The sequence below is a fragment of the Haemaphysalis longicornis genome, unplaced genomic scaffold, assembly GCF_048455015.1.
Source record: "Haemaphysalis longicornis isolate Haplotype H1 unplaced genomic scaffold, Haemaphysalis longicornis Haplotype H1 scaffold_12, whole genome shotgun sequence".
Lineage (NCBI taxonomy): Eukaryota > Metazoa > Arthropoda > Arachnida > Ixodida > Ixodidae > Haemaphysalis > Haemaphysalis longicornis.
The window spans coordinates 19,276,439-19,347,979 of NW_027526225.1; the positions used below are offsets into that span (position 1 = coordinate 19,276,439).

General features: G+C 47.7%; 2 protein-coding genes and 1 long non-coding RNA gene across 3 annotated transcripts; 1 reads left to right on the forward strand and 2 right to left on the reverse strand.

Annotated features, from left to right (window-relative positions):
• Window positions 1-640: 640 nt before the first annotated feature.
• Window positions 641-9,824, reverse strand: LOC144162439 (uncharacterized). Its single transcript, XM_077692966.1, has 4 exons — window positions 9,686-9,824; window positions 4,119-4,291; window positions 2,489-2,625; window positions 641-1,078 (listed from the first exon to the last, which is right to left on the reverse strand). The coding sequence occupies exons 2-4, from the start codon at window positions 4,249-4,251 to the stop codon at window positions 788-790; spliced, it is 561 nt and encodes a 186-aa protein (XP_077549092.1). The 5' UTR covers window positions 4,252-4,291; window positions 9,686-9,824; the 3' UTR covers window positions 641-787.
• Window positions 9,825-27,881: 18,057 nt separating this feature from the next.
• Window positions 27,882-37,020, reverse strand: LOC144162440 (uncharacterized). Its single transcript, XM_077692967.1, has 4 exons — window positions 36,883-37,020; window positions 30,893-31,200; window positions 29,807-29,955; window positions 27,882-28,094 (listed from the first exon to the last, which is right to left on the reverse strand). Exons 2-4 carry the CDS (start codon window positions 31,128-31,130, stop codon window positions 28,023-28,025), a joined length of 459 nt encoding a protein of 152 aa, XP_077549093.1. The 5' UTR covers window positions 31,131-31,200; window positions 36,883-37,020; the 3' UTR covers window positions 27,882-28,022.
• Window positions 37,021-60,224: 23,204 nt separating this feature from the next.
• Window positions 60,225-69,185, forward strand: LOC144161883 (uncharacterized). The gene is made up of 3 exons (XR_013320515.1): window positions 60,225-60,318; window positions 63,819-63,921; window positions 69,095-69,185. It is a non-coding gene; the product is annotated as an uncharacterized LOC144161883 (long non-coding RNA).
• Window positions 69,186-71,541: the final 2,356 nt, after the last annotated feature.

Consider the following 71,541-nt stretch of genomic DNA (forward strand, 5'->3'; position numbering starts at 1 on the left):
GGTCTTCGGGGAAGTTCTGTATAAGATTATAGATGGTGTCTTGTGCGAAACACGCGTAAATTGAAACTATAGAGATGGAAAACGCACGGTGGAAGACGCAATTCAATGCTAACCCATCATATCTCAATTTATTACTTGTATCTACAAATGGAGCACTCGGCGTTCACTGCCGTTTCTTTTCAAGAGGGTTATCACAGTGCAACTCCGTGGGCGTGTCGAGCTTCCCTATTGTCCTCCATCGCACGTGGTCCGGTGATTCCAGCCAGGGCGAGTTGTGCGACGGAAATCCACACACTCAAACGGAATGAAGGGCGGCACCAGCCAGGGTAAAAATCTTCCATGTCCCGGACATGCAAGAGTAACTAACTGAACACGCACACACACACACGACACTCGTTGAACCGCAGGATCAGACTTGGAGGCTGTTGTTTTTTTCTTCATTTCGTACAACAGTTCCAACAACCTTCTACGCATCAAGCAAAGAGTCCTGCGCACAATACCGTGGCCTCCGTAGGAGTTGACGCATGCTAACTGCGGTCAATTGTCATCTTCTGTTCTCGTGTCTTGTTTGTGCAACCTTGCATCACGGCTTCAACAGCAGCTGTAGAGACAACAGGTCTTCTCCAGGTAACTTGGCGGGCTCGCTGCATTTCACAACCCTGTGCAGGTGGTGCATAACCAACTACCATCGTGGTGGTCAGCATATAAGGTCTTCAGACGTGGCGCTGTAATTGTCACCTGCCTCGGCATTCTCTGCCGGGCGTCGTTGGTGGCTTCTTCGGTGGCTTCACTGTTTGTGGACTGGGTCGTAAGTGTAAGGTGGCGGCGCATCCAGTGGTGGTGCCATTGGCAATGGTGCGAACGGAGGCTGTGAAGAGTCACCGTTGTGGGCGGCGTACAGCGGTACCTGTGTGTAGGGCATGGACTGCGGCGGGTAGCCGCGTTGTTGTGGAGGGTACGGCGCCACAGGAGACGTCACTGCACCCGAGACAAAGGGCTGCTGGTTTTGGTAGCAGTACGTCTGTGCCCCGGACGTCGCTGGGGCCAAGGGTGGCGGCACAACCGTCTGCTGCGCCAGCTGCCGAAGCAAAGAACGGTAGAATAAATGACGAATGCCAGTTACCGTTGCACTCTCGATACTGGTGAATTAGTGAATGAATTAATAACTACAAATATTTGTTATCTAATTCAATATAACTATAAATAAGTAGACCCATTTGTTGGTAATTATAATTATTAATAGTTAGAATTGATTGTGTCATTTAAATAAGCGAACTAAAACGCGCGCCAAAATCAGCTCGTACTGAAGTTCATGTATTCCGTTTTTCTCTTCCCCATGATGGTGATTACGCATCATGCGTTGATACAAGCATCATAAAACACACGAGAAATAGAGATGATGCATTCGGTAACCCTTTGCTTTAGCACGTTAGGTGTTGCTATAAAGGCCACTGATAAGGACACGCACGATCTCGACACAGTCACTCGAACGACATTTTACTTTCTCAGCAGCATATAAAAGGATCCCAGAAGAGGCAAACGCGAGCATACGTGGCAGATCACTGAAGCTGACGATAGTTCTCACAGCTCGACGTTTCATAACATCTATAGGTTTGCGTTCTTATCAAACACTTATTGTGGCGAGTAAGCTCCACGTTATCTCTCGTTGTTTATTAACGGTTAGTCTTTGCAGTGTGTTTACAGCCTGGTCGAAAACATTAAACCTGCACCAAAAACACCCAAACGTTCCATATGCACGCAGGTTTGCATTAATTCCTTCTAGCGCTTCTTCATTGCCTCGACACATCATAAACATTACTCTTACCTATAGTACAACTTGCTAAGCTATGGCCAAAGCGACGGTTGAGATTTTTCTCGCGAGTTAAGCCATGTTTCTAAGTGGATGACGTACGTGTTACCGACAACGCACCTTTCTTACATCTTAAACGTCGAGTTCATAGAGGCAAAAAGCAGAGAACACTCGTAATAACTTTTATCACGCTACCGAAAGAACTATACCCTCCTGTCACCGATTAGGCCGCGAATCGACAGGAAGTCATCCTGGGAGAACTGCAGACGAACACACACCCACACCCAAAACGACTACACGTCATCCAACCTACTCTGATCCCCTCTGTATCCCCTGCCGGACTCCAGCTACACTTTGCCACAGTGTCTGGGAATGCCAACGAAACCCGCATCTTCCCCCTATCCCCAACCCCTTACTCGATTAGTGGGAAAGTACACTGGCCAGCTCTTGCCCCGACGCGCAGCTACTGCTAAATCAGAAAGAGCGAAGATGGCCGGCCGCACCAACGCAGTCTTCACTGATGACCCCGACCACGATATGCTCACTTAAAATATTGTTAAAGATTATTTCGATTGATTGATTGATTGATTGATTGATTGATTGATTGATTGATTGATTGATTGATTGATTGATTGATTGATTGATTGATTGATTGATTGATTGAAGTTGTTTTCTCACCGTTCTTTCCAGCATGCGTCGCCTCTTCAAGTGGCACAAGATGAAGGCAATCACCGTGACTACAAAGAAGACCACACTGCAGACGACGGCCGCTATGAACCACCGTGGCGTCGGGGGAGGCCAGGGCTTGGGCTTCCCTGCACAGCGCATGCGCAACCTAAGTGTTAGTATTGTTTCTCATAGCGCCGCAAAGCATCTCCTACTATTGCACTCGTTTAGTTTAGCGTGTAACCGAAATGCGCGCCAGGGGAGTGGAGCGGAAGAGCTACACCGCGCATGCGCACAAATCCCCCTAAGCACCCCTTGCGCGAGCGCGTAACTGCATTTCTGCTGCCTTCCAGCCGCACGCGGGACGCAAAGCGGTATTCAGATTGAAGCATTTCGCGTCCGAACAGAAAACACGGAGATAATGGCAATGCAATCGTATATAGAACGGTTTCATATCTCCAGTAGGGCCTGAAAAACGGACCTACACGCAGTTTATAATGGTTTGCAATTGAGTATGCAGAAAAAGCAGCTTGGGAGTCCCCCGTGCCTCACTGAGGTAAGTATCTGCAGAGAGGCGCGACAAAGGCCAGTACTGGTGTGTGCGTCACGCCAGCACTTGTGTCAGTAAACCAACGTTATACGGAAATCGCTTATTTCTCAATGTTTGATGATCCATATTGCAGTGTATCGATAGCCCATCACATTCACTCTTAGCAAAGTGTCCTCTATAACAAAGCCGGTTTCTCGTTCCCAGGAGTTAGTTATAACGAGGATTTACTGTGCACGTGCATCAAGGCATTCCTGTCCTTGTTCAAGCTGCGCTGGTACCACGCTGGATCCCCACTCGAGCTGGATCCCCACTCGAGCGTATACAGACAGCAAAGCATACTTGCTTTTAACAAAGAGTCGTCTATAACAAAGCCGGTTTCGTGTTCCGAGAATACCATTATAGGGAGGGTTGTGTGTGAAGGTGCATCACGGCAATGCGGTCCTTGTTCAAGCTGCGCTGCTTTTATGTTAGTTACAACCTCAGTCTGAATACGAAGAAGAATGTTATGAAGTGTATGAGGGATACACACAGTACACGTACAAGTTATTAAACGTGGTCATGCACACATCATGCAAGTTCGGTTCATTACAACGACCACTTGGCTCCTATAACAGGGATAGCAATTTTGTCGCCGTCTTCAGAGAAATTTAATCGATGCTAAAGGAAACATGTAAAGCTGTGGCGACTTCCCCAGCCACTTCCCGGAGGTTTCTCTATGACGTCACGGAATCTTTTCTGTCCGATTGGCGGCCACCCAGCGAAGCTACCAGACATTACTGGGAGATTGCAGTGGTGCCTCTGGTTCTGTTTGATCAGGTCGATTGAATGCGAACTGGTAGTTAGCACACCGATAACTATGCTTTACTTCTGCCCTGTGCCACGTCACTCCTGCCAATGCTAAGTCGATGAAGCGCGAAATTTGACTGCTTTTACTTATTTGGTTACTTTTTTGTTCAAAACGTCTGTCATTGCTCTACTTGACCTGTGTGAGTTACCAAAGGCTGGTCTTTTTTTCAAACTAAACATGGTTATATTGTGTATTCATGGCCGATGTAGTGCCGCAACCCGCAAATGATCGACAAAGGAGCTTACACTCATTCCCTGTTACAAAGTGGTGAGGGAACTTGAAGGTGCGCTCCCAGTCGTCGTCTCCAGCGCGTGCCACGCTCCGTGCGGCGACTGCCAGCACTAGTGCCTGGAACTCCATGCGGGTCCAGGGTTCCATGGCTGCGGGAACAGGTGGACGGGCTGTTTGGGTTGTACACCTGAAAAGCACAGGCGTATAGATGGTATTCGTTGAAAAGTTTAGCGCTCATTTTCTTCGCTTGGCAACACTGGAAACGGCCACAGACATGGCTGATGTGCCACGGACATGGACAAGTACCGCCATCCCGCGGAGCCCGGCGTAACCAGTGACGGCGCACTCACACGGTTGCATGGAGGAGACGAGGGGTGCCTGATCTGGGGGCGTGCGCACAACGTCGCCTAGCAACAGGCGCTTGGCCACAGATATGGCGGCGCACTCGCATGGTTGCCTGCATGCATTCCACGCCATTTAATACCGGCCATAGGACGTGAATGGTGCACGCTACGTCTAGCAATTTTTATCCTTACCCGCTGCGGAAGCTCAGCGGCTAAGGCGTTGTGCTGATGAGTTCAAGGACGCGGGTTCAATCCCCACCGCGACGGCTGCTTTTCTGATTGAGGCAGAAAGCAAAAACGCCCGTGTGCCGACATTTTGGCGCACTTTAACGATCCCTGCAGGCGGTCACAATTAGTCTGGAGCTCTCCACTACGCATCGCCTCATAGTGCGAGTGTGGCTTCGGCGCGTTGAACCCGCAAAATCTGAATTTTTTTATCCCACCTTTAAAGACAGCGTGCAACCCTTGCGGATTTTCCGTATTTCCTTCGTACCTGAACGCACTGCGAAAACTGTAGTTATCGCCAGCACAGAGCGGCAGTGGGTGATTTTCTGGTCGAGAAAATGTGCCTTCAAGTTTCTGCTGTGCTTTTGTTGTGCTGTTCTTTCAAGTGGCTACCGAATGTGTTTACAGCCGCAACTGAAACGAATGCGGCCAATGGCCGCGATCCAGCCGTAGTGACGTTCCTCAAGAGGGCGAAGTATGCCCATACGAGGAGTACGATGAGCAACAAACTTTATTGAAAATTGAAAAAAAAAAAATCTTTTGGGCATGTTCGTACGTTATCTGGTGGGCTGAGGGCAGTCATTTTTGTCTAGATAAACGTTCTTTGGGACCCCCCCCCCCCCCCCTGTTCTAAGCACGGAATGTGCTGGTTGACTACTTTCTGAAAGCATTCCGGATTTAGAAAAAAAAAAATAGTCGATAAGCGTGTTGCAGGGTCCCATTAAACGTTACAGCAGAGGTGGGGGTTACTCCCTGACAACATGATAATAAGGTGGACTGTATCAAAACCCTGCGTTCTCAACAGCGTCACAGCGCGCGGTACATATATATTAGTAAAACCCTTATGAAAGCTGCCGCTTGCGCCAAATATACTATCCTCGCATTGATTGATTGATTGATTGATTGATTGATTGATTGATTGATTGATTGATTGATTGATTGATTGATTGATTGATTGATTGATTGATTTGAAAATATGTCATTACTCTTAACAATTGAGCTGGAAAGCGTACATAGCTCCGAATCAGTTCATGGGTAATTGCGCGGATGGCAATAGGAACAGTCGCTAGACTGACTTCTGACCCAGTTCCGTCATAACTGAAGCCCGTCCGGAGTGCTGGGAGAAGGAAATGCATTCATTCGGAAGCTACCATGAATTTTTATGTGCATAACAAACATCCGAGATTTTTCAGTGCAACGAGGAGTAAATGTCGCTGTGGAACATCGCCAAGAAGGATGTTCCTGCTTTCATTAAGCTCAAAGGGACAGGCAACTGATTTTCGTCGAGTATATTTTTTCTTTCCCAAATTAAAGGGCATCACTTTAAACGCCTCAACCCGAACCGGTTTTGCTGATAGCGCCCTGGAACTTTTGAAATCGGAATTGTTAGATCTACCACGAATTCGTGTTCTGCCAAAAGAATGCTGGCAACAATGCCTGTGAGCCGTGCGACAACATAGTTTGAACTGCACGTGAGATTGAAAGAGGTATTCAAAAACTTGTCCTCGGATAAAACAACAATAGTGTGCGACCTTCCCCATTCCTGTGTGCAGTTTTTGAATCGCTCGTTGAAACCGACGGAGTTGTTTGGGCCCGTCTACGTGGCGCCCCCTTTCGGACTTCAGAAACTTTAGTGCGAAATTAAATATATTTCCGGCGATTGTGATTGCCAAAAATGTATGGCGCTTGTTGGGTGTATTCGCTCTTTCTTTGTCAGTATTTTTGTTGGTTGTTTTCTCTCTCTTTATTGTTCCTGCTAAGGCAAAGCATATGTATTCGCCGTTACGTGAATAAACAATCAGTTGGAAGTTGATCACTATGAATTACCGAGTAGCCCAGTCTACAGCATTACTTCGACTACCAATTGCACAAGAACTATTCCGAGTTCTGCAGTGTTTTTTAGAAGGTTCACGTCAACATCGACGCCTTTCTCTGCGGATATCTGCAGTGGTTTTCCTAAGTTCCTGATCAGTCGGAATTTTGGGTAAGAAAACTAGGGCACAATTCCGTAATATACACGAAATTACGAAATGGTCAGCTCCCCGTACGGCGACGATTTCAAACTTCGCGGGTGTTCCCCACCTGGTGGGACAAATGAGAAGCTTTATTCGATTCCCCGCAGCGGGCTTTTACGGAACTTTCTTCGCGCCGCCTGCCACGCCCCCTCCGGCCGTTACGCTCTTTGCCGGGCGATTGCTAAGGGCCGCGCAAGGGCGACCAACCCACCGGAGGCCCTCGGCGGAGGAGGACGCCACAGTGGAAGGGAGCTACACCGGGAAAAACCCTCGTTTGTTTTTGTCCAGGTGCGTCCCGCCACGTCAAGGCCGCATGCCGTCGGTGAGAACGTCGCACCAAACGATGTACCGGATTTGTCGCCGCTTTGCCCGCATTCTCACGTCGGCCTCTCTTGGTGCAGTTGCTATATTCGTGCGAGGGTCGTGTATAGCTCCTCAGAAAATATGTTTCCTTTTCTTTTCAAAGGTCGAAATGTTACCTCTTATGAGTTGGGACTTCGCCTATATGTGCGACACTTCCAAACGTACGCCGTTCCATTATGCAAGCTTTATTTTTTCTAGTTCAAGTTAAGCAACAACTGGCGACTTTTTTTTTTGGCGGAAAGAGTCTCTATGTCATTAAAACTTCGTTTCAGAGCGCAATAAGCAGTCCGTGCTGGATACTAACTTTTCTTTGCATTTGTAAGCGGATAACTTGGTCTCGCCGCCAACAAACGGCTATTCCAGTTGCGCGCACCTTTACAAAATAAAAAAAAATACAGTTCTCGTAATAACGAAATGGCTCTATTCATAATCCTGCTTTATTCAAAGTGTTCCTGGTTCCAAATGCAAGGCAGTAAGAGCGTACCAACTTCACCTTTAATGAAGTATCGCTTGTAACAAACCCACTTCCATGTTCCAAAGACTTCGTTACAATTACTGCACATCGTTCGCGTTTATGGGCGAGCTTATGTCGCCTGTCAACAAAAACATGGCAGGGACACGACCCTTCTTAAGCTAACAGCCCTTTCTCACGCTTATTCGTTGCTAACCCGCTTACCGCACCTTTCCGACCTGATCTGTCATCCTTGCTTCCCCAGATTGACGTCAGCACTGTGCGCCAAGAGTTGGCACCTTTTTTGTTCGTTTTTTTTTTTTTTTACGGAACCAACTTTCACGCCTAAGATATCAGATCAGGCACTCAATTATTTCACCACAAATTTTACGAGCATAATGAAGATACCGTATTTACTCGCGTAATGATCGTACTTTTTTTTTTTTCGAAACATTTCATGTAAATTTAGGGGTGCGTTCATTACGCGTTGTAAAGTTTTTGCAAAGCATTTATGAGCCCAGAAAACGCAAGCAAGTTTTGGGTAAATTTTTTTTTTACGGTAGTTCTCATGAACATAATACGAATAATAAACAGAAACATAATAAAAACTCCGCCCACCGTCACCAGCGGCTTTGCAAAGTGACGCAAAATACCGTGTTTTCATGAATTACCGTACGCGCCGGTACGATTTTGCTGCGAAGTGACAACAGTTTTAGCAATAAGTGGCTGCCACTGTTACAGTGCGGGTCATCAGAACAGACATAGCGGCCGACTCAGTAACCTGCGGGCGTTTTTTCTTTGGCTTGTGGGTATATTTAGTGTGAGTATTTAGTGAGAGTTTATTCCTCATCAATATGGAACGCATGCTCGCCGATATTGCTAATATCGGAAAGACTGCCGCAATAACGTATCCATGTCCTCTTCGCATGGGAAGGCAACAGAGGTACGCTAGACATCGCACACATACGCTAGTTCAGGGTGTGTTCATTGCGCAGGAAACAAAAAGAAATCGAACTTGGACGACATATTTAAGGGGTGCGATAATTACGCGAATAAATACGGTAATAGTTTGCATCATGCAGGCCAGGACCGGTGAGTAGCTTCCGAGGCGTGAAAACAACTTGGCCGTAATGCATCGCACACTCTTCGTGCGCCTGCGCTGCGACGCTCACGCAGGTCTCTCTACAAGCGGTACGCGGCGTGTTTTTAAATAAATTAAAAGTATACAAATAGAAAACATGCAAACGTTTCCTCGGAAGGCATAAAGCGCAATTCTACAGGAGCCCCCAGTAAGTCGTTTTATCCGAATTACGTTTTGAACCGCTTGAACGTATCCTGCGGGTGTTAGGTATACCCCCTCTTTTACTAGGGAGTTTAAGCTTACCGCGTGTTCCGTGCGTACCGTGTGTACCGGGACCCCATTGGACATGCGCACATTCGTTCAGTAGGGTGGCTTAGTTCCGCAGACCAACGGCCGGCCCTTGCCGTACCCGCGCGTGCATGCGCAGTCTGGCCCCGGTACATGGGGTACACAGGGTACACACGAAACATACGGCACACACGATTAGCTAAAAGTCTCTATCTACATTCGTAAATAGTAGCTCTGAAGTTCAGGCAGGCCCAGTGCCAGGCAGTGTTCGTTGGGACTTCAAGTGGAGCGCTAACTGCGTCGAAACTTCGATAGTGGTTAATTAAACTAGCGCCGGTGACGTCAGCTCAATTAGGAGATTGATAAACAGGTCACGACGGCAATAACGGGCTAATGAGGGAAACATGCGTGGACGTTAAATGATTGGCGTAATAATGAAAATATACCCGTTGTTCAGGCAACTAAGAAAGTCGCTGTGTAGACAGCAGACCACAGCGAATTTCAATAGAAATTTGTCATTTTGCCGAGCGTTTATCTCGTGTATCGCGATAGGGAGCCCAGAAAGGAGTATCTATAAATGAACCACCACAACAAAAGGACACCTCGAGGTAACCAGATTCCGCTGCGCGAGCCTAAGTGTGCTACAGCTTTTCCCACTGCAAGGCGCAAGGCACGGCATGTAGCAGTAATATGACGCACTGACAACAGGAAATCAGACATACCTGTGGTAAAGCCCACAGGGAGAGCTGGGAATGGACAATAACAAATCCAGTACATGCACAACTCCACGTAATAAAGCCTGTACAGTACGTACCAGTTCCGATCTGCAATCCAGGTGATCTCAACAACGCCAACGGCACACGCGGTCAAACGAAGCTCGCGTTATCCAGAGGCTGTCTTGAGCAAACTACGAGTTCCTTTTCATCACACGCGCGCGCGCCGACTGCGACGCCACGCCGAGAGATGACGTCATCTGTGAGCGACGTCAGGCGACGCGCCGTGAGAGGAAGGACGCGCCTCTTGCCGGCGGCGTTGCAAGGTCCGTTCTTGTTTTTTCTCCATGTTGTTTCTTTTTGCTGGGCGGGAAAAAGTGACACAGAGGCGGACTGGGGACGCGCGCGAACATGGAAATCGAGTGAAGGGTGGTTTGGCATCGATTGCCTTCTGGAACACCAACATCGGCTCTTACTAGGGTACAACTTAACAGCCATTATGTACAGTGGTGCGCAAAAAAAAAAAAAAAGACAGGGACCAGAAAGACACAACACAAGAACGTTGTGTTTTTCCTAGCCCCTGTCTATTTTTTTGCGCTGAACTGTATGTAATGGAATACCAGCTAGGCAAGTAAATCACATATTAAAAGCGAGAATGGGAGTTTCCCCTGCGCGCCGGCTGTTCCTGCGGGAGGCACAAAGCGTGTGCTAGTACGAGTATTTTGAACGTGACGCAAGCCATTTCCGTGTCTTTAATGGCTTAATCTGCTTATAAATTACAGAAGCTATGACAAACAAACTGGGTGGGGAAAAAGCAAGCGATGACCCGCATTAAGCGCAATCTCCTTTCAAAACCCGCGCGCGTTGACGTCAAGAGTTTCTCCTTCGACGGAGTGATACACCGCATGAGCTATTGCCACTCTTAATCTGTACCAAGTACACCGCAAATGTTTAAACTAATACCTAGAAAGAAACCTAGCTTCGGTGCAAACGCGAGCTCCGATGCGACTTGCTAGGCGGACAACAGAAGCGTGGTTGCAGTCTCCGAGCAATTTAATGGCATGAACGACGGCGAAGAAATGGCCATTGCATTAGCCTTCACCCAATCCTCCCGCAAAGTCCTACAAAATCACAGCAGCCGGCCGAAGTTTCCTGTCGGGGAGGGTGGCTCCCACAACACTCCGGGTTCTTCAACGCTGCCGTCCTATTCACCGAGTTGTCATCGTGTGGACACCGGCACATTCCTGCGTAACGGGCAACGACTTCGCTCTTCAACAGGCTTGCGAACTGACCCACCGGAGAGTCACCGCAGCCTCCGCACCCCTTCTCACCTATCAAGACATTACCCAATTTTACCGGGCCACCAGACAAAAATTCCCTCGCCCTCACCCCACTCTCAGTAAAAATTAGGAGATCCTACACTCCGACAACTGCAAACAGGAATATTCGTGCACCCAGAACGAATGCATTCATTTTTTCCCCACACAGTACACTTATGTACGCAAATTTTGTCCACCGAAAGGTATACGCTGCAACGTATAATTATGGAATTGGCTCACAACCCAGTTCTATCACCCCTCTCCACACATTCCTTACCTGAGCTGTGGGAGGCACTGTTGACCAGCAGTCGAGTGGAGGAGCAGACCCTTCTGGTGACCCGGGCGAAGACGGCTAGGGCAACAACCATAGATTCCCGGACTAAGGTTCCACTCTCACTATTGTGCTCATTAAATATTCTTTCTGTCTCTCTCCCCGTGCGGCGCTTAGGCTTTGATGGCCAACATGGGCCAGTGGGGGTGAATTCTGAAAGCTTCGACTCAAAACGCTGCAATGGCAGCAAAAATATCGCTTTTTCGGAAGCAAAACACTTATTGAAGGATTCGCTGCCGAAACTTAGAACTTTACTTTTTTTTATATTGTTTAAAAAACATGTCAAAGCAACATCTTATGTCTGAAAATTGCATGATTTTTGTTTTTCGTTTTTAGCCTTTTTGTTGCTGCAATTGCCAGTACCAACTTGTTATAAAAGTGTAGTATTATTTGGTTGGGACCGTTTGACAACATTGTTCGGTCCCTGTGCACATTGTATGTGTATCTGTTTTGGTTCAAATAAATAACTCTCAAACTTCAAAGTACACTAAGTACAAGCAAGTCAAAATAAACGGGTGTTGCGTGTAATCAAACAGCGCGCTTAGATAAAAAAATCATGCACCCCTCCGTCTAGCGACTACTAGGTTGAACTCGAAGCTTTCTCGTAAGGGGCTCCGTGGTTGTCGTCTGAGTTTGGACTTCGACTCGCGGACTTTGACTGGTTGAGTTTGGACTTTGACTCGCACGCAGTTTGGACTTTTGATCCCAGCGGTTTTGACTTTGACCCTTCGCCATTTCATTTCGCATTACAAAAGCTTCGCGTACAACCATTGTCGTCGTGGGTGCGTTATTTTTCTGTCTAATTTTGCAGGCCCATGCGCCCCTCTCCAAATCCAAGTAGCTTCGACCATGTCTGCTCTTTCTGCGATATACGAGCGATCCCTTTTTGCGGACAGTTTGCCAAGTGCGGCTGTCTCATGCGTTGCAGGAATTAGTTGTATCAAGTGTGCAAATGCAGGGGCGGATTCTGGGTTATTTTAAACAGGTTGTACTGACGTTAAGGTTTCTATCAACTCGTTTCTTTGTGCAGTACTTGAGTACAGTGTCGCGGAAAAAATTGTACAAGGATGTGTGTGATAGTCTGTTCCCTGTTCCGCGCTACAGAGCGCTGTACAGTGGAGGGCCAGGGCAGGACGTACTCAAGAGAGTGAAAAAGATGCCTGTGCCATCGGGGGTGAAGTCCTTTTTCTTCAAACTTCATTCAGGGACACTAACAGTGAAAACATGGTTAACAGAAAAGGGACTGGAGACACCATGGGGTACAGACTGCACAATTTGCAAACAATCAGAGAACATAGAAAACGTTTTCATATACTGTTGGATGGCGGTACACTTTTGGGATATGATGCAAACAACTCTACACAAAGACTTTCCACTTAATTCACACGGTATCCGGTATCTATGTACAGACAATGAAGAAGGGGTCCCCCAAGACTTAGTAATGCTTTTGGGCCTCCGTAGCATCTGGCGTGAGCGCATGGCCTGGCTCCATGGCGACGCGGAAGCTCGCCTGGCGGGGCAGTTTCTGCGGGAAAGCGTTACACAATTTGTTGAGGTGCAAAGAACGCTACCGCCAGTTCCTGAGTGGTTGGATTTTGTTGAAACACTGGCTGCTATTAAGTAATGAACCCATGACAAACCGAAGTCAGAGTCACGACTGGCTGCTTTTTGTGTGTGCCTGTTGTATGTGGTGTGTTGAATGACTTGCTTTATGTTCAAGACCGGCAATAAAGAAAGAAAAAGAAATGGAGCAATCGGGTAGACGCCGGCTTCATAATGGGAAGGACCCTGGTTCGATTTCGACCACGGGAAGCGTTTTCTATTTCTTTCACTTCACCCACGATCATTCATCATCATCATCGTCAGAGAAAGTCGGCTTTCCTGCAAGGCATTGTCGACGCGGTATGCGCCATAAAAAGCGTCGCACTAAAAGAGACGTGAAGAGTACGTCTGCCATCTGCTGCCAAAAACAGCGTCACGGGGCACTTCGAAAGATATCGGTTAAAACTTTGATAGCGCTGATATTTTTATGATTACGAAAGACGAATGAAAGTATGAACTATCGGTGGCCTAAAATGTGTCCACGTCGTGTTTCTGGGGTCGTTTACGAATACACGACTACTATCGTCTGCCCCAAATATATATATATATCATCTACCAGATACTGTGCCGTCCTTCGCCCGGTTTTTCTGTCCCATTTTTTTTTTCTTTTCGTTCTCGTTCTGTTGGCAATTGATAAGAACTCATCCGACTCGAATGTCTACCGAACAGTTCCGCTCTCCACAACAACGTCAGCATGCGCGTGACATTGCGTCAGAAGGTTAAAAACGCATTGCAGAACGCATTGTCCCAGCTCGTCGCCTGACCTGCATTCAAAAGGCGCCCAAGCAAGGCCACAACGAAAACAAAGCTGATAGTGCGATGCATTGCATTGTAGTTGTTTGAGTAAAGCTCCAAGCGTCAATCTCAACCCACCACCACTTATTCCGCCCATCGCAGCGTGCGATTTTAGTGTCATTATTGTACGAAACTCTATGACTACTATTCGGGGGGCGGGACTGCGTTACCTCGTAGAGAAGCTGGAGGCATACAAAAAAATTAAAGCAGTTCCACTCAACGTGAAGGCTATCGCAGTGTGGAGCAGTGATTCGATGATGATGATGATGATGATTAAAGGCCTCCCCTTTGAATCGGGGTGACGGCGTGCGCCATCTAGCCTATCTTAGTAGTTTGAATTTAAATTTAGTCCCTCAACTCGGATTTCTTTTTAATTCTGCCCTGCTGCTACCCCTGGCTGGGATGTTATTTTATCGACTTCCCTGCTTTTTTTCCACCAATACTCTAGCCGCTGCTTAGTAATACCTACTGCTGACAAGTTAATGCTTCCATCAATTGCGAAGCCCAGTGCCTCAGGAAGTAGGACTTTCCCCCCAATTCTATCCGGCTGAATCTTTTCGCATCCTATTACTATGTGGTCGATTGTTTCTTTATCCCTGCCACATACAACACATGTCTCATCCTGGGACGAATATTTGCTCATGTAGGTTCGAGTTCTCAAGCAGCCAGCCCGCGCCTCAAACAGCAGCGCACTACCTTTATTGTTGTCATAAACGTTATCTTTCCGGATCTCTTTTTTGCTTGCTTTGTAGATTCCCAGCGATCCCTTCTTTTCCATCCTCTCTTTCCACATGAGCGTCTCTGTTTCCTTCACTTGCTTTTTAACTGCCCCCCCTTGTTTATTTGCCGCGGTCAAGGTATATTTAGTCGCCAGCTTTCGCGTCCTCTTTCGCCATTGGGTGTCCACACTTTTAAGGTACATGTACCTGTGCACTCTGGCTGCCCAGTTCTTCTCATCTAAATGTTTAAGCCGCTCCTCAAAACGTATCTTACTTTGCGCTTCCCTCGCCTCAAATGAAGCCCAACCCATATCGCCTTGTACCGCCTCATTGGTAGTCTTACTGTGAGCTCCCAGTGCTAATCTGCCGACTGCCTTTTGGTTAACCTCCAGTCCCGACAGGATATCGGACTTTAGGCATAATACGGCATTAGAGAACGTGAGCGCCGGCACCATTACCCCTTTCCAGATGCCCCGCACTACCTCGTACTTATTGTATCCCCAAAGTGCTCTATGTTTCATTACTGCTGCATTTCGTCTCCCACAGGGGCTGAGGCGCCATCTATTGACTAGTTTCAGTATCAGCCTGGCGTTGATACAAAAAGTAGTCAATAGAGGGTGCCGCAGCCCCCGAAAGTAGGGAAGAGAGTGGGACGTAGGATGAGTAATATACCGAAATAGAATCAGGAGGGAGGAGGTAAACAGGGGTTCAAGGGAAAGAGGGGGGCGATGGAAGTTTAAAACCGGGGGGGGGGGGGGGGGATAACCCATTAGGTTAGTGAAGGGTAGAGCAAACAAGTAGAATAAGACAAGCAAGTCGGTTGGTGACAACCGACGTCCCGATACAAGGGGAGGGCCTCTAATAAGCATCATCACCATCTGGCTAATAACGAGACACCAGATTCAGTTTTGATTAATTTGGGGTAATTAACATGTTAATTCCCGATTTTTTTCTTATGTTATATTGTTGTGTACTTATTTGCGGCCTAGATGCGGCAACCTCCGTGGCGGCGATGCAGCGCCAAGATCACCCCCTACACTTAGCCTATGAGAATGTGTGATTCTGGGACGCAATGGGATTGACATCGGCTTTGTAACTCTAGGGACCCAGGTTCGATGCTGACCAGTGGAACCAGTGATCTTTTCTAGGCCTCTGTTTGGATGTGTGACGCCGTGACTACGGTGGCTAGATACTGTCACCCCGGGCGAGCTACGACGACGAGCCGCTACGTCGTAGGAAATCCGTTAAATGTGTTGGCGGGAGATTCAAGTGAAGGATGAATGCTTGTTGCTTTGTCGCTCCTTCCGTATTTCGAGAACTTGCCTATCACGCCGATATACAGTTAAATTACGTAAAAGGACATATCCGACGTAGCCTAACGGCCATTTCTGTCTTGCTAAGCTTAATGGATTTTTGTATGCTTACGGAATATTTCTGGCTGCAAACCAAGGTTTAGGGTACCCGCACTCGAAGGAGAGGGACAACTCTACTCGGCAACCGATCTTACACCCTCCAAACATTCTAATTGCTGCACACCTAGCAAAAAAAAAGTATGGCTAGAAAGGAGTCCTCGAAATGTCCTGACGTCGTACAGTAGTCGTGTGAGAGAGAGAGAAAGGAAGGACAGGAAGGCCGGGAGGTTAACCAGGTGTAGAGCCCGGTTTGCTACCCTGCACTGGGGGAACGGGGTTCAGGGGACAAAAGAGAGGGGAGGGAGAAGAGGAAGAGATAGGAGTGGCAAGACGCGCACTCAAGTCCCGTTTTGGGCACTACAGTCTTTCCTGCCAATTCGTTTCGCTCAGAAAACGTAGAAGGGGTTTCGCCGCCTTCTGTGAACTCGATGGTGGCGACCGATGACCTCGGATAGCCTCTACTGTAAGTGGTCGATCGTCCAATCTTCTGAGCGCGGTGGAAAGCACGCTCCTCTCCGAAGAGTATTCGGGGCAGCGACATAGCACATGCTCTATAGTCTCGTCCACCACACAGGCGTCACATTGGGCGCTGGTGGCCATCCCGAAGAGGAAGGAGTAGGATTTCGTGCCACTCCCAACCACAGTCTACAAAGTAATGTCGACTGGGGTCGAGACAACCCATACGGAAGACGGCGCTGAAGAAGGGGGTCTTGAGCATAGAGACGGTCATTCGAAAAGTCCGGTATGTTTCATTGCTTCATGGTGATTCTGCGAGCAAAGGAGCGAAGCGACCTGGCGGCGTCGGTCCTTGAAAGCGGAAGCAGGATGGTGCTCGGCTGTGGTGGCGTGCACGAGCAGCTTCATCCGCCAAGACGTTGCCGATGATTCCGCAGTGACCTGGAAGCCACTGGAATATTATGTCATGGCCGTTTGGGATGGCTTGATGGTATTTTTCTCTAATCTCTGTCACCAATTGGTGGAGGGGGGCGGAGCGCAGAGCTGCGCGTAAGCTTTGTAAAGCAGTCTTAGAGCCCGAGGAAATACCCCATTTTTGAGGAGTAGCTCTGATTACGTGATGAAGAGCCTCACGAATGGCTGTGTGTTCTGTGGCTGTCGAGATCGTAATATGGGCCACACGGAATCGAGTTGCGGTAAAGTCTGCTGGAACAACCACCGCACCTGCCGAACTGGATGACGTTACGGAACCATCCGTGTATACATGTTTCCGGTCGTTGTACCGTTCATGCAGTAACAGCATTGTAAGCTGTTGAAGGGCCAAGGATGCCAAGGCGGCCTTTTTGCCGATTCCCGGAACACTGAGACGGACCTCAGGCTGTGCCAGGAACCACAACGGGAAGGCCGATGTAACCGCAGGAACGTACCTCGGCGGGATTTCAGCCCTGTGCATTGTGACAATGGCTGAAAACGTAGATCGTGGTCAGTTATAAGGGAGCTGCGCCAGATGGTGAGATGGCAGCCTCGTGAGAAGCCTGATGTACAGGCGCGCGTCTCGGCAGCCACATACGTTGCTATTGGGTATTCCTGAGCGATGCAAATGGTGCCCACTGTTGATGAAGAACGTGGCAAACCAAGACACGTACGCAGAGCCTGTGCTTGGATGCTCTGTATTACCCGAAAGTTTGTGGAGCATTCTAAAAAAAGTGCGGAGTACAGCTGCATCATTCCCCTTACCGATGTTGCCCAAGTCTTTCCAGCATGAAATCTGGATATGTGGGCAATGGCGGTGAGTTTCTTGTTAAGGGCAGTCACATTTCCGCTCTATAAAAAGTCTCTGTCGATGATAATGCCGAGGAATTCATGATGCCTGGAGTAGGGGAACCAACCTCGCATTGATCTTGATGCAATATCGGGACATGGGCTTGCGGGTAAATGCGACAAGCGCGCACTTGTCACCCGAGATGCACAGACCTTACCTTTGTAGGTAAGACCCCTTGACATTGGCCGCCTTTTGAAGTCGTGCTCGTAGCTGTGGTCGGTTGACACCCGAAGCCCACAGGCAGATGTCATCAGCATAAATGGAGACACATACATTTTGGGGGAGAGCGGGCACAAGTCCGACGATCGCTAGATTGAAAAGCGTTGGGCTTAGCACTCCACCTTGAGGAACACCCCGTTGAATAAGGTGCTGTGATGTTGGGCCATCCTCTGTCATAACATAAAAAGATCTTTCGGACAAGAAGCTTTCTACCCATCGGTAAATTCGCCCACATAGTCTGAAATACTCCAGGGCATCTAGAATAGCCTCATGAACGACTTTGTCGTAGGCGTCCTTAACGTCAAGTAAGGCGGCTGCGGACAGGCATTTGTGACTTTTTTTTCATGCTGTGCAAACGTTACCACGCAGTCTATGGAGGAACGCCCACGTCGGAAACCGGCCATAACTTCAGGGTATATGTTCTTGTATTCAAGGTACCACCGGTACCACTGCAGCCGCGTGAGTATCATTCTTTCCATGACCTTGCGAAAGCTTGCCAAAACAATTGGACGGTATGATGGAAGGTCAAGCGGAGATTTTCCAGGCTTTAGTAAAGGGACCAAACGAGTAGTCCTGTGAATGTTCTGTAATCATCCTTGGCTTCCTTTTGAGGATGTTCTGAGGATGTCCCGAGGCCGGACAATAGGACCTTTTTAGTATTGAGTATAAAAAAAACGTACTGAGGACATCATAATGTCGTTCAATAGAACTTCCTCAGGATGTGCTCAGGATGAGTTTGGGTTGTCTGGGAAGACCTGGTATTATTTCACCGCAGCTCTTTCCCGGTCACTACTTTTCTCCGCGATCGTACCGAAAAGTAGGCTGCTTTATGCGTGTTACTTTCCGTGCTTGGTTTTCGCGCGTTTTTCCCAAAATGTATCACCAACTCGCCCAACCTTCAATCGTGTTAGGTCTAAAGATTGCTCTTCTGCTAGAAACACGCTTGAAAGAAAGCGTGTGATCGTCAGACAGGAATAAATGCTTGGTGTAGTGGGATGTGTTGTCTGTTGAGCTTGGTGAAGTGTTATGTCGTGCTGTGTCGATTGCTTAGCAATGAAATAGTGCGTGTACTACGCATAGGCCCTCTCCACAACTTCTACACAGTGGTCTTGGAGATGCCGTGAGCAGGTGGGAGTGTGCTACATGGATGCGGCCTATGCGTAACCTAGCCAAGGCAACTTCTGTGTGTGTGGTTTCATTACGTGTGGTTGTCTGTTGGTTCATTGTAGTGTGATTGACATTTCTTGCAAAGGTGTCGTCTGATGTGCGACTTAAGGTCAGTGTAAGGTACTGTTGTTATGTTTACTGTATTTATAAGTGTAGCAACAACGGCCATTTGATCCGCTGTCTCGTTCCCGGTGTTCTGAGAGTGGCCTGGCACCCAGTACACGGTCACTTCAAGATTCAACGCATATGCTGACATAATGGTTTGATAAACTAAATGGGTAACATGATTTTTACAACACTGTTTGGATGCTAATACACGTAAATCACTCAAATTTGTGAAGATGATGGACTTGGGGATTCCATGTTGGACCATATGACTTAATACTAGAAAACGCTATAGGCTTGCACCGAGTTGATTCCAGGTAAAGAGGTGATCGGTACAAATGAATCGTGAAACACATTAATTGTATGACAAGATTGAACGCCTACTTTTAATCGGTGGTAAAGGGGCGCAGACATGTATGATGGATTTGTTCGTAGACTACCCTTAACAATAGAATTGCTGCGATATATTTTGTACATACGCATAAACGAGATATTCGCCTGCGGTGCTCAAGTAGTGGTAGTGACAAAGCTGCTGTCATTGCGGTGACGATGGACGTGCGATGATAATTTGACAGAATGAAACGGCATGAAAGATTTTGAACCACCTCCGGTTTGTTGGTGAGGAGCTTTTATAGGTTAACTACACCGATTTATACTATTTTTTTCATCCGTACGACGAGAAAGGCTGCTCCCTTGTCACGCCGGCACACCACTTTCTTCGGCTGCCTGTTCGTCACCGGCGCTTACATTTTGATTTAGATGACGTATATTGGAGGAGGAGGAAGTAACTTCATTGTGTCCAGAGGAAAGGCCTAGTTATGGCCGGTGTGCTTCAGACGACGGCCAGGATGCCTTGGCTCCTAGCGGCGTCTTCGGCCCTCTGGACGGCCCAACGCTGGATGACAGGGTCCTCGCTAAGCAGCACGGTCTCCCACTGATCTTTGGTGTTGATAATAAATGCTCCCTCTGTATTGCTGAAGTATTTTCTTTGTATAGCAGGGCATTCCAAAAGCATGTGTGCCAAACTTGCAAGCTGGGGGCAGTGCTCACATTTACCGTCTCGAATTTCTGGGTGGAAGTGCCTGTAGAGGCCTGGGCTGGGATATGTATTGGTCTGAAGACGCCTCCATGCAACTTCTTGTTTTTTGGTCAGCGAGGGGTTGGCTGCAGGGTACTTCCGTCTTTCGCCTCTGTATTGGTCGAGCACGTCCCGGTAGGTGCACAGGCGATCCTTGGTGTTGTCGGCAGGGTGTACGGCGGATTGCAGGGGCTCTCGGTAGGTGAATGCTCGAGCAGCCTCGTTGGCCCGTTCGTTGCCCTCCAGGCCTGCGTGTGCGGGCGTCCATATTAAAGTGTTTCGGGTGTCTACGTTCTTGCCCTGCTGGGCAAGGACTCTCAGTGCCGCACTGGAGATTCTCCTCTTTGTGAAGTTGCGGATTGCAGGTTGGGAGTCGCTGACAATTTTCCTCGCTTGGGTTGTGGCTAGGGCTAATGGTATGACTAGTTCTTCACCTTCTTCGGGGTGTCGTGTTCGGATGGAGCAGGCGGTGAGAACCTTTCTTTTCTGGTCGGTGACAACTGAGACCATAGCCCTTCGTTGTTCGTAAAAGGCAGTGTCCGTGTAGACGACTTGAGGTTCTCCTTGGAGCTGTCTCCCTAGCGCTCGCGCTCGCATATCTCTTCGCTTTTCGTTGCAGACTGGATGCATCTTCTTGGGGAGGAGAGCAATGTAGATGCCTTTGCGTAGTTCGGTTGGAACAGTGTGTTTTTCTCCGATAGTTCTCTCGTACGGGATGCGTAGGCGGTCGAGAATTTCCCTGCCGGTAGCCGTCTTGGTCAGACGCTCGAGGTGTGCAATGCGATGCGCCTCGATGAGCTCTTCGAGGGTGTTGTGTACACCCAGTGCCTCAAATGTTTCATTAGGGGCACATATCGGGATTCCCAGAGCCTGCTTATGCACCATCTTGATGAGAATGTTGATTTTATTGCGCTCTGCCTGTTTGAGGGGTAAGAAAGGGGCTACGTACGTAATTCTGCTAATTACGAACGCATACACGAGCTTTAGCAGCTTTTTCTCCTTCATGCCTCTATTCTTGTTGGCTATCCGCGCAATCAGTCTCGTGATCTCATGGGTGGCTTTCTCTAGTGTTTGCACTGTCTTGCCGTTGTGTTCGTTGGCCTGGAGGTGGAGGCCGAGGATACGTACCTCGGCCACTTCGGGGATTGGGGTATCACCTACTCGCAGCGTTATGCTGTGATTTTGTGGAGTATCCTTGGGCTATATTGGCCTGAAAAGGTTATTCCAGTAATGCATTTATGCCTAGAGGTGAAGCCAACTTGAGACAAGTCGGCGTAAGCGCTTAAGAGTAACGACACTGACGCATGGCGACAGCCATTTTGGTGCCTGACGCTAAGGTGGCCAACTTTATGCGCCCTATTGCGGCTGACATTGACGGGCGGAATTGGTGCGGGCGCCGTTGGCAACAATGACAGCTGTGTTTACTTTTCAAAGATTTAGAGACAGCGCACCGGTACGATAGGGAGGGTCAAACTCGGTTACGCTAGCGTAGCTTATTTCGTGGCTCTACGTTACGCTAGAGCCACTAATTAAGCTACGCTTTTTTAAGTGACTATAGGTTACGCTAGGCCACTGTCGTTCTTTCCCAGAGGAAAGTGATGCAGGTGTTTTCCACCTTCCCTCCGGTTAAAACAGCCCAGTGCAGAGCAGCACGTCATCACTACTCTGTCTGGGGCAAAGTGCAGTATTGGGCGAGTTGGTTATCCATCATTACTAAACAGCGCAACAAAAACACGGACTTTAGTTGAGGTACACAGGACGAGCGCTGCGCTCGTCCTGTGTACCTCAACTAAAGTCCGTGTTTTTGTTGCGCTGTTTAGTAATGATGTCTGTCTGGGGGTTTAAAACCTCACTCTCAACGTGTCATACAGCCGCACTGCGCTCCGAAAATCACAACTTTTCGAAGAGCGCGCGCGTGGCAACACAGATGCACCAAAATGTCAGCGCCCATGGGTCATCTGGGGTAAACAAATGTCACGTGAGGCTGCCTGACCAATGGCCGCTGTCGGCTAAGGTCCCTGAAATTACTAAGGTAGCGCCATCTTTAGATCTCGCCGCCTTTCGCCCTCGCCCGCGCTCCTTTCCTGCTTCGTTTTTGCCATTTTCTTTTTCGCCGGCGAACGCCGCGCGCCATTGGCCAACGGCCAGTGACGTAGTACCTCGTCTCCGCGTTGTTTGTTTTTTCTTCTCTTCGCCGCCACTGTCCATTTAAATTCGCCATTTTAGGCTCAGCTGCCTCGGAGCAGGCCTTATCGAAGCCGCCAGCGTATAACACCGATAACAACCGAAGAGTCAGCTGCTCGTTTCAAACAAGTGTCGCGTCGGCGTCACTTTATGTGGCTTCGCGATGCCGCGTTGTTGTGCCTTTGGCTGCTCGAATAAGGTCAGTGCAGTCACGGCCAGCTCGGCTGTAGCAAGCTGTAATTTATCAAGGCCCACACATGAATCAATGTTAGCTGTACAGCGTAAAAATGATTCACAATTGCGCTTGTTAGCGCACTTCTGGCCTTGGAATACGGTAGTTATTATAGAACTGGGCATACAGCTAATTGTAAGTTGAGCGCATTCTTTAACTGCGCGTTCTTTGTGCCAGCCTTTTCCAGAAATGCACGACAGAGCCTTACTCGAAGTAATTGTGAACGCCAATCGCACGAACATTGTTATGCCACGGATGCACTGCCAAAAGTACAGCCGTCATGGGCGAGGCCAACGAAAAAACGCGAGAACTTTGACCCTGAGAGCGCTAGTCCTGTGTGGTCTCTACTTTTGTCCCGTCCTTACCGCGCTACTTAACCATGTTTCACAGTTCGAACCAACTAGCCCACATTTACGCATTGACCCTGACAGCAGCCTATAACAACGTGAAGGTGACATATTTTGCAACAGCGTCAAAGCACCGGAAAGTGCACGGAATAAAGGTGGCATGAATGTCAGTAGCTAATGCGGGACGCATACTGAGCGCTGCCTAATGATCTACAACTAACGCAAACAACGCGAACGCAAAAAAGCCAGCGCAGCGTTCGAACTGCCGCGAACCAAGGTCACCGCGAACCATGCGCAAGCCCTCTGTGCAGCGCTTGCTCGACCACAACTTAATCACGCAAATGCAAGAACGGAATTACTGTAACAGAGCAATTTGAAACGTCCACGTTTGATCCTTTCGCGTTCACGAACTATCCTGAGCATGCCGCACACGTAAACAAACACCGCGCTGTCCGTATGCGCCCGCGGTTTCCACCCCGCAAATATCCCCTTCTAGACAAAAATATACAACAAAACAGCCTCACTTAACGCGTGTTGGTAAAACGGGGCTCTAGAAATGCTATTAATGCTACCAAAGAGCGATTGCGGCGCGAAAACAAGAGCAAACTTCACGAAAAACTGCAGCGAGCGGCCCGAAGCGTTGCGAGGGCGTCTGCTCTGAGGAAGAAAACAAAAATGGCGGCCCCGCCGAGGAGTTAAAGGGACCGTGGCGCCGCGGGTGAGGGGAGAAAAAAAGAGGAGGACAGCGAGAAGGGGGGGAGCTGTTGGCGCTACCTTAGTAATTTTAGGGACCTTACTGTCGGCGGCATACATACTCAGAAACCTGATCTAGTGGCTCTACCCACAACCAACGCCGCTAATAGCCCGCCTTCACAAAGTATAATTGAACTGAAAGGTTGCATGTTGTGGGTGCCAAGCCCCTCAAATCGGGGCGAGGAGGCACTAGCGACGTCCTCCTCCTTGGTGGGGCGAGGGCGATCATCGCGCGCCTCTCCCTACGAGGCGACGGGGGATGCGCGCAGGAGACTCCCCGGGGAGACCGCCCTTGGGACGCGCAGCGATCGCACGGCACGTAAATGCCCTTCGGCCACTTTTGGCCGTTTTTTGCATTGGCCGTTGTTTCCCACTTCCGTGGGTCACGGCACCCACCATGTAGATTTGCGCATGCCTTGATTTGCGTCAGTGCGTTTATCTAGGATGTCCGACGATTCTCCGCGGGCATATTCCACTCATTGGTGGGTTGCCCCTGCGTCCGCGATGTGACGGCTTGCGCCGTCTGAGGTCAGCGGACGAGCGTCGATGCCGCCCGGTCGAGTCGATGAGCGTCGATGCCGCCCGGTCAGTGGCTTGACATGTGTAGCGGCCACAGAGAGCCCCTTTCCCTTACGTCAGCGAGCGTTCCGGCCGGCCAACGCCGGCGGACGCTAACTGCTGCCCGACAACGGGCTGGGCACATGCTGACGGGTGTATGCCCCAGGGGCTAGGTGCGTAGTGCAGTTTGTATCGTGGTTGTCCGTGTAATAAACCTCTGTGCTATGAAATGTATCGCTTCCATGTGAAGTGACTGACAACGTACACTCGCGGCGAGAGTCGTGGCTCGCTCTCGAACCCGTTGTGGGCAGAGTCTCTCGGCAGGGCAGTTCGATGTTACGCGAGAGCAGTGAGAATAACGACGGCGCGTTATTCTATTACTGTATTCTGTTCCTTAATGCTAATGACAAGGATTAAGGATACGGAATGCCCACAATATATGCTGTGCTTAAAGCGTGGTCAAGGTTTACCTCGCCTTAAATAACCTTCACATTTATTAAACTTTTTACTGGTGCTAAACAGTAAAACTATTTGTACGCTTTTATGCGCCACTGATTTGTAGGAACTTCATTTCTGATATGTTTGTCGCAGCGATATTATCATCATCCGTCAAAATCGGCTTCAAGAAAATACGGCAGAGAAATCGATGTCCAAACGTCTGCCGAAGTTCGTCAAGGTATGCTTCAGACCTAAAAGTGTGTCTTTAGGACGCTTTATATGACGGGCCACCCTTTAGATATTTATTACTTCGACAACATTTACGCTTATTGGGAACAACAACTAGATGAATAAAACATTCTGCGGCTGAACACTATCAACAATAAAAATAAACAATAAACCACTTGGAAGGCATGAGGTGAAAGATGACGACCGAAGGATGTTCAATGACTAGCACTGCTCAGAAAATATTCGCAAAAGGCAGTCATCCCTGGCGACCAATCTATATTGATGCACATTGTTTTTCATCAGGCTAATGAGCTCACATCCTTTTCTATATTGCCTGCTTGAGTGTCTGACTCTTAATCGTACACACATAAAAATACGTGGGGAGAAAAGTCTTCGAACGTCTGTCAACAGCTGTGTTCAAGACATGCAAACCAGGTCGATTCGGTAGCCAGAAATTTACTAAAAAGAACGGGAGGGGGGGGGGGGATTTCTCGCAAACTTGAGGTGTGCTTACGCGCGTTAAAGCAACCCTGCAACACTTTCTTCAACTTTTTTTTAAAATCCTAAATGCTAGCAGAACGTAGTCACCCAACCCATCTATAGTTCATCTCACAAGCTAGCTGCAGCACTGTGGAGGCTACATTGTTGTCCCCCTCAGGGCGCCTAACTCACCGCGAAGGAAGCGACAAAAGGCACCGGGGCCGTGCGGTGCCACTTGCCGAGAGGGGAGAAGGGAGTGTCTTTTCAGGACCCCCTTCACGGCGGATTAGGCGCCCTCAGTGGGCGCACTATTGATAACAATGTCGCCTCCACAGTGCTGCAGCTAGCTTGTGAGATGAACTATAGTACTTAGATTAGGGGGTCGCAGAGTACCTCAGACAAAAATTACTGCTCAATGTCCATCAGATAACTTGGAAACTCGCTCAAAAGGTTTTTCTCTCTTTCCCGGCCTTGACGTTTTTCGACGGCCCGAATGACGTCAGAAAGGCCATGTAGCGCCTGTTGGCCGCTTTCCCTTCAGTTGCAGCAATGGACGCTTTTCGGTAGCAACTTAAAAAAAAAAGGCACAAAAACAAACCAGAAACGGAAGGCGTATCTGGTGTGACGAGAAAATCACGCAGTGCCGCTCCGTGCTGGCGATAAAACTATGGCTTTCACGGTGGTACCAGACGCGAAGGAAAGAGTGAAAACTCTTCGAAAGTGTTGCAGGGTCCCTTTAAAGACGAAAGCCGACGTATTGTCAGACTCTTTCACTGCTACCTCGTGACTGCGTCTCTTTTTTCGATTTCGTTTCTTCGCCGGGTCTTTTGACACGATTTACTCCAACAGGCAGACTGATCGCAATTCACGCCTCAGCTTCGCCACAGCGAGAGCTTTTTCCCGCGTGCCCCCGTTCTACTCACGTGCAGCCGCGTGCACCTGTCACGCGGCAGGCACCAGGCTCATTCTTGTTCCATTCAGGCAGGGTGCCGGGTAAGCGATTGGGTTAGCGCACTTGGCGGCTACCCGGGCAACCCGTGTTCAAATCTCACACGAGCTTAATTTATTTTCTCGTAAAGGGCTCATGCAGACAAAACGCAAGTTTGGTCCATTCGAAAGATCGCCTCGTTAGAATCATATCGACACCATTCTTAACGTAAAGTTCATCCAAATAAGCTATATTATTAGGAAAAAGGTGAATGCCCGTGCGACCTACTAGCTTATTTCCCGCAACGTAACCCATGATGTCATACGCGCAGCTCTGCGATTGGCTGAGGCCGGCAAAAGCAAACTCAAATTAGGCAAGGCTTATAAGCTTGCCGAGCGAGCTATTTGCGCTTAATTTAGGGCACATTTTTTTCTTATAGCAGTACGAATGGTGGGATGAACAGCGGAAGTTACGAACGTACACGTAGACATATAAGTATCGATGCATACTGCTTTTGGTACTGCGCGCACTATGCTTATTTTAGCTGCACAGCACTGTGGTTCCTTGGGGTTTTCTCAGACGACACTGGTCGATTGGCGTAAGCGACGGCGTCTTACAGGACCATGTTTGTCGAACGAGCACCATGTTTCACGAAAGGATTTTTTTTCTCTGAACAAAAACAAGCCAGGTACAAACGCGGTCAAAAACAAACCAAAGGCAGAAAACGGTCCGCTTCGGCATGGTGGCGCCATCTAGGTTGACTAACGGTAAACAAGTATCTGCTTAACACCAAGTTTAGCTTGAAGACCCGCCCTTATGATGTGATTGCAGACGTCGTTAAAACACATGATTTGGCGGTAAAATCAAAATTCTAACCCAAATTGATTAATTTCGCAGGGAATAAAGCATCCTTTGCTTCGGGACACTATGCTTCAATTGCACTATAAACACGAATTCTTTCGAATAAAACAAACTTGTATTTTGTCTGCATGGCTAAAGGGGCCATGAAGACAAAATACAACTTTGCTAAATTTGAAGGAACTAGGCTTGTGTACTTCACTAAACTCCTTTTCAGCCACGAAAGACGTTTTTAACCGGAATAAACGCAAGGAGTATTAAAAACGTTCAAATTTCGCGCTGCAGTGACGTGTTTAAGGGCCATTAGTAAGGGCCATTAGTAAAAACACAGTTTGCGGTATGTTAACTGCACGTTAGCACTCTAGTGATGGTATCAAAGGGAACTAGGGGCCCCGCTACAATCGCCCGATCACGTGTCTTATCGACGAGCTAGTTCGGCGGGCGGCCACCAATTGCACAAACAAGATTCTGTGACGTCATAGAAAGTTGCCGGAAAGGGAATAGGGAGGCGCCACAGCTTCACATGTTTTCTTTAATATCTCCAGTATTTCTCCGAAGTTTGGGATAAAATTGGTATCACCGCCATCGAGACAGAGTAGTCTTTGTAATGAAGCAAACTTGTATTTTGTTTTCCCGGACCCTTCAACAGTGGTGGCGATATTGGTACCATGCGTGCTCACCCCGACGACGACGGCGACTACGGCCACTTTTCGCGATTTATGGTACACCTGCGACTTTCGCCCTTTCACGAGACGTGTTCAGTCAGGCACACGTAGCGGCTTAAGCCCTATCTGCACGTCCTCTGGGCGAGTTGTGAGATTGCTTGCACCCAGTCAGCGTGTCCCCTGACCGGGCGATGATGTTGTCTTGGAAGTGTGGTCAAGAAGCATGGGTCCACCGAAACGTGTTCATTTCATGGGTGCTTGAGGGTTGACTGGGTAAGGCGGAGGTCCTCCTTGGTAGACGACCGTAGTGCGGACCTAAAATTGTTGGAAAGATTAACAATAAGTAAACGGCATTTAAAACAGCGCAGAATGCATTATTAGATGAATCGATCCAACTGTATCGCAACCATCTTGGGCATGCCTGATGACTGCTGCCCGTACGGGGCTTGGGGGTCCACCTGGTGGGTGAGCAGTTGGCACCGAGAAAACATAAGACGTCCGTTGAAACCTGAGTTACCTCGCTAAATCCCGAAGGTCCTTCATCTGGAGATAGTGTCCAGGTGTACATAGTAATCGACAGTCTAAAAGGTAGCGCGTACCATTCTGTTGGACAAGATCACCGGTTCCCGAAACTGAGAACAGGCGAGGACTTGTACCTGAGGTCTGCCGAACGTCTCCTCTAGTAATCAGGGGATCTGGCGGGTGTTCGTCGAGCGGCTCAGTAGCGAAACGGGTCTGGAGGAATAGTGTCGCCACTCCTACGTAGGTTCTCCCTGTCTTCGGTGGTCGGAGCTTAGCTAGTACGGAACCTACTGTGGGGTCAGCCAAATTACAATTGGCTGTCTGATGCCCATCCTGAGCAGTCAGGCCTTTTGCAGGAGTCCGACCTCGAAGGAATAGATAAAAAATCTCGCTGTCCCCATTCCCACCCAAACTCCCATAACCCATTCCTATACTCAAATTTCCCTTCTCCTTCATCCGAACCCCTCCGGCTACTTTCCCAGGGGAGATCAGGGGAGTCTCCCCGGGCCCGCTCTCCTGGCTGTGGTGTCGCTTGGTAGCTCTTTCCGCCTTTTATTTATTTCCACTTCGGTGGTTAAAAACATCTTTTGCCCCTCGGCCAATTCTTTTAAATTATTATTGGGTTAAGCCTGTTATACCTAGTGGCACGGGCTCAGGCATTTATTATTTTATGTTCTTTCCACTTTGCCTCAAAATATCCATGTATCGCAACCACAGGGATCTCCCATGTTGATTGCATGCGATGAAAATGTTAGAGAACTGCTGTCGATGCTGACGAGATAGCAACGTATAACAGATGTTTGTGTTTGTTTTCGGGGGGGGGGATGTATCGAAATATTGGCACAGGTTTCTTCCCGTCATCCCGAGCTACCTTCATTGATGTCGTCCTCAGAGTTTGCTATGATTATCGCTAGTATACGCACAGGGCAAAGTATTGAAGCGCAGGGAGTATTGGTACATTATAGATATCGCAAGAAAAAAAGTTCACTCTGGCGGTAGCGTCATAACCAGCCCTCGCCTACTCCATAGGGCTTATTGCTTTCACATCACTTGTTTTTAATAGGGTTTACACAAAAGCTAACCCTTAGTAGTAATTACAACATCTAAAGCATTCCAAAAACAGGTATAGAGCGCTGACAGACAAACCTAGCTTTCTTAAGCGGCCTCATCCGTATTTTCGAACGGGCAAAAAAAAATACATTTTAAGAACATACGCATGGTCGTCCATAGGCTTATAGCTGGAGCATCATTCTTGACGTCTACGTGTATTATATGGAACAACGAATGTGGAATACTTGGGTGCCGTTTTGAAGAAAGGAAGGCAGCAGTTGTGAATAATTACCTTTGACCGAAGCAGGGGCAAGCAATAAGGGGGTAAAGCGTTGCTCCAGCTAAGACTGTGGGTGACTGTACAATGCGTAAAAACCTATATGAACGCAATGCCCATGCAGACGCCATATATGCAAACGCTGTTTAAAGCGGTACAGCAGATGGAACACGTATACCTTCGGTTTCGAGCAGGCCTTGCAGACGCAGACGCAGAGAACAATGATGCCGATCACGACAAGCAAGGGGATGATTATGGCGACAGCTAAAACCCACTTCGTCAGCTTGGTGCCTTCCTCCACAGCGTAGTTGAACTCCTCGACCTTTTCTGCGAGTTGATAGAGCAGAAGAGAGAATGGAACCTCCGATCTCTAATGCGTTTTAACTCGAGACGAGATTAAGTTGATTTCAAATTGCATACTTTGAATTTGTTACGATGCGGGTCATGAAGTTCACGGTATAATAGTAAGCTTTACTCACTTTAACACCCTTTAAAGCTGTTAATTAACTAAGCCGCGCAGTTACTTCACTGCAAAATGATTTACACCCTTTTTGTCTATAACTAACCTTTTAAGAAGTTTTTCAAAAGCAAAGAACAACACCCCTTGAAAGGGTGTAATTAGCAATGAAACGCCCTTTATTATGTGTATTTTTGCGTTTTTGCTAGGGTGTAAAAGGCAAACCCCCACTCTGCCTTTTTTCTGGGATGTAAAAGGCAAAACACCATTAAAAGTTGTTTTACTGTGCCTTTTTGCTAGGGTGTAAAAGGCAAAACACCATTAAAGGTTGTTTTACTCTGCCTTTTTGCTAGGGCGTAAAAGGCAAAACCCCATTAAAGGGTGTTTTACTCTGCCTTTTTTCTGGGATGTAAAAGGCAAAACACCATTAAAAGTTGTTTTACTGTGCCTTTTTGCTAGTGTGTAAAAGGCAAAACACCATTAAAGGTTGTTTTACTCTGCCTTTTTCCTAGGGTGTAAAAGGCAAAACACCAATAAAGGGTGTCTTACTCTGCTTTTTGCTAGGGTGTAAGGGTGTTAGTTATAGACAGTGATTTACACCATTAATGGTGTAAGTCAATTTACAGTGTGGAGTCGAAAGTTCTCTCGGAATTAACACCATCAGTGTTTAGAGTGTGAACTCGTTCGATTTCGATGCGGTGAAAATTTGGAAGGAAAGGTGTACCCTGCTTTCGGTAGCTATAATCGAGTGTACGTATATACGACCTTTCCATATGGACATATTCCACTAACACGATGAGTACTTACTTTCTTCTTTTATCTCGACTCGCGTACGCCTCTCGTACCCTCCCCAGGGGTCGTTCTGAATCCAGTCACTGGCGTCGATTCGTCGCACAGGCGCGTTGTCCGACGCAGACAGTACTTGTCGTGGCTTGCCGTCTTCGTCCACTAGCTCGGGAAGTTTGGCGGCCCTCGTCAGAAGCACAGCGCCGGAGAGACATGTCGTCACAATTGCGACAATGGCGAACCTTGCAGGGACGGTCATTATGTTGTCGAGCCTGGACTCGGTCGCGTGCTTCGGCGATCAGCTTGCTCGAGTCTCAACTCTTGCGTTGCTGGAAAACAAATGCGAGAAGTTAGAAACATGCGCACAACATTTGATTTTCCCGCTGCACTAGGGAAAATATGTACGTACGTCAATACGCACGCACAGTCTTTGTCAAAAATTTTAAGGCCACGTAAGGAGTTTTCAGGCCCCGAAGAAGTTAACGCAGAACCGTGCACCTCTCGAGTGCGAATTTGTTTGGGAGCTGGTGCAGCCATTTATTTATCTCACTTGCGTAAGACACACAGTTAGCATTGAATTTTGACTCATCCTAACAAAGTTAAACTCCCGCTATCTCGCACACTTCGTTTCGCTCAGTCATTCATCCCGCGCACTATTATTGAGTGGAACAGTTTACCCGCACACATTTCCACCCAGAAAGACTCGGCTAAGTTTTTACAGCTCATGCGCACTACGGTGACTAATTTTTTTTTGCTTTTGTTGTTTTATTTTTGTTTCTCTTTTTTTAACTATTGTATAACGCCATGCAATTGCTGCTCGTATTCATGGGTTGCGTTTTGTTGCGGTTGTTACTTTGCTTTGTATCTTGTTGTACTGCTTTTTTCTGTTTTTTTTTTTCTTTTCTTTTTTGTTGTTGTTTACACACCATGTTGTACTGCCACCCCCCCCCCCCCCCCCCCAAGTAATACCCTCTTCTAGAGGGCCTTTAGGGGTAATCTGAATAAATAAATTCGTGGCCTAAAAACTCTTTACATGGCCTAGATATTTTTGACGAAGACTGTACGTACGTGCGGACATACAATGGTGGATCATTCGTTCCCTCCGTGGGTACAGATACACCAATCAATTATGAATGAATTTTGATTTCTTATTTATTATGTCTCCATTTTAAATAAAACATTTATTTCCTTTTCTTAAATTTATACGTATGGGGGTTGCTGACACCAAATTTAAAGCGCATCTGTGGCCCAACTTTTGAGGGATACTGTACAGGGTATGACGCCGCTGGAGAAACGCGGAAAACTGAACCGACTTGAAACCGTGTCGGAGTGAATACCTTCGTACGTTTTTGTTCTGGCTCTCTAAAAGCACAGAAACCCGGCGATTGCAGGAAGCGATTCAAGCGTGCTTTGAAATGCATCGTGCCGTCGCTTTGATTTGTTTACAATACAATAACAAATGGCTGTTTTTAGCGCAAAGAGAGACAACGCAGTAATGGCAATAATAAAGAAGTACTTAAAGTACTTAATATTAAAGAAAACAGCACTTTAAATACTTCAGCGAACGATAATTATTTACACTTAACGGCCTGAAAATTGTTTCTTTTAAATTCCCGCGCTTTCATCCCGAAAGGCGCATATGACAGAATCCCGGCATGACCTCACCACTTCGTGCGGACGTCAAAACACTGCGGAGACCGGTGGGGACGTTGTTTCGACCGCGCCACCGCCGGAGGGCCGGAGCTGAATGGCTCAGCTGCTGAGCTGCCCGAAGGTGCTAGGCCTACCATTGCGGCGGAAATTCTATGACCGCTTTCAATAAAAGTCCTGATAGCGACTTATATTGCGATTTCGGGCTACATTATCGCTTCTTTTTCCGTGTGTGGAACTTCATTTTTGCCAACAGTGCCTTTCTGGGCAGCGGTTATGCCTGTAGCTCTGGCTTCGTGCACCCGTTTGTGAATGTGCCGGAGCCCGCTCGCCGCCCGCGGGGCCGCGCCGCCGCGCGCGTGAAGTGACGTCACGAGCTTTTGACGAGCGCTGTCGCGTCACTTTTTTTGGCTACCACAGGATGATGTGACGCTGATGTCCATTTGCTGAGTGCCGCTCCGCGCGCTGCTCCGTCGGCGCTATAAATGAGATCCAATTGAAGTATGTTCTTCGCGTCGCAGGCCGCTCATATTTCAGCCAGCTTATTCTGTTGAGTAAAGGAAGCGAACTGTGCAATAATATTAACGCCGAAAATTGGTGTCAGTACTCCTTTAAGTAAGAAAACTAGAGAGTTAGCGGTTGATAGCAATAGCTTTGTTACTGGAGACTCAACGTCTGACCGTTGACTCAACGTCTGACTCAACGTCTGACCGTATAAAAATGGCCCCATATCTGTTCTTCTCGTTGCAAATGTTGCCGAAAGACGACAGTCGTCTGGCGGCCCTGCCAAGTAAAGGCCTTTCTTCTCTTCCCTGCTCACCTCTCATGCTGTTCCTCACCCGTCTCGTTTCTCCCAAAACAAAACGGTAGAAGTTTCCTCAAATCAATTTAAATTTACCGCATTCCACTGCTCCAAGTCCGGTGTCTGGATGCCTGCACTGCCGTACACCGGAGAAGCGCGTGAATTGAGGCACCCTACTACAACGTTTACAGAAGCACGTTGCCCTATTCCACAAGCGTTCCAAGCGGAAAGTGGATCCCCCATAGTGCAACCTTTCGTTGCTATGGCCGTTTGATTTGTTAAATGCCGTCAGGAGGTAGCGGCGGCAACAGCAGGCGAAGGTTTTGTGTCGTTGATGTAGTATTTCATTTGCTATCGCAGAAACCAAGCATCCATGAATTTTCCAATAAAGGAACCTGCGGATATCAGTTATGTATCAAACTGTTATTTTATATTTGCGTAATGTCTTGTTCTTGTTCAACAATGATGACAATTATAAGCACTGACACCGCGGACTTAGACGTTTAGGTTTGGCTGTATAAAGACTATGCGCAGTTTCTGTTTCACTTTGGCCGGGTAGGTGAACCGAGTGACAGACAGACAGACAGACAGACAGACAGACAGACAGACAGACAGACAGACAGACAGACAGACAGACAGACAGACAGACAGACAGACAGACCAAAATTTCTCCGATAAGTAGCCCAAGAAAGACTATCGGCTTTAAAAATAAGATCCAGTTCCATCTAGTGTGAAATCTGATGAAGCAGCGGAGCTGTGGTTCGCTTGTGTCGGCTGTAGAGTGAACCAGCGCTAACCCTCTGGGAAGCGGCACTCGGGAGCCCGGACACTCATCTCCGATCATGTATTGATGACGTAGCGGGCACCCGACGTAGCGGCCGCCCCCGGCCCCTACCCCCCTTCCTACACCGAAAGACTTAAATAAATTTCAATCTCTTTCCGTCTTTCTCATCTATCCGTCTCTGTCTCTCTCTCTCTTTCTCTCTTAACGGGCGCTTGCCAGAGAACGGCAACACCATCGCCGCACAAATTCTTCGGTTCGCGCAAAGGAATTCGCAGCTCAACGTCATTGGCGGGATGCTCCCTCCCCCCTCCCAATCTGAACCGGTTCTGGTCAAGAGGTCCAACGAGTCAAGAGGTCCATTAGTCACGTGGAAGTCGAGCCAAGAGGTTCAACGAGTCAATAGGTCCGATTTGGGTGAAGAGGTACAACGCGTCAAGAGGTACAACGCGTCAAAAGGTACAACGCGTCAACAGGTCCAATGCATCAAACGGTCCAAATATCCTTGCTTTTTGTCTTCTCAATTTATAATTTACCCCTCAGCCGTTATTAATACGCTAACCCCTTCAGCTCATTTTGGCCCGTTTCATTGGCTTGATCCAATGAAATGTCCTAGTAGTATTGGATTGTTTAAGTTATGCGAGTCTACATTGCGATTAATGGCTGCTTGTGATGGTTACTGATTGTTCTAGCTTCCGTCGCCCCCTGTCCGCCCAGTCCTTCCGCACGAAGAGCGACGGCAGGGTTGACTGAAGCTTCCGCAAAGAGTAACCAACGGACATGAAAATTTCTCTGTTAAAGTCTGTTAAAGTTAAAGTCTGCATTGCACTGTTAAAGTCTGTGAACTAGGCCTGTGCTGCGAAGGAAGCTTAGGAAGGCCCTCGTCGCACGTGAAGCCATCTTTGCGCATGACCAGGGGCCAAGCACATCATTCAACGTAAGACACGATGTGGGTAGCCTGCCCAAAGTCACTGTCAAGGAGCGTATTGGTTCGTCATATCGTTTACACACACATACGACATGGTAAATATCTTCGGGACAGTTACAGTCTGGACAGAAGAGTGAGCTGGTCTGCTGAGCTTGAAAAGAAAAAGGCGAGTGTAGGCGACGTTCAGGCGTATGCGGTGTATTACGGCTGCGTCGTGTTTGGCTAGATTAGAGGGCAATTTGAAGGTACATTCTGGGTCGACAGAATAGAGCGGGGTATAGCGACGTGACGGAGGCGAAATATCCAAGGTCCAAGGAGACAAGATATCCAACGAGTCAAGAGATCCAATATTGGGCCTTTTGACGCGTTGGATCTCCGGACTCGTTGAACCTCTTGACTCGTAATCTCTCCGAACGGTAGGGAGAGGAACCTGCCCCGGCAATACCACTCCGCCCTCTATCGGTGGGTCGGGGAACCGGTTTCTGCGAGGCCACCGTCGGGTCTGGTAACCTGCTCCTACCAAGCACGACCTTGAGCAGACGGACGAAAAGGCTCGACCCACAAGAGCTCTGCTGTTAAACAGACACACACACAAAAAAAAAAACATGCAAATATTTCGCTGCAGTTCCGACCGAACGCCATTAGCGGAAACGTTAAAGAATCGGAAGGACCAAAAATTTGAAATTTGCTTTCGAATGATGAAGTACCTTGTTAAGACGCAGACAGGCTGATTTAATGCAGCCCTGCGACGGCGAATCAGTCATCATTCTGGACATGTTGTCAAGAGACAACACTACGGACTGTTCTTCGTTTCCCAGAATTAACTCTTAAGCAATTTCCAAAAGCGCAGGAAGTGTTACACTAGCAATAGGTGGTCCTTCATACGATAACCGATGAGTTGGATAACGAGTTGAAAAACCAAACCGCTTGTAGGCATCCTGGCGCAGACTAAAAAAAGTTCCCCTCATGAGCCTCTTAAGGTGCACGGCAGGACGAACTCCTTTTCCATTGACCTATACATCCGCTGCTGTCCTGCGCAGCTCGATGCCATTTTTTGCCACGAATTTCCGTATTTCGTCCCTCCATCGAGCTATGGGCCTTCCCCTTCTTCTAGACACGTCTCTCGGTATCCACTCTGTCACCCCGGTGGTCCGTTCCACTACACGGCCAGCCCAAGCCCATTTCTTTTTCTTGATTTGAACTATGATATCTTCTGCTCTAGTTCGTTCTCTGATCCAAAAAGCTCGTTTCCAGGCCATGAGCGTTACTCCTATTATTTCTCGCTCCGTGGCCCGTTGAGCGGACCTAAGTTTGTTTTCCAGTTGTTCAGTAAGGCGCCAAGTTTCCGCTCCATACGTCATCGCCGGCAGAACGCATTGGTTGTATATTCTTCTTTTGAGTGACAGAGGTAGCATACTTTTCAATATTTTAGGGTGCTTGCTGATTGCCCCGTAATCCATGCCTATTCTGTGCCGGATTTCCTCCTCGTGCTTGGGATCAGCACTGAGAACCTGTCCAAGGTAGTGGTATTCGTCCACTTGTAGTGTTTCGTTACTAACGTGGCCGAAATTAATCCGCAACGCTTACGCTGCACGGTGGACCTGGCCGCCCTCATGCAGGTTTGCGAAAATTTCTTTTTTTTTTGGAAATGCGTTGCTCGCTTCGAGGGCAACATGCGCGGAGAGTTTCGGCGATAATGAATGTTCGACAAAAGGCTAACAGGTAAAACTGCTAAACTGCCCCGTTTTCAGCCGCACGCGCTACCTTGATCTAAACGAGATGTGCAATAACTTAATAGCAGTGCTTCCTGTTCTGGGTTCCCGCTGTTGAAGTACTTAAGTGTTACTTACATTTCTTTTTTCCGGTCGTCGGTTAGCTGCTGGTCCAAGGCTTCGCTTGTCGCGCTCCGTATAAAACGGCAGCTCTCGCGCAAGAGCTTCACAGAGTGATACGCACCTGCCTGTGGCGGCAGTATGGGGGGTTGTTCGATCTTTGTACCCGTAGATTACCTGCCCTGATAAGGAGGAGGAATAAGCACTTGATAAGGGTCTTTGCGAAATAAACGAAATGCATAGACGAACCCCCCCCCCCCCCCCCTTTTCCACTAAAAACCCCACCCTTTGGTTGGGTATGCCCGCTTATCAGGCAAGGGCGAAGGGCCTGAGATATCGCGTTATTAGTCAACATTTCTGACGTCACAAAGGAGTCGGCTGGAGTACGTGTGCACTTCCAAAGGTTTTATTTTCGTCTTCCGCAGGAGTAGCTAAAATCGGCACTTTGCCTGCCGCCACGGAGTATTGTTTTTTGCATAAATAAATGACGCGCTGCTTGAAAAGCCGTTTGAAGACTTATTACCTTTATGAGATGGAAGCTACGAGAATGTTGCGTTGGTCGGTTTCGTCGCGTAAGCTCGTGACGCAGTCGAACGTCGGGCACTTATCGGGTCTCGAGCTCCGGAACTCCTCGATACGGGTGGCTAATGTTCGGAAATGATAAGGTTTCCCTGGAACAAAGTTGCAGTTGCACGAACCCTTGAAAGCGCGTGCTTGCCCTGTATGACGCACACAGAACAGGCTCTTAAACATACCCCATTCAAGCCTTGAATACCACCTGAAGTTAGTTTTATTGTTCAAGGCGGGATGCCAAAGCTACATTATCTGCGAGGCGAGTTCTAAAATTAAACTTATTTCGGCCCTACCTATTACGGCGCAGTTTACAGACGTCGTCACCGACACAGTATAGAGAAACATTTATTTCATATCAATTTCAATTTTATTTCAACATCCGTGCTGTTCGAGGGCCATGGGCAAAAAGCTGTGCCCATGCCCCCTACATCGCACACATTGAGGGTTACAATGAGTACGTATATCTTTCGCCAGGTACACATCTTATTATTCTTGTCACATTAAGAACACTGAACGAAGTAGTGAGGTCACATTTGCACTACAAAAAAGAAAGAGAAAGCATATAATTCATACAGGTTGGCAAAAAAAGCACACAATACATTGTTATTACCAGCTAAATACTACGACTGCTAAATAATAAGCAATACAAGGAATAAAGTACAAACAGAAAGAGATCGTTACATGTAGGCACAAAAAAGCCACCACTGCTTTACAACCCGCACTTTTGAAGATTTGCGCTGCGGTTTATGAAGCCTGCTAATCAACGGCGCTCATGGCATCGGAAAACAAATAGTCCATTGTTTCAAGTTAAGTCTCATCATCATCATCATCATCAACAACAACAACAAACGCCTAGATAGGTCCAACGCAGGACGAAGGCCTCTCCCATTGACCTCCCCCCGGTCCTGTACTGCGTTGATCGAGTACATTCCGTGCCTCTGAATTCTCTTATTTCGTCTCCTCTTCGTAGAGTTAATAGCCTTCCCCTTTTCCTAGTCCCGTACCTCGGCATCGACTCTGTTACCCTAATTGTCCACCGGTTGTCGGTCCGTCTTACTACATGGCCAGCCCAAGCACATTTTTTTTTTATTTGAGCTATGATATCTTGTAATCTAGTTTGTTCCAAGAAGCTCGTTTACTCTCCCTAAGTGTTACTCCTAACATTATTCGATCCACGACAGAGTGTTACACTTACGTACAGAGTCGCACATATACCCGCGGAGGTGTTCTTTGGAACGCTTTATAAAACAGGGGCGGTATTCTTGCGTTTGTTTTGAAAACGTCCTTCTTCGTCCGTTTTATTCTGACGTACTTCCAGTAGTAGATGGGCTTTGGATTGACTTTTGCGCAACTGTTCTCGTAAAGACATTTTAAACGACTAAACGTATTTTAAACTATCTTTTATGCGTTTATTGTCCAGTCAGCGAACCAACAACAAGGCGACGAAAAATCGTCTGCTCCTAATCGTCTGCTCCGAGATAAGCCGCCGCTGATAGCTCCGCCGTGCTTGCATGGCGTCACAGCCGGGTGTTCGCTTTTAGCCAATCAGGGCTTGCTAAAACGGACACTTTTGAAACGGACACAAAACGGACAAAACACGAGAATACCGCCCCAGCTCAGCAGATCAACCATTTGAGTCAGTCAATGGCTATCAAAAGTGCGCGCCATTGGAAAAGGAATATGCCGGTGTTTTGTGCTATCGGTGTGCGCTGGGGCGAAACCAGAAGCGTTACTGGCTACGTCATTTTATTGGTGAGCGAAGCCTATCAATTAGAGGATGTCTGCCGCGCGAGAACAAAACGCGTTGCTAAGCAACACCAAGCATAGTCTGCTATGGCGGATACCGTTCTTGAGGACACGCAGCTAAATTGGGCGGGAGTATAAATGCACGTTGAGCTGTATTTTTCATAACATGGGCACCTGCTTTTCAAGGTGGACCTAATATATAGAATAAACGGTAGTCAAGCTTCTTTTCTTTTCCACCCTTTTGGATGGCATGTTTTGAACGAAAATGCAAATTTCGCACAATTTTAAATTGAAATTAAACTGTTGCTCTCTCTCTCTCTCCCTCAGTGAAGTTTCAACACACCAAAAATCATTTATCATTGAAAATTCCAGTTTTAAAGCACCGCTTTGACAAACCCGCCTCGGTGGCTCAGTGGCTAAGGCGTTGTGCTGCTGAGCACGAGGACGCGGGTTCGACTCCCGGCCGCGCCGGCCGCTTTTCTGATGGAGACGAAAAGCGAAAACGCCCGTGTGTACGAAATTTTGGCGCCCGGTAAGGAACCCCAGGTGGTCAAAATTAATCCGGAGCCCTCCACTACGGCGCGCGTCATCGCCTGCGTTGCGTCGGCGCTTTAAACCCTACAATCAATCAACGTTTTGACAAAATTTTTCCCTTCGGTTCGCAAGTGCTGTTCAAACGATCGCTGACATCTGAAGCGCTACTGTTGCTTCGCCCTACTTGTGCGTGACTCGCACAGAAATGCTACCCGCGATATCAGAGGGACGAGCGGAGCACCGATGAAGCACCCCCCTGCTTTAGGTGCGCACTGCCGTTCACCCAAAATCTCCTAGATAAACAGAACTATGGGTCGATAAACAACGCTTGGCGCATTTAGAAATGGCAGGAGTAAAAACGCAACTAGCGTGAGCCCAAATTACTCAACGGTATTTTATATTGAATGCATGCAAAATTGGCGAAACCGACACATCGTTTCTAGATAACTGAAAATTCGAATTAAGCGACTCCGAAATATGGAGAGTCTACTGTACTCTCCATAGCTGCTTACTTAAATTTTCGCATGTTATCCACCGCAGGCTTGTTTCTGCGACAAAGCTAGCTAGAGGCACGGCTAATGTTCTCATTGCTTTCCAAAGGCGCCTCTCATTTTTCCGGAGAACGGAGACGAGGAAGCGATGACGAGACGTCATTTCATCTCTAAAGGGCGTCGCTCCATCTCGGCGTTTCTTTCCGCTGCAACGGCAACAAAGGTGTTATCGGCTCGTCGGCGCGGACGACGACATTTGACACACACCCTTTCGAAGAAACGGGAGAAGTGAGGCAACCACTATGATACGTGGACTGCATTACACATCCGGCTGCCATCTCAGCTCTTCAGCCGTCCTCCCATCCCCATCGCCATTGCGTCCAAGTGAAGACTGCAGCTTAGTGGGCCGCTATTGGAGTTTATTTAGTAGAGGCTTTTCTTTTACCTGAACTGGTTGCACCGGCCGCGGTGCAAGCAGTGCAGCATATGTTTATTTTTTTACTAATCGATAACCCCAATAGCACTCGACATTGGTCTGCACCACACTGTAGTAACCTGTGCCAGTCCAGGTAAAAAATTTACACCATCTTCCCGCGAGGGGAACCATGGGTAGATGCGACACATCGTGGGATTTCCGTTGCGTTTCCGTTATGTTGTTTCCATTTAGCGTGTCAATTTGTTGTTGTTTCCATTATATTACGTACGGTTGCGCCGATCATCGCGATGACAGGGCTGTTAGTCTCCATTCAAATCATCGGTGGTCATCGGATGTCATCGGAGCGGCGGAACGACTGAGCGGAGTGGCGCAGTTACCGCGTTTATATGTACCGCGCGTTAACGGTGAGTGGAATGAGAGAGAGCAGCGCATGCACATGTGTTGGATGTTTAACCGAGCGCTAAAGCGCGCTGACGCATAGCTGGCACGGCGACGGGAGCGAGTGCTAACACGCAGAGGGCGCTGCGGTGAGAGCGGCGTTAGCGCGCAGCTGGCGCGGCGAGGAGAATGGGGGAGGGATGCGGACTACGGACTGCGGAAGACGCCGGAGGGACAAGGCGAGTTAAAAAGATGCGTCGCATCTGAAAAATGCCCCCATAGTTCTGGGTGCCGCGGCACTGGCATCGAGGCACCCTACTGCCGCAATGTTGGCAGCGCCCCCGATGAGGTGTCGCTGACTTAAGTGAAGACCAGGGCCAGACCGTGGTTGTAGTACCTCCCGCAGGGCCGTTCCAGCTAGGGTTTCGGCACAAAACACACTAAGGCAGTAAGATCGAGAGTGACGGTACACAAATACGATTCTGAAGCGAAATTCTGAGTTTATTTCAATTCATTTTAATGAATTCGTATTAATTAATTCATTCGTTAATTCATATTAATTAACGGTTTACTGTCCTGGTCGATAATATTTGCATTGCAGGTGTATACTTTGCCTTGCGAATGGTTTTGCTGCAGTGGATAAAAATTAGTCGGCGTGTGTAATGCCCCCTTTAGTCACGGTGTCCAAATGAATACGAGAATCAACTTCATTTCAACGGCTCCAATTAGGTTTGAACACAGATGGAACTCTGGTGTTTCGGTCTGTACCTTGTGGAATGGAGGTGTTTTTTGCTTACTTTTTGAGACATGCAATGTCGTGATTGGGTGGTCTGGCCGAAAGAGACATTCCAAAATCATGTCTGAGTGTCTTTGAGGGGTTTTGACAAGGTCGTCGCGATTCATAATGCACCACGAATTTTTTCAAGTCAGTGTTCACCTGTGCCTCCATAGACGCTTTGTTTTCGGAAAGGATTTGTAAGACTTTTCAATGGTTAATAGAAATAAACGTATGACACGTGACCCATACATCCTTTTGAGACACGGTTTAAAGTGTTTATGTAGACATTAGGCCTAATTAAACCGCTTAAGCGGTATAACAGGGTAATATAACGCAATGTCCGGAAGAGGCAGTGTTTTTACAAAGACAAAAAAATTAGTGTCGAGTACCATGGGCGTCCGGTGCACACGTCAATAAATATCCATCGGTTAGTATACCTGCTACATTTCCCCGGTATCTGCTCTCGTGCACCTGCCGTTCCACATTTTCGTTAAAATTAAGGGTACAGATGCCTAGCATCTGCCGCTTTTGTACCTGGCCAATGATTATGCCACATTTCGTTCACGCTTCCAGATCTTTTAGCAAATGGACTACGGGCACTACATACAAACCGGTGGTAGCGGTTATATTTTGATGGCTCTCAAGAACAAATGGAGTAACTGCATTAGTAACATACTTGCAGTAGTGGGTAGTACACCACTTTGTGCATAGCCCAATTTCGTGCTACTGGGTCCACTTAGCTACTTAGGTACTTGCCTAGGTACTTTAAATATCTCTTCTCTCTTTCTGCACAGCAAACCAGGAGTAACTCGTCATGTCTGTCAACTGGAGTTGAAAACCTCGACGCCAGTGGCACCTGGGTTACGACGTTACGATTCAGCTCGAGCGCCAAACGTCGTCGAATGATGACGATGATTATTGGAAACTTTTATTCAGTATCAGTCATTGCAGGGTTTTTTTTAAACCGCTTGCTAGGTTCGGCCAGCATCCCTTCGGCCTAGCTGCTGCCTGAGCTGGATTGATGATAGTCCGTTGAGCATCTAGACTGAGGGGAGCATCACTCTCCCAAGTGTCTGTTGTGTGAGGGTGGTTTTACTTCTGCGTGCGCGTTTATATCATGTGGAACATGCTAGCCAGGCTTTCACGGTGTTTCTGTCTAGTTTTAAAGTGGCCTGGGTAGAGTTTACTAAGTAGTAGCGGATTTGGGTAGGTTCCAACCTTTAATTTGCGCCAGATTGGCTCTCCCTTCCCGCAGACTTAGATACCCTCATCTAGGTACTTCCTTAATGCATCTATAATATTTGATGATTTCTCAGTAGGTAAGTACGGTGTCCTTTTGTTACGATGTGTGTTCCGGGGAAGGGGTTTCGAGCCTGTCTGGAAAGTAGGTCCTCGGGCAAGCTCGTTTGCTCTTTCACTGTCCTTCAGACCCTGAACAGTCGTCGAAGTCCTGAAGGCTGTTGAGGGTGCTTCTATTCATTCCTTAGAATGGATTCTGGCCTCTCCTCACCCGAGACTTCAAAAAGCTTGTCCGAAAAAGCCGGGATGGTAACAAAGGGTTCCAAGCATCGGCGTAGGCTGTGTATTTGGTAAAAGGGTTGAAAGTTGGCCGAGTTGGTAATGATGCATCTCAAAAAACAAACTGCGCGCAAATTAACGTGGCCAGGAACACATGAAGACACAAGCGTAGTGCTGTCTTCATGTGTTCCCGTCCCCGTTAATTTGCACGCAGTTTGTTTTTGGCCGTGTCTAGTGTGCCGTCCGACGGTAATATAAGCACTCCACTATATCGACGTCCAGCGGCTTTTTTAACAAAATTGCCGCGGCTGGCACTACATCGCTCTAGATAACGCAAACGTAGCCAACCTAACCTATCCATAGCATAACATGACCTAAAGCACATAAAGAAATCATTTAAAACACCCAAACTAACCTACGCCATGAAAATTATTGTTGAAGGTAAACATGAAAAAAGGGCCCATCTCCCCGCGAGGGGGACTCGAGTAAATGCGTCGCATAGGGGGTGGGTGTATTGCGTTAACGTTTAGTGTTTGGGGAGCTGGTGGTAGTGAATGCGTTGTATCAGCAGCTTCTTGACGTAGTTTGAATGAGTCAAGGATATAAGGCGCGTTCGTAGCCTTTCATTCTGTGTCGGTTTTGTGGCGCAGTGGGAAGAGCACCATGTACCTCGCGTTCCGCCCACAGGTAGTGAATGCGTTGTATCAGCAGCTTCTTGACGTAGTTTGAATGAGTCAAGGATATAAGGCGCGTTCGTAGCCCTCCATTCTGTGTCGGCTTTGTGGCGCAGTGGGTAGAGCACCATGTACCTTGCCTTTCGCCCGCAGGGTCGTGGGATCGAAACCAGGCGCCGGTAAGTATTACTTTTTTATATAGTGTAGGGGGAGGGGTGCGGACCTGTTGTTGAGAGCGAGGAGGGTAGCGTGATGCGGGAGAGGAGGAGTGGGGGAGAGGGCGCACCTGGAACGGCTGTTGCGGACGCCGAGGCACGCCAATGCCGGGTGACATCGTGAGTTAATGAAATGCTCTGCATTTAAAAAACAAAGCAATTGAGGCACAAGCCCGCCTCGAACCACCGTCCTTGTGATCAAGAAGCTAAGACAGATCCTCTACACTACAACGACAGGCGCTCAGCTCGGTGCTAGCTTAGTCTTAAATGTTCGAATGTCGTCGGATGGCACTGTAGCCATGCGTGCAGCGGTCAGCTATAGTGCCGTCAGGCGGCACTCTAGACACTGGGTTTGTTTTTTGGGGTGTGTATAGAGTGTCGTCCGACCGTTCTATAAGCACAGTACTAAAGCGACGTCCACCGGCGTTTCGATAAAAAATTGCCGCGTCTGGCACTACTACGCCCTCTATGAATGTAACGTATCGTGAAGTAACCTAACACAACATAACGAACAGAAAAAAATCGTTTAAAGCACCGAAAACTAACCCAAGACATGCAAATTATGTATAAAACTCAAGATGTAAACAAAAAAAGAGGCAACAGCCGGACCCGCATCACCGCCCTTGGGAGCAGGAAGCTAAGACGAAAGCTCTACACAACAAGGGCAGGCGCTGTAGCCTGTATCAGCCCAATGTTAAAAATTGGAATGTCGTCGGACGGCACTCTAGCCACGGCTGCAGTGCTTAAGGGTGCCGTCGGACGCCACTACAGACACTGCATTCGGCGTAACGCCAGCTGCAGTTTCGGACAATGAAGTGGGCAGCTCAAGTCGCAGAATTCTGAATGCGGCGGGTGACGTACTTGAAATCCCAGTGCTATTTGTGTCAGGCTTGCCAATAGAGATTGCGTACATTTCGAAGCCTGGAGTCGTTTTTTTTTTTTTTCCACGAGAACTGGGATAGCTACTTGGACGTGGTGCTGCTGCACTGGAATATGAGCTTGGTGTGCCCCAGACCACCAAGATTCTCGCATCTGAAGCTTCTTCGTCTTGTTGCTTTGAAATGTTTGTCCCTATTGTCCGATGAATGATTTCAGTTTTAAATTAAAAACACTCTCTGGAGGTGTCGCATAGGGACACTATCTGGTAGACGACATTGTAAATCTTCGAAAAAAGCAGAAATTCATTGTCTACGTGGAAGACACTAGATCATTTTCTTCCGCACAGGACCTAACATGGCTTATAAATGCAGCAAACCGTGCACATGTGCAGCTCAACAACTAGAGCACTATCAATTCATTAACTATAGATACTTTTGAAAAAACAACATTACTCAGGAATAAAAATAAAGTGATTAACGTGGACGTACAGGTTCTGTCATAAGTAATTGGAACAAGGGAGCTGTGGCTGAACTAGAGTTCCTGTATATCGCGTAGTGCAAGAGTTGCGCGTCTGAGATTGCCACATGCCGCGGGTTCCACCTTACAACAACGAAGCCCGATTTCCGTGTTGCGCACAAGGCACCATGGTCAGTCGGTTCTGCTCAAGTGACCGGCGACGTTTGCGGTGGCGGCAGCAGCCACGGCCGCTCAGCTGACAAGCAGCCGGCTACATAGAGTTTCATACTAATATACACTAGAGGGAAATCTGGCGCCACTGTCTAGGGCAGCCGCGCTTTGGCGAGTGTTCTGTCGTGTACCGGGCAAGCACGTTCCACTTGTCCTTGGCATGGCTCATCAACAGGCTGAAAAGTTGGCTTTGACTGCAAAAAAAGCAACAATATTACTGCAGAAGGCTTATCAAATTTGTTTTGTTATCATACAATTGAACCCACAAAAAGATTAATTTTTCAGTGATTACGTAGACGCTTCAGGCACGATGAACAAGAAAAACATGTTACTCTATTTTGTTGATTTTGGCTTCGCGACAAAAACGAAGCCGTATGGCTAGCTAAGCCAAGTAGGCGAGGGACGTCGCTGGCGGCTATGGCTCCACCCACGGGGGCCCGCGACTGCAGCGACAGATTTCCCTCTAGTATATTAGTATGAAACTCTATGGCCGACTATCACCGCAGTCGTGCTGTCCGTGCTGTCCCGCAGCTGCTGGCACACGCATGCGCCGACTCCTCCTTGCCGCTGCCATTGGCTCAGCGGCCTGGCGGCGGCTTCTACACGCGTGACGGGTGGTTTTCCCGCACGACTTCAGAACTCAAGATGGCGGATGGAGGCGCAACTCTGTTCACCTAGGGGCATAGAGTTTCTTACTATATACACTGGAGAGGAATGTGGCGCTAGCGTCTATGCGGCTCATACCAAGGCCGTCTGCGTCGTCATGGGCCGCCATATACTGTGCGCTCGCTTAAAGGAGTACTGACACGAAATTTCAAAGCTGAGATAACTATGTAAAACGCTTCCTTTTTATCAGGAGATATCTCCCAGCAAGTTTCAACAGCAACCGTTCAGAGAAACATATTTAAAATCCATTTTAATCTTCGCCCGCACGAGAAAGCCCAGAGCGGATCGACGTGACATCATCTGCTACGTGCCCCAAACTGCCGACGTCGGGGCTCCCGTGACGAAGCCGACGCGCTGGCTGTGGTTGGCGCGCGCTGCTCGGGCGTGTGTACACGTCATGGTTTTGGGACTGACGTCATGCTGCCCGGGCCTGTGGGGACGGCGAAGACCTCGGCCGGTCTGGGCGCGCGCGTGCGCTCGCTCGCGCGCGCTTTCAGAGAGGCAGCGATACGGCAAGAATGGTGACGCCATGTGATACATGCTGTCAAGGCGGCCGCTCGGCGTTTTTTTGTGGAAACCGAAAATGGCACGAATAAACGACGCCGTAAATGAATGTTTACGCTGCGCTCGACCGTCTAATCTGTCATTCTATGATTAGTGGGCTGGTAGGCACACACAGCAGCGAAAAAAACGTAACATAAAAATTTCGTGTCAGTACTCCTTTAAGTTTCGTCATTGGCTCGCATTGAAACGTTTTAGTGGCCGTATATTCGAACACAGTTCCACAAAAACGCAAATAATGGTGCCTTATTCTATAAGTGTAAAATAAAACAAGACTGTGTTAAAGCCAAGGAAAAAGGCATTACAGCGTATTTTTGCCGGAACGGTTGTGCCTACTACTCTGCAGGCAAAGCTGGTTGTTAACACCAATGTCAATATTTTGAGAGAAACTCATTAGAGACTATTATTTTGTTAAATTTACCATTATTTCAAATGAAATGTTGTTTGAAGAGCTTGGAAACAGAGTTTCTTAGTAAGTATACTAGAGAGTAAACTGCGTCTTGTAAGCCATGTCGTCGTGGGGGTTCATGGGAAGACCCCCCTTTTTGGCTTGGTTTTCCCATAAAGTCATAAACCTCCCACGATGACATGGATTCCCAGTAGCAGTTTCGTATCTAGTATAATTACCAAGAAACTCTATGCCTAGAGGAGCCGAGGTATATACAGGAACTCTAGGCCGAACTAGAGTTCCCGTATATAGCTCCCCTAAGGGAACAAAGCGGCGCGTCCATCCGCCATCTTGAGTTCCAGGTCATGCGGAAAAGCCACCCGTCTCGCGAGGCCCCCGCGCAGCGGCTGCGGTGAGGAGGAGTGGCGAGGAGTGGCGCGGACACACGTTTGCTGCTTATCAGCTGAGCTGAGGGGCCGCCGCTGCCGCAACATGCTCAGTTGAGCAGTGAGCAGAACTGACTGAATACAGGGTCTTGTGCGCAGCACTGAAAGCGGGATCTCCTGTCGAACTGGAACCCGCGGCATGTGGCAATCAGACGCGCAATCTTGCGCTACGCGATATACAGGAACTCTAGACCGAACTGTATCGGAGCGCCGTGTAGCCGCACCGGCGGTAAACGGAAATACCAGAACACGAATGCGCGCCTGCAGACGGCGATAGCCCATCTGTACCTCTCAAACCACTTTATTTTAACGTGGCTTCAAGCATTGTTCGCAGCATACTGGTCTCGGCGACGGCGCTGATAGCGTACACTCCTCAAAATATTTGAAAGAGAAACACTGCAGATTCCTGTGATAGCGCACCGCTTCTCCGGCGGCTTGTGTGTGCTGGAAGTGTGCCAAAGACGCTGCCAGATGTGTCGATGCTATCAGCGCCATCGCCGAGACCAGTATGGTGCGAACAATGTTCGAAGCCAGGTTAAAGGAAGTGGCTTCGAGAGATACGGATACGGAGCCGAATGTCGGGGAAATTTTTTAAGTACGAATGTACTTTATAAGCGACCCCAAACTTTCCGCCGTCCGCAGTGCGCCTCCTCCTCTCCCCTAGCAACGGCGCGAGGAGCGGAGGGGAGCGTCTGTAGCAACGGCGCAGCGACGTCACACCCCACGTGACTGCGCGCGCTCCGCCCTCCCGCGCCGTGGCTGCGCGCGCCGTGACGTCACACTCCACGTGACCGCGCGCTGGCGCCTTTGCCGTCTGCTCCCCCCTCCCCCTCGCGCCGTGACATCACGTGCTCTGCAGCTGGCGCGCCTCTCCCCCCGCTAGGTTTGCACTCATCCTCGGCGCGTGCCTCTCCCCCTCGCGTGACATCTCCCCCTCGCCGGTACTGAGCCTTCGCGCGCGTCTCTCCCGCCGTCCGCGCTCCCCCTCTCCCCTAGCAACGGCGCGGAGGAGGAGAGAGAGCGTGCGTAGCAACGGTCTCGGCGTAGCAACGGTCTCCTGCTCGGCTTAGCTGCGGGCGGCGCGGCGTATTCCGATTTCGGCGATGCATCACCCACGAAAGGGAGAAAAGGAGGAGTGCGAGAGGGAAAGGCGAAGGGTTGCAGGGCTGTTCTGCCGGCGCACACACTCCCCGCTCTTGGCCCGGCGGCCGGCCGGCAGTGAATATCGAAGCGTGCACCCTTTTCGCTTGCGCCAACCGGCAAGTGTTTCAGTTGCGCGTTGGATTTCGCCTTCTGGGACGGCTGCGCTGTTATTCAACCACACTCCTAGATCTGTACATTTTAATGAAGTTAAAAGTGCTTCAACTGTGTCTGTGTTGGATTTCGCGTCCGCTTGTGATACCCACCGCTGTGCATTTCGAAGTGCTTCAACCGGGTCGTCTGATTAAGTTTTACGCTGCAACAGTGTTCTAGGTAATAAATACTTTGTAATCCGTGCTGTTTTGCAATCGCAGTGAAGCATTCGCAAATCGTCGCGTGAACGGTTGCTACGCAAGCGTGCATCCACAGTTCACCCTGTGATCGGCCGCCGCTGTGAAAGTCAACCTTTATTATGAATGAATTCCTGGAGTTTGACAAATAGAAATTTAGCCTAATGCCCCATAAAGTTGGGCCTAAGTCACGCTGGGAATACGCGATAAGTATAATCACTTGTAGCCCACCTTGAACATGTTGGTACTCAGATTTTCTGACGATTGCTTTCAACCTTGTCACGATGGTTGCACTCTGTGCCCTGCTGCTTCTTATGCGATCGCACAAACAACCGGGTTGCTTGTTTTGTTTTTTTTCTTTATCGTATCTAGCGCTCCGTCCAGACGAAACGGCAGTTGGCACTAAAGTTTTGCTCAGGCAGAATTACAACTGTCAAATACTCCTTCTCTGATCTTCGCCTCTGACACGCAGGACTACCTTTGCACCGGCTCCTCTTCGCGATCGTGTGTTCACGGGTCTTTTTCTTTTTTGCTTGCAAGCTCCAATGGTGCTAGCACCCACATTTATTTGCGAGTTGGACTATGAAGCCTCCACTGATGACTTGCGTTTGTCCACACACACTGACCAAAACAAGCTACAAGGGGCTTTGGTATCCAGTATTCTTACGCTGGAGCATGCTTCAAGGCATGTGATCACAAAAGCACTTAAGTTTACAGCAAATACGGGTTCTCAAATTGACTAAAAACTGAAACATAACATTAAGCCTTATAAATATTTACCTAGTACGTGTGCTAGTTCTGCATCAATTGCTAAAAAAAAAAAACCGCAACACATGCTAATGAACTGATCATGAAAAAGTGACGTAGTGAATAGTAAATCTGTCTGCTGAAAACAATTTTTTAATAACACTACAGATTTGAATATAGATTACATGTTGCAATGTATGGGCATATGAAACAGCAGAAACCAAGTCCCAAAGCTCGAAAATTCTTTATTAAATGCTTTATAACCTCAAATATATATACAACATTTTACGTGCCCATCACGGTTTAGGCCAGGAACATCTTGGCTCAAAACTTTCCACAATTTCTCAGTCAGCACCTGCAACACCAAAAGAAACAAATAAACGCTTCCTTTTACAACCACACCGCAAACATCAGGTGAATCTAAATTCACAATTGATGGTGTATTTTGTCCCATATATGGCTACATTAATATGTACACAAAAGTTAGTTTAGCCTGCTTTTGAACTATTCTAACTGCTTATTCTGAATTTTTTTTCTACGTGACACCAGAGATCCTTTGCTGATGCAGTCTTGTGTCTAAAACCTGCTTTAGTCCCTTCACACCAAACGGTATTTTTGACTTTTTTGAGAATTTGTACAAGGCCAAATAATGGCTTACACTAGTAGGATTAAAGTTCTGAGCTAGACTGCTTTGATCTCTGATCTCGTTAACAACCTTTCCCAATAGCTAAGCAGGTGCTTACAGTGTACCTGACAGAACAGCTGTCACGCAATGGCCATACAGGACAACTGGGTCGGTTTATCAGTCAGGAATTATATGAGGGGGCACTAGACTGAGCCCAACTCACCGCACCACTGCTGCAAAAACAAAGTGGAAAAAGATTCTATTTCGGGGGTTGTAGTTGCCGAGGCCACTCTTGGGCTATGAAGCGTGACACAGTGCTAGGTTCGATACACGTTAATCCTGACATTTGGGTATCTTACCTCGCACTTAAATCTCCACACACGGGCGTTTTCGATTTTTTTCTTTTTGCCTTCACTAAAAGAAAAAAAAAATGAAAAGAAAAAAGTCCTTGGGCTCAGCTGCACAATGCTTTAGGAACTGCGGCTGCTGCTCAGAGACAAGTTGGAGCCATTACTTGACTAGGCACAAATCCTCAAGAGTTGAAAACTGATTTCAGCGCAAAGCGGCAAAACAGTACTTTATTAAAAACAAGAGAAGTGGGAAAGACCTTATAACAACACGCGCTAAAGAACGACCTCTTTGAATAAACACAGTGTCACTTTGTAAATCGTCAATGCCTGGTTAGCATATCCTTCATGCACAAGTATACTTAGTTGCTCCTTTAGACCAACAATGGCCAGAAGTCAGGCTGCTGCCTTGCACGCCTTGTACATGCTGCTTCGCCTTAATATTACCATAAGTTAGGAGCCAAGTATCTGAAATACCAATCTGTTTGATGCTTTGGACGTGCCGTGTAGGTGTTGTCGTGCAGTAATCCTCATTGGACGACGAGAACGAATGCAAATTAAATGACTCACGAGCGAAAAATGACGTTACCAAAGTTGAACAGTTCGCTACTCTAGCACCGCTTTACCATTGAGCCGATGCTGTGGACTTTTTTGTAAACAACCTGTAATTTCTCCGCGCCACGTAACATCATTGATAGTGGTTGCAGACTGAAGTAGCGTAGAAAACCGGGCTAGTTGGTGTAGATTCATCTTCGCAGCGCACAAATAACGGGACAAAAAGGAGGATAACACTGGACAACCACTGAACCAAAACCGAATTTTTATTGAAGAGACAAATATAAAGCCATCGAAGGTATAAAAAAATGATAAAAACATGACACATGAACCCACTATAAGCAACTGTACTGCTCTCAAGTACTGCTCTCTTCAAGATACGCCAATTATGCATCTAAAAGTGCTAAAGACGAGCGCTAACACATGAGTCAGACATTTTTCGAATTTTATGTGCTTCTACTATACTTCCCTCACCTTTTCTTCATCGTGCGAGAACAGTACCGTTGTATCATGAAGGAAAAGCGTACAACCACAATCTTTGCAATGGGTGGGAAGAGGGCCAGAAGGCACTCAGTGAACTGGCCAACATCAAAGCGACCACAATTGAAAGGAATGCAATAAACCACATTTAATCTACAAGGAACAAACTGTTTCTCATGTTTCACACCACAGCTGTTTGCTCGGCCCTTATTACTAATATTCTTTTCGATGGCGGGACAGATGCACTTCAACTTAATTTTGGCTGAAAACACCACATTGATGTTATATCTGCTCCCCACTTCTTTCAAGCGGTGAGATACCTCGTGCAGGTACGAGATTACAACTATCTTTTCCTTCCCAACATCACAAGCAGGAGACAAGTTTTCTTCACCAAATCCAACAACTGAAGATGGGCCGACCCAATGACTTCGTCACCGTAGCCAGCATTTTTGGGTCCAACTAACTGTTCACCAAAGCTAGACTCAATTAGGTGAAAACAACACTGAAAACAAAACAAGATGGCTGACCTGAGGCAGTTGACAACAATCCCATATTTTGCAATCCCAGAACGTGCTGATGAAGAGTTCAGTAAAGGCTTCTTCGATCGCGGGCTATAGAGCCAACATACATGATTCTGCTCGAATTTTAACAACAGGTCCAAAAACTGGATTGTTCTTTCGTTCAGCGCCTTGGACACAAAGGTCAGCCTAAATGCGTGACGTTTGAATGCTTTTAAAATGTCTACCATTTTTCTTGTAGGGTCATAGTTTCCACAAAGTACTAGGTAATCGTCAACATACATGAAAATTTCAATTGCCAAACCCTCCAAGTCACGTTCCAATACACGGTCAACATGAGCCAAGAAAATGTCACTAACAAGGTGAGGAACTTTAGAACGTCTACATATTCCAGATCTCTGCACAAATACACTGTCACACCATCCTACAATACTTGATGCTAAGTAGAAACGCAGAAGCTCCAAAAAGGATTCCACGGAAATCCCGCAACTTTGCATAAACTTAACCTCGCCGTTGTAGACGGTGATACACTCTTTCACAGAGACCAAAACTTGTTCATGCGGAAGGGAGTAGAAAAGGTTTCCAGCGTCAATGCTGAAAGCAGAGCACCAGCCTGGATTACTGCTCGCACAGTAACCTCATTTGTGTGCTGTGAAGATGAAGCTTGCGCAGCGTGCCCTATCCTGGTTCTCTTGCATTGCAACATCTGCTATCTCAAACACGGAGCTGTGCAGTGGACGCCAGGTCGGCACAGAAATTTTCGCACTCGATGGAGCCCTCTGGCCGACCATGCCACTTATGGTCGTCTCCCATCCCTGCGACCGCAGCACCTTCTGCGGCACTGACGTTGATGACTGGATAAGCACCTACGAGTGCGAGCGCTCATAACAGATGGGACGCAACCTTGGTGCTGGCCAACGTAATATTTTATCTCAAGGGCCCAGCCAGACTATTGTTGGTTTGAGACACACGAAGCAGACCTGACAAGCTGGGAAACCTGCAAATTGACATTACGTGAGCTGTTCGGAAAGCTTGTTGGCCACCAACTAGCCGCGAAGGAACTTTCTTCCCATGCCAAAACCTCGATGGAGTCGTCCGTCGCCTATATTCAGGATGGTGTTGCTCTGTGTCACAAGATAGATGCCGACACGTCAGAAACTGGCAAAGTAGGCCATGTGCAGAAAGGAATTGCTGATGGCACTTTCAACCTGCTTGTTTATAAGGACTGCACCACCACAGACGGCATCATTACAGAGTGCAGACCATTTAAACATCTTGAAAAGGGCCTCGCAGCCTCTGGAAAATGTTTCTTTGGTTATCAACGTAACTAGTGGATGCATTTCTTTTTGTCATTCCCCCCCACTGTAATGCCAAAAGGCGCTGTGGGTACCAAATAAAGAAAGAAACAAGCGAAAGCTCACTGTATTGCCCCACAGTTAACTTGACTGCCTAACACGGCTCCCACATCCTATTACGAGTATACCACTCCACTGGAATGTGCCCTTCTTTGTTCGACGACTTAATGAAAATAGTACGTCGTGAGCTGGAGGCTACGGCTACGGCTGCCCTACTAGCCCCGACCCGTGAATGAACGTCACCTTCCATCTCCCTAATCCATGCGATATACAGCAAGAGCTCACAAGCCACACCATTCCACGCATTTGCTCTGTAGCTCACCCGAAAAACGCTTTCACTGTTCCTCGTGTCTTAACTGGTCCCCACCAATATGCCCCACGCCATTTTCAGACACAAAATTCCGAAGAGTGGAGTACTCCTGAAAACAAAAACAAGCCAATATGCTTCCACTGCTGTCATGGTGGGCATGTGGCCCGCTACAGCTTTCGACATTGCCACGCTAAGCCTTCACCTCACCACAAGACTAATCAATGCAGCTCAAGGAGGTAATACTGCATCTGTGACCTGGACGACAGATCTTCTATTAACCAAGGAGTCCAAGCCCAATTTACTAGACGTTACTGTTGATGGTGTTGCAGCCCAGGCTCTCACTGACACAAATGCTCACATCTCTGTAATCAGCTTGACCCTCCGCTGGCATCTCCGCAAAGTTCTGACGCCACCCATGCAAACATTTGTTCGAGTTGCCAATGAGAGCACACCTTCAATTGCCGGAATGCGTACTGCCTGAATATGGATTGCCGACCACGATAGTGTTGCTCTCTTCACCGTCCTTGAAAAATGCCCCCATGACATTATCCTCGGCGTCGATTTTTTCTCGAACCACTCTCATTGACTGTTCTGCTGGACTTCTCTCTTTTGAATTTCCTTCTGCCAAAAATGCTCAAAAGCACCGTTCTCCTTCCACAGATTATGTCCATTTGCTGTCAAATGCTGTAACATACATGCCCCTGTGATCAAGCCCACCCGTTTCTCACAGTTATTTCTCACCAGATTGTTCGACAAGCCGAGCGGAAGCTACTACAAGCACGTATCCTTGAGTGCAGCCAGAAGCCACGAGCTTTGGAGAAGCAAACCTTTTTGCACGCCGGCAACTTGAGTATCTTATTCCTGAGGACTTCCCAGATGTGCAGCTGCACGCAAACTTCACCGCTAGCATGGGAGAAGGCCGTCATAGAACGTCGCAAGAGAGGAAACTGCAAGCACTCCGGCCGGACGTGCCACAATGCACCCAAGAGGTCATCAACCTATCTCCGTACACACCGGATGCAGAGGAGGCTAAGGTTTTGTCCCGTGGTGTGAATTTTAACACGGAAGCACCCCCGGAGCCAGGAAAGGTGATTTGTGCAGTCGAACGCGCGGTCGGCCAGCTTCCCTCTGAAGTACGGCAAGAAGCGCACACCCGTGCTATTGGTGTGCTCTCTGGTTTGCGAAGACATTGTGCAAGACTGCATTTATCGGTAGCGGAGAGGCAAGCCATCAGGAGCCTGCGGAATAACAGCAGTATCGCAATCCTTCCTGCTGACAAAGGCAATGCCACGGTCTTGCTAGATAGCAGTGACTACCACACGAAGATGTTGGCCCTTCTCGAAGACCAGCAGACATACGCTCCTCTAGCCCGTGACCCAACTAGCAGGTTACAGTCCAAGCTTCAAGAACTGCTAACCAAGCTTTTCAAGCTAGTCCCTCCGCACCACAAGGGCCTCTAGTACAGGTTATTGTGCACGAACGGTTCAGCCCCGGCAATCTACGGTCTGCCTAAAATCCACAAGCCTGGCGTTCCTCTTTGGCCTATCGTCGACTTCTCGAGGTCACCGCTCTACCGACTATCAGGCTACCTTCACCAAGTGTTGAGCCCTCTAGCCGGTAAGACGCCCACGCACGTCGGAAACTCGTCCTCTTTTGTTTCGAAGCTGAAGGATGTAACTCTAACTGAAGACGACGTCATGGTTTCGTTCGACGTCAAGTTTCTTTTCACTAGTGTCCCAGTGGATCTGGCAGTAGCCACGTGCGAAGAAGCACTAAACGCGGACATTAGTCTTCCCGATTGCACTCCCTTTCACATCCCCGGGCTCTGTGAGTTGCTTATGTTTTGTCTGAGCAACACCTATTTTTCTTACGGGGGAAGCCCCTATCAGCAGACCCATGGCATGGCGATGGGTGCGTCCATATCAGTTACTACGGCCAATCTAGTTATGGAGGCTTTAGAGGGGAAGGTATTGGCAACCTTCACACCGGCATCGAGGTTTTTCTGCCGCTATGTCGACGACTGTTTTTGTATTTTAAAAAAGCAAGATGTCCCATGTCTTCTGGACAGCCTCAACGCCCAGAATGTGCATATACAGTTCACCGTGGAGTTCGAGCAAGGCAACATGCTTCCCTTTTTTGGATGTTCTTGTTCGCCGCGATGCGGGCGCTCTCTCCTTCTCAGTGTACAGGAAGCGCACACACACGGGTCGTTACTCCAGTTTTGAATCTTGCCACCCTCTCGGCCACAAGACATCCGTTGTGTCGTCCTTGATAAAGCGCGCCGTACGCATCTGCTCAGATGACAGTGCACTGAAACGTGAATTAGGAACGATTCGCCGCGAACTAATCGCCAATGGCTATCCTAAGCGACTTATTTGCCGAACCAAGAATAAGGTACTACAGCCAAGAATGGCCAACAACAGGACATTATGAGCACGCGCAGCCATCCCCTACGTCCCAGGAAAGAGCGAAGCATTGTCGCACGTCTTTTCAAAATACGGCATGCGCATTGCCCATGTACCGACCAGCGAGCTCCGCGACGACTGAAAGAGCACCAACGTGATGTAAGAAATCATAATCACATGACAAATGCCATTGCGGAGCACGCGCACAAACATTCCCACAAGATTGACTGGGAGAACACCACAATTTTAGCTAAGGAAAACAACACATCATCTCGGCGTCTGCTAGAGTCACTTTTTATCCAATCAATGCCAGCCGCAATGAACCGGACGGATGGGACTTTGCCTCCCGTCTACGCATGCTCTCTACGTCATGTGCTGCCTATATATTGACGACGACGGCTTGTCTTACGTAGTGAACGAGGGACCCGTATGTGGTTCCGAAACGTCAATATATTTTTATTCTTGGTCAGTGTTCGCTTTTCTTTTGCAAGTTATTATATGGTCTTCCCTATTACAGACGCGCTGCTTCTGTGAAACGTCACTCTGCCACACATCATCATTACTGTGGTAGAGAACCAAACCTGCCTTCCCTTTCAGTTTTTCAACTTCAGTTTCACACCTCAAGTCCTTCCCAAGGGGATTTCGCTTGCAATGCTGTGCCCTTTCTGGCATGATTGCTAGCACTCCTGCAGTGCAGGCGTCCCATCAAGCACCATCAATCAAGGCAGTGGCTGCTTCAGACCTCCCACCGGATCATACCGCCGATCTCCCTCGTCTTCTGGATTCCTGCAAGGACATCTTCGACTTAGACAACCATCCACCAACCCAAGCTTCTGCAGTCACCCATCATATCAACACCAACGATGCTTCACCAGTGTACAAGTGGACCTATTGCGTATCACTTGCTGAACGACTCGTCATCCAAAAGGTAAAAAAAAAATGCTCAGTAAGGATACAGTCGAACCATCTTCCAGTCTGTGAGTTCCTCCAGTCGTGTTGGTCAGAGAAAAACATGGGACGTAGTGCTTCTAGATGGATTATGCAAACTTAACTATTATGAAGGAAGGCCTTATACAGTGGGATCTCATTGATACAATTCTGCATAATACGTTTTTCTTTTCATTCCAAGCCAAAATCCCTTAGAAATAATGCATTTTCATGCATTTGATACGATCACATTTTTGCTAAAAATTGGATGGCACGACCACGAAAGTGAACCTTGACCATTTTTAGAAACCTTACATTTATTCTTCGGTATACTAGCTCAAACCCCATGTCAACAACCCATGACCTGCATGGCAGCGCCGGTTCTGCGACAAAAACACTGCTGCCGGGCGTGGGCGCTCTGTTCAATGAGGATGATATGTGAGGCGAGGCACTGTGCCATCTAGTGAGACATATCATAATCACAGAGTTTCTCAGTTTGATCATAATCGAGGAAGAAGGTTCCAATGCTCTTGGCAGGCGGCGACTTCCCTCCCCAACTTCTCGCCATGCTCTGTGCTTCCCGCTCCGTTCTTTGTTCTCTTTCTGCACTGTTCCTGTGTTCGGTGGTGTTGCTTATGAGGCTATTTTTGTTCTTGTTCTTCTTAGGCTGCCTTGTTGCTGTGCGGGGTGTGCTGCCAGGCTTGTGGCAATGTCGAGGAAACGGAAGGCACTCAGTATAAAAAGAAAAAGTGGAAATTGTACAGAAATTGGAAGAAAACCCGAAGAGGAAATGCGTGGATTTGGCACACAAGCTCGGTTTGCCAGTGTCAACGCTCAACACTATTGCCGGTCAGCATGAGGAACTTCAAAAGAATGTGCAAGTTTCCGGCCCTGATGCGAAACAAGCACAAGGTGCGAAGCATGACCAAATGGAAGACATCCTGCTCACATGGTGGGAGGAAGTTAGAGCGGCAGGATGAACGCCGATAGGTCAGTACTACGCGAAAAAGTTGACAACACTGCGCTCTCCTTGGGCATTGAGGACTCCAAAGCGTCTGGTGGCTGGCTTCACCAATTCAAGGCATAACGTGAAGTGTCATACAGAACAGCATCCGCGCAAGTGAAAAATACCAGCAGTTTTTTTTTTTTTTTTTTTTACATTTCCGGAGAATTTTCTCCCAGACTTCGAAAAGAAAGTGCAGCACAAATTTACCAGCTACTCCACTGTTGCTCAATAAAATTGAGTTGCTGACGGAGAATGCAGATTTTTCTCTTTTTTTTAACAAACTCTTTGGATAAAACGATTTTCACATAATGCTTTTTATTTCCCGGTTCCCATGAAAAACGTATCAACGAGATTTCACTGTACATGATACATAGAAAAGATGTGGCTGGCAACTTGTGAAGGGAGGTAACTTCGTGCAACCAAAGCCTGATTAGTCATGCTAATTCCTCCTATATTTCAATATGGTCTAACACCAGGTACCCCACTTCGGCAGAGCCAGTGGGGAACATTTCAACACTACTGTCACTGTGTACTGCAGAACGAACATCCATCGCGCATTTAAAAACCCTGCATACGAAGCTGCATCGCGCAAAGTTGTTCTATGGCCACTGAATGTCCTCGCTGAATGTCAAGGAAGCGTCCTCACCGACGCGCTTTGGCGTCGTCTATCAGCGGATTCGTATGTATACAAGCGTTTACAGCAAGAACGGTAAATATATTACTACGCCCTTCAAGCACATGTCGGCAAAATGCGATTACTTCGCCGCGTTCGCAGGATTGAGCCGCACAGTACAGAACACAGTCGTAGCATACTAGCAGGAATGAACGCACCGTACGGCTTCTTCCACGTTTCGTCACCCCGTGACTACAGTTTACCTCAACACCAATTTATAACGCACGCCCTTAAAGAGCTTACACTCTAAAAAGCGCTACAACCTTTCTGGTAACCTTGAGTGAATGTAAAAGCGTAGCCACCGCGCACATCACGTCGTAGCTAGCGCCGACTTCAATGCGAACGCGGTCGTCGACGCGGCTACGTGAACGTACCGCTGACAGCCTCAAAGAAAGTGTATTTGGGGGCTCTAGAACAACGTATTTAAATTTAGCCCATGTTTGCGAATAACAAATGATTCCTTGAGTGCTTTAGTTACATTGTCATTCAGAATGTGCCTAGCCAGTTATATCCAACATGCGGAGAGCGCACGGCGTTTGCAGTACACGGACAGGTATATAATTACCCGTCCCTCTTGACACCAGCCCTTAAAAAATATCTTACCTTTCGTTTATGACGCAAAAAGATGCCGAGGAGAAAGCAGCAGGTTTCGTTATCTACAAGAAATCGATGCTGGCTTGCGCTTTGAAACTCGTACACAAAAGCAAGTGGCTTCGGCTTGACGTGGCTTGACCAGTGTTGCTTTTGCCTTGCGCAAAATTAAATCACTAAAATCCTCTGTTACACAACTTTTATACTCTGTTACCTCCGCAAATAACAGAACACGAGCGGCTGTATTTAGCCGGTCGTGTGACAGAGTTATTTAGTTAGTTGAATAAAGTTTGCACAAGGCAAAAGCAACACTGGTCAAGCCACGTCAAGCCGAAGCCACTTTCCTGTTGTGTACGAGTCGGTACGAGTTTCAAAGCGCAAGCCAGCATCGATTTCTTGTAGATACCGAAACCTGCTGCTTTCTCCTCGGCATCTTTTTGCGTCATAAACGAAAGGTAAGACATTTTTTAAGGGCTGGTGTCAAGAGGAACGGGTAATTATATACCTGTCCGTGTACTGCAAACGCCGTGCGCTCTCCGTATGTTGGCATGGGCGTCCGGAAGGGGGGGCAAAGGGGGGCAACTGCCCCCCCTTGGAAATTCGGATATTTTTATGCACTACAAAAAAGCTGCACAGCTTGGTTAGCCCATAATGAAATAACTTTGCCCTGAAGGACGGAAGAGAGGAGAGAACGACACCGACGTTGTCTGCTTTGTCCCGTCCTTAGCGCAATGTTTTTTTTTTTAAATTATGTACGTGAACCAACTAGCGCGACAATCCACACTACTCAAATGATTAGCACATTCAGGTCCTGCGTATCCGTATGGAACGCCCTTCAGGACTGCGGTCAACATTGCACTTTAGACACTGACTAACATTGCCGGTCATGTGACGGCAGTGAAACAGACCACCTGTGCTGGCTATTGAAGGTAGCGAACAATTCTGAAAGGTTTGACGTTTTTTTTTGTTTTTCAAAACTCTAGATTTATGCAGCCTTACCGCAAGAACTTCAGTTTTCGGACAAAGTTGCAGCTATATCTAGCAAAAAATCTTCATCGTTACACCTAGTAGGGAGAGCGTAACATCCTTGTACACCGTTTCCTTCGAAATTGCGAAATGTCGGCACCACCCAAGCCCAGACACAAAACCTATAAATCAGCCCCTCAAAACGCTTGTGCATGGCCAGTAGTATCTTTATTGTGAGAGTCATTTCAACAGACTTCATCACACGTGTCATCTCGCAATTTGGCCAGAAAAACCCGAGGCGCCTGCAGCTGCTATTCAAGGAAGATTGACGGAGTGCAGTTCTATGTATGTGAATGTATTGTGCTGTGTGCTGGTGATCATTTGGCGTGAGTCGAGAACCCTCACGCAGCGAGACTGGCCACTCTTTACAAAGTGACAGTAACTCTTCGCATTTTCTTTATTGACTTTATTTCTTTGTTCGGTAATAAAATCCAATGTATATCCTCCAAGTCTGGTTCTAATTCGCCGTTTTTGCTTTGTGTAAATACAAATAGCGCCTTTTTGGTGCTATTCAACCTTACCCCCCCCCCCCCCCCCCCCCCGCTAATGGATGCCCCCCCTTGCAAAAAGTTCTGCGGACACCCTTGTATGTTGGACATAACTGGCTAGGCACATTCTGAATGACAGTGTAACTAAAGCACTCAAGGAATCATTTGTTATTCGCAAACATGGGCTAAATTTAAATACGTTGTTCTAGAGCCCCCAAATACACTTTCCTTGAGGCTGTCAGCGGTACGCTCACGTAGCCGCGTCGACGACCGCGTTCGCATTGAAGACGGCGCTAGCTACGACGTGATGTGCGCGGTGGCTACGCTTTTACATTCACTAAAGGTTACCAGAAAGGTTGTAGCGCTTTTTAGAGTGGAAGCTCTTTAAGGGCGTGCGTTATAAATTGGTGTTGAGGTAAACTGTAGTCACGGGGTGACGAAACGTGGAAGAAGCCGTACGATGCGTTCATTCCTGCTAGTATGCTACGACTGTGTTCTCTACTGTGCGGCTCAATCCTGCGAACGCGGCGAAGTAATCGCATTTTGTCGACATATGCTTGAAGGGCGTAGTAATATATTTACCGTTCTTGCTGTAAACGCTTGTATACATACGAATCCGCTGATAGACGACGCCAAAGCGCGTCGGTGAGGACGCTTCCTTGACATTCAGCGAGGACATTCAGTGGCCATAGAACAACTTTGCGCGATGCAGCTTCGTATGCAGGGTTTTTAAATGCGCGATGGATGTTCGTGCTGCAGTACACAGTGACAGTAGTGTTGAAATGTTCCCCACTGGCTCTGCCGAAGTGGGGTAGCTGGTGTTAGACCATATTGAAATATAGGAGGAATTAGCATGACTAATCAGGCTTTGGTTGCACGAAGTTACCTCCCTTCACAAGTTGCCAGCCACATCTTGTCTATGTATCATGTACAGTGAAATCTCGTTGATACGTTTTTCAGGGGAACCGGGAAATAAAAAGCATTATGTGAAAATCGTTTTATCCAAAGAGTTTGTTAAAAAAAAGAGAAAAATCTGCATTCTCCGTCAGCAACTCAATTTTATTGAGCAACAGTGGAGTAGCTGGTAAATTTGTGCTGCACTTTCTTTTCGAAGTCTGGGAGAAAATTCTCCGGAAATGTAAAACAAAAAAAAAAAAAAAGCTGCTGGTATTTTTCACCTGCGCGGATGCTGTTCTGTATGACACTTCACATTGTGCCTTGAATTGGTGAAGCCAGCCACCAGACGCTTTGGAGTCCTCAATGCCCAAGGAGAGCGCAGTGTTGTCAACTTTTTCGCGTAGTACTGACCTATCGGCGTTCATCCTGCCGCTCTAACTTCCTCCCACCATGTGAGCAGGATGTCTTCCATTTGGTCATGCTTCGCACCTTGTGCTTGTTTCGCATCAGGGCCGGAAACTTGCACATTCTTTTGAAGTTCCTCTTGCTGACCGGCAATAGTGTTGAGCGTTGACACTGGCAAACCGAGCTTGTGTGCCAAATCCACGCATTTCCTCTTCGGGTTTTCTTCCAATTTCTGTACAATTTCCACTTTTTCTTTTTATACTGAGTGCCTTCCGTTTCCTCGACATTGCCACAAGCCTGGCAGCACACCCCGCACAGCAACAAGGCAGCCTAAGAAGAACAAGAACAAAAATAGCCTCATAAGCAACACCACCGAACACAGGAACAGCGCAGAAAGAGAACAAAGAACGGAGCGGGAAGCACAGAGCATGGCGAGAAGTTGGGGAGGGAAGTCGCCGCCTGCCAAGAGCATTGGAACCTTCTTCCTCGATTATGATCAAACTGAGAAACTCTGTGATTATGATATGTTTCACTAGATGGCACAGTGCCTCGCCTCACATATCATCCTCATTGAACAGAGCGCCCACGCCCGGCAGCAGTGTTTTTGTCGCAGAACCGGCGCTGCCATGCAGGTCATGGGTTGTTGACATGGGGTTTGAGCTAGTATACCGAAGAATAAATGTAAGGTTTCTAAAAATGGTCAAGGTTCACTTTCGTGGTCGTGCCATCCAATTTTTAGCAAAAATGTGATCGTATCAAATGGACGAAAATGCATTATTTCTAAGGGATTTTGGCTTGGAATGAAAAGAAAAACGTATTATGCAGAATTGTATCAATGAGATCCCACTGTATAAGGCCTTCCTTCATAATAGTTAAGTTTGCATAATCCATCTAGAAGCACTACGTCCCATGTTTTTCTCTGACCAACACGACTGGAGGCACCCACAGACTGGAAGATGGTTCGACTGTATCCTTACTGAGCATTTTTTTTTTTTACCTTTTGGATGACGAGTCGTTCAGCAAGTGATACGCAATAGGTCCACTTGTACACTGGTGAAGCATCGTTGGTGTTGATATGATGGGTGACTGCAGAAGCTTGGGTTGGTGGATGGTTGTCTAAGTCGAAGATGTCCTTGCAGGAATCCAGAAGACGAGGGAGATCGGCGGTATGATCCGGTGGGAGGTCTGAAGCAGCCACTGCCTTGATTGATGGTGCTTGATGGGACGCCTGCACTGCAGGAGGTAAATCTGCAGGAGTGCTAGCATTCATGCCAGAAAGGGCACAGCATTGCAAGCGAAATCCCCTTGGGAAGGACTTGAGGTGTGAAACTGAAGTTGAAAAACTGAAAGGGAAGGCAGGTTTGGTTCTCTACCACAGTAATGATGATGTGTGGCAGAGTGACGTTTCACAGAAGCAGCGCGTCTGTAATAGGGAAGACCATATAATAACTTGCAAAAGAAAAGCGAACACTGACCAAGAATAAAAATATATTGACGTTTCGGAACCACATACGGGTCCCTTGTTCACTACGTAAGACAAGCCGTCGTCGTCAATATATAGGCAGCACATGACGTAGAGAGCATGCGTAGACGGGAGGCAAAGTCCCATCCGTCCGGTTTATTGCGGCTGGCATTGATTAGATAAAAAGTGACTCTAGCAGACGCCGAGATGATGTGTTGTTTTCCTTAGCTAAAATTGTGGTGTTCTCCCAGTCAATCTTGTGGGAATGTTTGTGCGCGTGCTCCGCAATGGCATTTGTCATGTGATTATGATTTCTTACATCACGTTGGTGCTCTTTCAGTCGTCGCGGAGCTCGCTGGTCGGTACATGGGCAATGCGCATGCCGTATTTTGAAAAGACGTGCGACAATGCTTCGCTCTTTCCTGGGACGTAGGGGATGGCTGCGCGTGCTCATAATGTCCTGTTGTTGGCCATTCTTGGCTGTAGTACCTTATTCTTGGTTCGGCAAATAAGTCGCTTAGGATAGCCATTGGCGATTAGTTCGCGGCGAATCGTTCCTAATTCACGTTTCAGTGCACTGTCATCTGAGCAGATGCGTACGGCGCGCTTTATCAAGGACGACACAACGGATGTCTTGTGGCCGAGAGGGTGGCAAGATTCAAAACTGGAGTAACGACCCGTGTGTGTGCGCTTCCTGTACACTGAGAAGGAGAGAGCGCCCGCATCGCGGCGAACAAGAACATCCAAAAAAGGGAAGCATGTTGCCTTGCTCGAACTCCACGGTGAACTGTATATGCACATTCTGGGCGTTGAGGCTGTCCAGAAGACATGGGACATCTTGCTTTTTTAAAATACAAAAACAGTCGTCGACATAGCGGCAGAAAAACCTCGGTGCCGGTGTGAAGGTTGCCAATACCTTCCCCTCTAAAGCCTCCATAACTAGATTGGCCGTAGTAACTGATATGGACGCACCCATTGCCGTGCCATGGGTCTGCTGATAGGGGCTTCCCCCGTAAGAAAAATAGGTGTTGCTCAGACAAAACATAAGCAACTCACAGAGCCCGGGGATGTGAAAGGGAGTGCAATCGGGAAGACTAATGTCCGCGTTTAGTGCTTCTTCGCACGTGGCTACTGCCAGATCCACTGGGACACTAGTGAAAAGAAACTTGACGTCGAACGAAACCATGACGTCGTCTTCAGTTAGAGTTACATCCTTCAGCTTCGAAACAAAAGAGGACGAGTTTCCGACGTGCGTGGGCGTCTTACCGGCTAGAGGGTTCAACACTTGGTGAAGGTGGTATACTCGTAATAGGATGTGGGAGCCGTGTTAGGCAGTCAAGTTAACTGTGGGGCAATACAGTGAGCTTTCGCTTGTTTCTTTCTTTATTTGGTACCCACAGCGCCTTTTGGCATTACAGTGGGGGGGAATGACAAAAAGAAATGCATCCACTAGTTACGTTGATAACCAAAGAAACATTTTCCAGAGGCTGCGAGGCCCTTTTCAAGATGTTTAAATGGTCTGCACTCTGTAATGATGCCGTCTGTGGTGGTGCAGTCCTTATAAACAAGCAGGTTGAAAGTGCCATCAGCAATTCCTTTCTGCACATGGCCTACTTTGCCAGTTTCTGACGTGTCGGCATCTATCTTGTGACACAGAGCAACACCATCCTGAATATAGGCGACGGACGACTCCATCGAGGTTTTGGCATGGGAAGAAAGTTCCTTCGCGGCTAGTTGGTGGCCAACAAGCTTTCCGAACAGCTCACGTAATGTCAATTTGCAGGTTTCCCAGCTTGTCAGGTCTGCTTCGTGTGTCTCAAACCAACAATAGTCTGGCTGGGCCCTTGAGATAAAATATTACGTTGGCCAGCACCAAGGTTGCGTCCCATCTGTTATGAGCGCTCGCACTCGTAGGTGCTTATCCAGTCATCAACGTCAGTGCCGCAGAAGGTGCTGCGGTCGCAGGGATGGGAGACGACCATAAGTGGCATGGTCGGCCAGAGGGCTCCATCGAGTGCGAAAATTTCTGTGCCGACCTGGCGTCCACTGCACAGCTCCGTGTTTGAGATAGCAGATGTTGCAATGCAAGAGAACCAGGATAGGGCACGCTGCGCAAGCTTCATCTTCACAGCACACAAATGAGGTTACTGTGCGAGCAGTAATCCAGGCTGGTGCTCTGCTTTCAGCATTGACGCTGGAAACCTTTTCTACTCCCTTCCGCATGAACAAGTTTTGGTCTCTGTGAAAGAGTGTATCACCGTCTACAACGGCGAGGTTAAGTTTATGCAAAGTTGCGGGATTTCCGTGGAATCCTTTTTGGAGCTTCTGCGTTTCTACTTAGCATCAAGTATTGTAGGATGGTGTGACAGTGTATTTGTGCAGAGATCTGGAATATGTAGACGTTCTAAAGTTCCTCACCTTGTTAGTGACATTTTCTTGGCTCATGTTGACCGTGTATTGGAACGTGACTTGGAGGGTTTGGCAATTGAAATTTTCATGTATGTTGACGATTACCTAGTACTTTGTGGAAACTATGACCCTACAAGAAAAATGGTAGACATTTTAAAAGCATTCAAACGTCACGCATTTAGGCTGACCTTTGTGTCCAAGGCGCTGAACGAAAGAACAATCCAGTTTTTGGACCTGTTGTTAAAATTCGAGCAGAATCATGTATGTTGGCTCTATAGCCCGCGATCGAAGAAGCCTTTACTGAACTCTTCATCAGCACGTTCTGGGATTGCAAAATATGGGATTGTTGTCAACTGCCTCAGGTCAGCCATCTTGTTTTGTTTTCAGTGTTGTTTTCACCTAATTGAGTCTAGCTTTGGTGAACAGTTAGTTGGACCCAAAAATGCTGGCTACGGTGACGAAGTCATTGGGTCGGCCCATCTTCAGTTGTTGGATTTGGTGAAGAAAACTTGTCTCCTGCTTGTGATGTTGTGAAGGAAAAGATAGTTGTAATCTCGTACCTGCACGAGGTATCTCACCGCTTGAAAGAAGTGGGGAGCAGATATAACATCAATGTGGTGTTTTCAGCCAAAATTAAGTTGAAGTGCATCTGTCCCGCCATCGCAAAAAGAATATTAGTAATAAGGGCCGAGCAAACAGCTGTGGTGTGAAACATGAGAAACAGTTTGTTCCTTGTAGATTAAATGTGGTTTATTGCATTCCTTTCAATTGTGGTCGCTTTGATGTTGGCCAGTTCACTGAGTGCCTTCTGGCCCTCTTCCCACCCATTGCAAAGATTGTGGTTGTACGCTTTTCCTTCATGATACAACGGTACTGTTCTCGCACGATGAAGAAAAGGTGAGGGAAGTATAGTAGAAGCACATAAAATTCGAAAAATGTCTGACTCGTGTGTTAGCGCTCGTCTTTAGCACTTTTAGATGCATAATTGGCGTATCTTGAAGAGAGCAGTACTTGAGAGCTGTACAGTTGCTTATAGTGGGTTCATGTGTCATGTTTTTATCATTTTTTTATACCTTCGATGGCTTTATATTTGTCTCTTCAATAAAAATTCGGTTTTGGTTCAGTGGTTGTCCAGTGTTATCCTCCTTTTTGTCCCGTTATTTGTGCGCTGCGAAGATGAATCTACACCAATTAGCCCGGTTTTCCACGCTACTTCAGTCTGCAACCACTATCAATGATGTTACGTGGCGCGGAGAAATTACAGGTTTTTTACAAAAAAGTCCACAGCATCGGCTCAATGGTAAAGCGGTGCTAGAGTAGCGAACTGTTCAACTTTGGTAACGTCATTTTTCGCTCGTGAGTCATTTAATTTGCATTCGTTCTCGTCGTCCAATGAGGATTACTGCACGACAACACCTACACGGCACGTCCAAAGCATCAAACAGATTGGTATTTCAGATACTTGGCTCCTAACTTATGGTAATATTAAGGCGAAGCAGCATGTACAAGGCGTGCAAGGCAGCAGCCTGACTTCTGGCCATTGTTGGTCTAAAGGAGCAACTAAGTATACTTGTGCATGAAGGATATGCTAACCAGGCATTGACGATTTACAAAGTGACACTGTGTTTATTCAAAGAGGTCGTTCTTTAGCGCGTGTTGTTATAAGGTCTTTCCCACTTCTCTTGTTTTTAATAAAGTGCTGTTTTGCCGCTTTGCGCTGAAATCAGTTTTCAACTCTTGAGGATTTGTGCCTAGTCAAGTAATGGCTCCAACTTGTCTCTGAGCAGCAGCCGCAGTTCCTAAAGCATTGTGCAGCTGAGCCCAAGGACTTTTTTCTTTTCCTTTTTTTTTTTCTTTTAGTGAAGGCAAAAAGAAAAAAATCGAAAACGCCCGTGTGTGGAGATTTAAGTGCGAGGTAAGATACCCAAATGTCAGGATTAACGTGTATCGAACCTAGCACTGTGTCACGCTTCATAGCCCAAGAGTGGCCTCGGCAACTACAACCCCCGAAATAGAATCTTTTTCCACTTTGTTTTTGCAGCAGTGGTGCGGTGAGTTGGGCTCAGTCTAGTGCCCCCTCATATAATTCCTGACTGATAAACCGACCCAGTTGTCCTGTATGGCCATTGCGTGACAGCTGTTCTGTCAGGTACACTGTAAGCACCTGCTTAGCTATTGGGAAAGGTTGTTAACGAGATCAGAGATCAAAGCAGTCTAGCTCAGAACTTTAATCCTACTAGTGTAAGCCATTATTTGGCCTTGTACAAATTCTCAAAAAAGTCAAAAATACCGTTTGGTGTGAAGGGACTAAAGCAGGTTTTAGACACAAGACTGCATCAGCAAAGGATCTCTGGTGTCACGTAGAAAAAAAATTCAGAATAAGCAGTTAGAATAGTTCAAAAGCAGGCTAAACTAACTTTTGTGTACATATTAATGTAGCCATATATGGGACAAAATACACCATCAATTGTGAATTTAGATTCACCTGATGTTTGCGGTGTGGTTGTAAAAGGAAGCGTTTATTTGTTTCTTTTGGTGTTGCAGGTGCTGACTGAGAAATTGTGGAAAGTTTTGAGCCAAGATGTTCCTGGCCTAAACCGTGATGGGCACGTAAAATGTTGTATATATATTTGAGGTTATAAAGCATTTAATAAAGAATTTTCGAGCTTTGGGACTTGGTTTCTGCTGTTTCATATGCCCATACATTGCAACATGTAATCTATATTCAAATCTGTAGTGTTATTAAAAAATTGTTTTCAGCAGACAGATTTACTATTCACTACGTCACTTTTTCATGATCAGTTCATTAGCATGTGTTGCGGTTTTTTTTTTTTAGCAATTGATGCAGAACTAGCACACGTACTAGGTAAATATTTATAAGGCTTAATGTTATGTTTCAGTTTTTAGTCAATTTGAGAACCCGTATTTGCTGTAAACTTAAGTGCTTTTGTGATCACATGCCTTGAAGCATGCTCCAGCGTAAGAATACTGGATACCAAAGCCCCTTGTAGCTTGTTTTGGTCAGTGTGTGTGGACAAACGCAAGTCATCAGTGGAGGCTTCATAGTCCAACTCGCAAATAAATGTGGGTGCTAGCACCATTGGAGCTTGCAAGCAAAAAAGAAAAAGACCCGTGAACACACGATCGCGAAGAGGAGCCGGTGCAAAGGTAGTCCTGCGTGTCAGAGGCGAAGATCAGAGAAGGAGTATTTGACAGTTGTAATTCTGCCTGAGCAAAACTTTAGTGCCAACTGCCGTTTCGTCTGGACGGAGCGCTAGATACGATAAAGAAAAAAAACAAAACAAGCAACCCGGTTGTTTGTGCGATCGCATAAGAAGCAGCAGGGCACAGAGTGCAACCATCGTGACAAGGTTGAAAGCAATCGTCAGAAAATCTGAGTACCAACATGTTCAAGGTGGGCTACAAGTGATTATACTTATCGCGTATTCCCAGCGTGACTTAGGCCCAACTTTATGGGGCATTAGGCTAAATTTCTATTTGTCAAACTCCAGGAATTCATTCATAATAAAGGTTGACTTTCACAGCGGCGGCCGATCACAGGGTGAACTGTGGATGCACGCTTGCGTAGCAACCGTTCACGCGACGATTTGCGAATGCTTCACTGCGATTGCAAAACAGCATGGATTACAAAGTATTTATTACCTAGAACACTGTTGCAGCGTAAAACTTAATCAGACGACCCGGTTGAAGCACTTCGAAATGCACAGCGGTGGGTATCACAAGCGGACGCGAAATCCAACACAGACACAGTTGAAGCACTTTTAACTTCATTAAAATGCACAGATCTAGGAGTGTGGTTGAATAACAGCGCAGCCGTCCCAGAAAGCGAAATCCAACGCGCGAATGAAACACTTGCCGCTTCACATGGAGGAAAGAAATGGGTATTCACTGCCGGCCGGCCGCCGGGCCAAGAGCGGGGAGTGTGTGCGCCGGCAGAACAGCCCCACAACCCTTCGCCTTTCCCTCTCGCACTCCTCCTTTTCCCCCTTTCGTGGGTGAGGCATCGCCGAAACCGGAATACGCGGCGGCGCGCCGCTGTGCCGGTTCGCTTCGCGTTCCGTCCGCGTGAGGGCGCTCGCTCGTCGGCTCCGCATTCCGACGCTCGAGGGCGCTTTCCCAAGCATTTCCCAAGTGAGAGGTACGTAACGTGCGAATGCCAAAGACTTTAACATAGCGCCCCTCCGGATCAAATCGGGTAACTTCGGGTAACTTCGGGCAAACTCGGGCATTCGTACTTTGCCATCTTCCCTCTTACTTGGGAAATGCTTGACTTTTTGCCTAATTTTACGGCGACAGCAGCCGCCACTTTCAAGCTGTTACGTAACATTACGTCACTTTTACGCAGGCTGAAGTTGTCAATGGGACTCTTCGATTTACAGTCTCGGACTCACCACGGACTCCCCGAGAAGCAGTCCATCATTCGATTTTCCCATGTATCCCTATTGCTCGGGGAATCCTCGGACTACCCGCGGACTGTCCGCGGTGAGTCCGAGACTGTAAATCGAAGAGCCCTAATGTGTGACGGGATCGTTCGTTCCCGCCAACTGTTTAAATTACGTCACGCCTTCTGAACCAATCACAGAGAGGGCGTGACACACAAGCCGTATTGTTGTTGAATAGCAAAGACAGGCGTACTTTGTCTTGTCTGCTGCATAGTCAAGTTTTTTATTGCCGGCCAAGAATTACGCGCTTTATGTCCAGGTAAAGAGAAATAAGGCAAGCTTTAGAAGTGGTGTCCGTAAACGTCATGTAACGTGAAAATGACGAAAGCACACACAACCGCTTTGCCAACCGGAAGTACGTGACCAAAATTGAAAGCCAACGAGAAAAGACTTCCGGCGAATCCACAGTTCCCTGTGAATTTGTGTAGTCCAGAATAGGGCCCACAGTTATGCTACTAGTTCACAGTAGTTAGGCTATCGCCGTCGGCGGGCGCGCATGCGTGCTGTCGTCTTTTCATTTACCGCTGG

Coding starts and splice junctions, on each gene's coding strand:
- LOC144162439 (XM_077692966.1), bottom strand. CDS start 4,251: ATGGAACCCTGGACCCGCATGGAGTTCCAGGCACTAGTGCTGGCAGTC. Junction 2,626..4,118: donor CTTTGTAACAGGGAATGAGT/GTAAGCTCCTTT, acceptor TGCGCTGTGCAG/GGAAGCCCAAGCCCTGGCCT. Junction 1,079..2,488: donor GACGCATGCTGGAAAGAACG/GTGAGAAAACAA, acceptor TTGCTTCGGCAG/CTGGCGCAGCAGACGGTTGT.
- LOC144162440 (XM_077692967.1), bottom strand. CDS start 31,130: ATGACCGTCCCTGCAAGGTTCGCCATTGTCGCAATTGTGACGACATGT. Junction 29,956..30,892: donor AGTCGAGATAAAAGAAGAAA/GTAAGTACTCAT, acceptor ATCAACTCGCAG/AAAAGGTCGAGGAGTTCAAC. Junction 28,095..29,806: donor AGGCCTGCTCGAAACCGAAG/GTATACGTGTTC, acceptor CAACAATTTTAG/GTCCGCACTACGGTCGTCTA.